General features: G+C 34.9%; 2 protein-coding genes across 2 annotated transcripts; both read left to right on the top strand.

The window, feature by feature from the left end:
• The first annotated feature begins 8,082 nt into the window (after positions 1 to 8,082).
• Positions 8,083 to 8,586, top strand: LOC145292724 (uncharacterized). Its single transcript, XM_080138760.1, has one exon. It carries the CDS (start codon positions 8,083 to 8,085, stop codon positions 8,584 to 8,586), a length of 504 nt encoding a protein of 167 aa, XP_079994886.1.
• Positions 8,587 to 12,299: 3,713 nt separating this feature from the next.
• LOC145292985 (S-adenosylmethionine synthase-like) lies at positions 12,300 to 53,742 on the top strand. The gene is made up of 8 exons (XM_080139228.1): positions 12,300 to 12,564; positions 32,927 to 33,127; positions 33,305 to 33,417; positions 35,884 to 36,027; positions 40,122 to 40,340; positions 45,035 to 45,217; positions 45,889 to 46,022; positions 52,606 to 53,742. The coding sequence occupies exons 1-8, from the start codon at positions 12,426 to 12,428 to the stop codon at positions 52,706 to 52,708; spliced, it is 1,236 nt and encodes a 411-aa protein (XP_079995354.1). The 5' UTR covers positions 12,300 to 12,425; the 3' UTR covers positions 52,709 to 53,742.
• Positions 53,743 to 54,056: the final 314 nt, after the last annotated feature.

Raw genomic sequence — 54,056 nt, 5'->3', positions numbered from 1 at the left:
AAATCTAAACCAAAAGAGACCAACATTTGGTCGCGTGTGTCAGACTCTCTTCAGCCTCTGCTTATATCTATCTCCTCAGAAAAAAATATATATATAGCTACTCTACTTTATCCGTGTGTGTGTGAGAGAGAGAAAGTGTGTAAGTGAGTTCCCTATCGACTCGAAAACGACAGCTAGGATGATTTTTATGAAATTTCAGACCTAGATACTTTATGTACCTGGCAGTGTTCTTAAATAGGTTTTGTATCGGAATGTCTTCAATAAGTATCGATAATTGAAATAATGCAATGAAAGAAGGAACAGGCGATTTTGACCAAAGTTAACACCTTATACAGCCTAACATCACAAGTGTATTTGAGAAGTTTTATTACCACACAAGCCGAAAGGCTTGACATGAACAGTAGGTTCTTTGATCTGACAGTAGCGCATTCAAAATGAATGTTGCTGTTTAAAGCACAATTGCACCATGGTATTTGACTTTTTCATTTTAAACATAAATTCAAACCATTATAACTGCACTAATAGTAAGGCCAGGCATATAAAATGAACAGTAGGCCCTTTGATATGACAGGGGCATGATTGAAATTAATGTTTCTGTTTAGAGCACAATTGAAACAGGATACTTGACTTTTGCATTTTAAACTTTAATTCAAGCCATTATATATATAAAAATAATCTTGCAAAAGCAACAGCAGGTTCTCTACAGTGCAATGTAGACTACAATGTATTGTAGACTAAGTTATTGTTGGGAGGCATGTGAAGCTTCCTCAACTAGAGGTCCCACACTAGAGCAGGGAATCAATCAATCTGATTGAAAAATGGCCAATTTTGATGACAATAAAAATATGGGAGTATGAAACATTCATTGATCATCATTCAATCCTGGGCAACGTTAAGTCTCCGGGCTAGTATATCTATCTATATCAATCTATCTATCTATATTCCTATAAATTTTTTTTTTTTTTTTTTTTGTGTATTAATATTCATATTTAAAACCTTTTTTCTATTTATTTAAAAAGAAAACACAACTTTATTATATATAGATTGTGGAATTGCATTCATCTGCAAAAGATCTAGCTAATTTGCATATTTTTTTAAACATTCACCTTAATTGATTAGTTTTTTTTCGATTTTCTTATGCGATGATCATCTTTAGTATACTATTACGTGTAATTATATTCATCCAGATATTCTAAATGATTTATACTTGCGTAATATTTACTTAAAAAAGGTTATAGTAAACACAAACCTCTTTCTATATATATTTATGTATGCATATATATATATATTTGTTTAAAAAAATTTGCCTAGCAAACTCCTCTGTCAATTTTTAGTCTACAGACATGAAACTTAATATATAGGGTATTCAAACCCATGCAAAACTTTATATTTGGGTTTTAGTCAGGGAAAATCGGTGCAAATGTGTGAAAATAAAAAAAAATGGAATTTGCTAGGTAAAGGTCGAACGACGGCATTACAAATATGCATGTATAACATAAAAGCTATTGGTTCATGTTTTAATTTTAAGCCGTGCAGTAAACATGTCTTCATAACTCAGGCATAAAAGTCAAACGAAAAAGTAAATCGTAAACTAAACATTTTGGTTTCAATTCTCGGTGGTGCCACATGAGTCATTTTTTTTTTTTTTTTCTTAAATCAATACTATCTGTTGGGTCCAATATAATATAATAATAATAAATACGAAATCTGCACAATATAATATAATAAAAAATACCAAATCTGCATTAATCAAAATATCATTACGACTGGGCAATGCTGGGCAGCCTGTGAAATAGCATATGTATGCATATATATATATATATATATGTATGTATGTATGTATATATGTATGTATATATGTATGTATATATATATGTATATATATGTATGTATGTATATGTATGTATATATATGTATGTATATATATGTATATGTATGTATATATATGTATATGTATGTATATATATGTATGTATATGTATGTATATATATGTATATATATATATATATATATGTGTGTGTATATATATATATATATATATATATATATATATATATATATATATATATATATATATATATTATTTTAAAGCAGTAAATTGTCTATGTTATCATAGTGTGATGGATTGAGACGCTGGACTGAAATACACTGAAATACATAAGGTCTGGGGTTCGAGTCCTTACAACAGTCAAGCTACGCTGATGAGAGGTAGGGCCCTGAAACATGCGTGTACGTAGATACTGTTTTTAAAAATAATAAATAAATACGTCCAAATAAAAAGAGGGCGACTTTCTAAGAAAACACCGGATCTCCAAGGTGGAGGCAGTAACATTAATATCGTTTAAAAAATCAACAACAAAACTACGTATATATTGGGGGAATTATTTATATTTTTGTTATTTAACAGTATCAGAATAGAGGAGGAAGATCAACATGTTGCCATTTTATATCTTCTTACCCAGCAATCAGCAGCAGCATTGTGTGTTCCCTTTCCGGTTTGTTAATGGGGCAACAGTTGGTCTTAACATTCGGAGAGGAAGAGAGGAAGGAAGCTAAGCCTTGATTGGCTGACTGAGATCACTCTTGCTTGACATATTTGTAGTCAATTTCAACAGTTCCAAACAAAGTCACCTTACAAAAAGATTTGTTTCGTTATTGTTATTTTGCTTTTTTTCTTCTTTTTTTTTTTTTGTCTTTTTGTTCCGCTACTTAAAAGTAAGGAATTATTTTATTAACTTTTTAGAAAATTTCAAAGAAATGTTTATAGAAAGGATTTAAAAAAAAAAAAAAAAAAAAAAGACAGAGTTATTTTTAATGCAGAGGACAAGAAAGTCCCTAGAAGAAAAAGATTTGAAAGAGGTTTTTAAACAAAAAAGAAAGAAGAAAAAAAATTAGGGTCAGAAACATACAAAAGATTTAAACCTCCCCCCCCCCTCCCCGAAAGAGATCAAAGAAAACAAAAGAATTGTCTCAGGGAGATTTTTTTTTTCGAAAAGAATTCCCCTTTTAAAGAAAGAAACAGGATAAAAAAAAAATAAGTTTTTTTTATAAACTATATGGGCAAGCTAAACCCATGAACTTTTAACCTCGAGAAGGTTTTGTTTAAAAAACAAATAGAATAAGGTCTGAAGCGACCTATGTAAAAGAAAAATATATTAGAAAAGGAGAGAAGCTGAAAAGAGAGATCTTTTGAAGAATTAGTTTTCTGAATGCTTAAAAAATGACTCCTCAGTCTATAGATGAATGGGGACATAATTGAATAGTATCATTCAATGCTGCTAAGACAAAGCTCCTTTCTTTAACAATTATAAGAAACCTTTTCAACCACCGATTGCCATGGCAAATAGCACTCTATCTAAAAGTCCAACATTCAAAATCATTCGGGTAACATGAATTGGAAAAGAAAATACACAGAAGTTACTACCAAAACTGCTGTAAAGAAAGTGGGCTCCTTTTACCATGCTAGAAAACTTGTTTGATCTGCAAGTATTCTATATCTCTATAAAACCACAGTCCACCCGTACATGGATATTGTTGTCACATCTGAGCTAGTGTACTAAACACTAGTCTCTCACTCTCTGACAGACCAAAAAAACAATCTCAAATCTAATAGGTTCCAAACTGTCCACCATGCACCAGTCCCTGTCACTATACCACAACGTTGCATCCCTGTAGCTTGTTTTACAAGCACTTCAATGGAATGTGCTCCAACGAATTTGCTGCCCTGACGCCCCTGCAATGTAAACTCATAAATCAGCTAAATTCCACCCTTTCACTGTCGAGGTCTCCAATTGCCGGAGGGCTTTCTACTCTAATAGTTTCTTTTTTTGAACTATTAGCTTTGGAATTCCCTCTCTGCTCCCTGTTTCTCTAACTGTATGGAGGCATTTAAATGTAAAGCAAACAAACATCTTGCTGCACAACTCTATGTCTCACTCACAATGTACCTTGTTTTCATTGAAGTTTAATGCATGTCTCTTTGTTCTTCCGTTTTCTTCAAGTTATTTTCTGGAATTTTTGCTGATAAAGCGAATTTACTCATCGCTTCTTATTCTCTGCTCTTCTTGGTAACGTATACAGAATAGCTATTTACCTTTTATCGCTTAAAGCAATTGTTATTTTTAAAATAATTATTTCTCACATAGAGATACGTTGCTCCAATTGATTTATTAGAGGTTTCTTTTTTTAGTCCAGAAAAAATATTTTCCATAAAATGGATGAAAAATATCAATAAATTATTTGTCATTAATAGATTTTTTGTGTTAAGAAAAAAATTATATATCGGCTATCAAATTCTTTGCAGTAGAATTATTTTGGGTCAAACTCTTCAGCGACAGATTCATTGGAAAAACACTTATAATATTAAATGCATAAAATCCAATCACACGAAAAGAAATCGATTTATCTACAAGTTTCACGGTGGATATTGTTTTTTTTTTTTCTTTTTATAACTTATTGGTGAAATACAAAATAAATGAAGATATCCGACTTTTACAAATTTTGTTCTACCACAAAAGTATATGTGAGGTGCCTTCAATAAGATTCGGAACATTTTTGTACAGGCATTTAAAATTGCTAGAAAATTCAGTATGTTATTGCTATACATCTGATGAGATAACTGACCAATTTTTATGATTTCAGGTTCAATTGAGCAGATACAGTAGAAATTGGAATACATCCTACTAAAGCCTGATTGTTACAGTTGGTAAATTTCAAAAATGCAATCTGAATGTGAGAACATTTTAAAAGAACGATATGCAATAAAATTCTGTTTTAAACTTGGAAAAAATGCCCCTGAAACATATGGAATGCTTCAGACAGCTTTTGGATTATCTTGCATTAATCAAGCATCAGTTTTCGAATAGCATAAGAGATTCAAGGAAAACAGGGAGTCTGTGAAGGATGATGAGAGGTGTAGGAGGAGTAAGGAAGTCAGAACAGCAGAGTTGACTGGCCAAATAAAGAATTTCATGGATTAGGACCGTTGTGTGTCTATAGAGACAATAAATGCACAGTTTGATGTCAGTTTGGAAACTGTACTTACAATTATTCGTGAGGAACTGAAGATGTGGAAGATTTGCCCAAATTTTGTCCCAAAGGTGTTTCATCCTTGTCATAGGCTATTTGACCAAAATAGGCATCAAGACAGTCTCTCACCCTCCCTATAGTCGACATTTTGCCCCCCTGTGACTTTTGGTTATTTCCTAAGTTCAAGGAAAAACTTAGAGGCTGCCGTTATTAGACAACTGAGAGGCTGTGACAAAATTATGGAGGTTACAGCATCAGTCTCCTCAGTCAACCAAACTGCACCCCGACTATTTCTCTCACCATACCTGAAGCCGACGAAGACATCACGGACGTCAGAGAGATGATTAAAAAGCAAACTAAGCACATACAGGAGTTAAGCAACCAGATGAGGAATCAAACCATGATGCAGCATAGGTCATACTGTCCTCAACAGGACAACTTTCGTCAACGGCGCTCTGAGAGTCGGAACAGATACCCTCGTAGACAACAACGATATATGATTATGCTATTATCATCGACATTATGGAGAAAAAGCTGTGAGATGCCAACAGCCCTGTGCATTTACACAAGCATCTAAATCATCAGGAAACGATACGGCCAAGTGGTTAATGCGACTGACACCTCTGGCTGGCATCATATGCGTCGCACTTTCTACGTCACTTACAGGAATTCAGACATACATTTCCTCATCGATACAGGAGCAGAAGTGAGTGTTATTCCAAGCAAGCTGATAAAGTAATGATGAACGTAGATACCGTTTGTTTTACAAGCCACGAACCACTCCCCCATTCCAACCTACAGTCACAAATCGATGACATTAGACGTAGGATTAAAACCCACATTTCAATGGATATTCACAGTAGCGATTCTCCCATTTCCAATACTTGAAGCAGATTTTTTATACTGTTTTGACATACTCGTCGACATAAAATGCGGGAGAATATTGGATAACAATACCGGATTATCAGTGCAAGACAGAATCAGCAAATTGGCAAAAATAAGCTGTCGTAGTAAAATACACAAAAGACATATACACATATACTTCAACAATTTGAAAACATTACGCAACCTGTCTACATGGGCAATAATATCAAATATGATGTCACGCATCATATACAGACTGAAGATCCACCCATAAGCGTGCGCCCATGCAGACTCTGTCTCAATCACTTAAAAGCAGCTAAACAAGAGTTCCAACACATGCTGGACCTGGGCATCATTCATCCGTCTCAGAGCAACTGGTCGTCACCATGCCACTTGGTCCCCCAAGATGACATCAGGTGACTAGTGCCCTTTTGGAGATTATAGGACACTTAACAGCCGAACAGTACTCAATAACTATCCGATCCCTCACTTTTATGATTTTTCCAATTCACTCAATGGAAAATCGATTTTCTCCAAAATCAACCTCATGCATGTGTACAATCAAATCCCTGTCAACCCCAAAGACATCCCCAAGACTGCCATTACTACTCCATCTGGACTTTTTGAATTCATTAGAATGCCTTTCTGAGTGAGAAACACCGCCCAGGATTTTCAATGGTTCATAGACGTAGTTACACCTGGGTTGCCTTTCGTTTACATGTACATCAACGATTTATAAGTGGCAACTTCGTCCACAGAGGAGCATATTCAACACCTCAACAAATTATTTCACAGACTATTGGAATACAGCGTGATTATCAATCCTAACAAATGTGAATTCAGTGTTTCATCATTATCTTTTCTTGGTCATATTATTGACAAGGACGCCATTCATCCCCTGGTTCAATCTATTGTTGATTATTCTGTTCCCACTTCTCTTCGTAAACTATGGGAATTTCTTGGTTTAATTAACTTTTACAGATGATTCTTACATCACTGTGCCGAATTGGCATAGCCCTTAACTGATCTTCTTCGGAATGGATAAAAAAAGAACGAAGGGATTACACTAAGCGAACACGAACTGCACTCTTTCTCAGTTTAAAAAATAAAAATTCTTTGCAAATGCTACATTGTTGACAGACACACCAATTGCGTTATTCGTGAATGATTCAGAGGAGTTTTACAACAATCCATTGATGGTTTTTGGCAACCATTATCCTTCTTTTCTAGAAAAAAAATACAGTACTTTCACTATTGTTACCGATCACAAACCACTGTAACACGCTTTATTCACTAAGCCTGGCAAACATTCGTCCAAAGAAGCTTGTCACTTGGATTACATTTCACAATTTACTTCGGGCATTAAATATGGCAAAGGCACCCAAAATACTGCTGCTGACACACTATCGTGTATGCATGCTAACACCATTCAGATTGTTCACAATATGGATCTTCATCAGATCACTAAGGATCACTAAGGAACGATGGAAAATTAAACAACTTACGATGATCTCCTCCTAGTTTCAACTTTCAACAAGTTCCCTTGCCTTTCTCAAACAAATTTTTTTTGGTGCAACACTTCAACTGGACATGAACATCCATACATACCTCTCCAACACAGACAAGCAGTTTTTTTTTTTTTTCGAAATTACACAATTTATTGCACCCAGGTGTTCAAGCAATATATAAATTGGTTATGTTGTTTCATATGGACCACTATTAACAAGGACATACACGGCTGGTCACAGAGTTATATCTCTTGCCAGAAATCCAAAGTCACTCAACATATTAGCGAAGTTCCTTGTTCTGAGGTTCGTTTTAAACATGTTCACATCGATATAGTGGGTACATTACCACCTTTGAAGAACTTTACATATCTGCTCACTTGCGTCAACAGATTCTCTAGATAGCCTGAAGCCATACCCATCACTGACATCTCTGCCAAGACTCTCACCAAAACAATCGTTTCACAGTGGATATCAAGATTTGGTGTGCCGGAAATTATTACCACCAACAGAGGTGAATAGTTCGATTCCTATCTTTTCACTGAACTTTCCCGTCTACTTGGATGCAAGCACATACAGACCACACCTTATCACCCATCCTCGAACAGCTTGGTTGAATGCCTCTATCGCCAACTGAAAGTTTTTCCTACCTCTCGTACTCCTTGGTATCAGATCTACCATTAAAATGGACATTAGACTTACAGCTGCCGAGATCATGTATGGAACACCTCTGACCTCACCAGGACAAATGATTGCACCAACCGCCATTAAATACACACTAGACCCGACTAGCTATATGCCTCACTTGAAGAAGTACATGTCGAGACATTGGCATGTCAAACCAAGGGCCCAGAAAACTATGATATTCACACATGTCTTCGTAAGAAACAGTGGAGTACCCATGCATCTGCAGCCAACCTACTCCAGTCTTTACAAGGTTTTTAAAAGATATCCGAAACATTTCATAATAGATAAGAATGGCAGACATGACTTGATCAGTGTTGATCGACCGAAGAAAGCATTTTTCGACAACACAGACTGTAGTACCACAGTGGTACAGACACAAATCTCAGGAGATTCATTAACTACAGCCATGCCTATCGATACTGTGCTACCTAGTGCTACAACTTCCACCAAATCCGGCAGACACATAAAGCATCCACTCCGTTTTGCTACCTACACCCAGTGAAATATTTGCAGCATTTGTATTCTTTCTTCTTAGATTGACTGTTCGAGGGGAGTCATGTAGCACCTGCGACATATGGCCAAAACAAATCTCCAGCAGGAACATTTTCATAGCAATCATCGTTTTCAACATATAACGTCGTGATGTGACCACCCACACACATGGAACAAAGGAACTAAGATACAGCAAACTGGCTGGAACATTCGCGAACATCGCTATATAAAAATTTGCTGTGGAAAATCAAATCAGTTTTTCTCTTGTTTTCCCAAGAACTGGATGTTTAAATTAACTCTGTCACAAGGGAGATGTTAAAATCCCCCATCTTAAATTCACGTGCCAAAACAGATGCACCTTAATTCTCATCATAGAAAGTTATCAAATCGAACGAAAATTTAATTTTCCTCTTTTAAACCATTTTATTTTAATTTTTATTTACTGTCCTTATGAGATGAACACGAACGCTGTGAGAAATTCCACATACTACCGCCATCTTCCTTTTATGCCGGCCATACAGCTATAATAGCCGGTCTGTGATTGGTTTAAATTTGAATGTGTCAGGTGATTTGACTTGCTGCCTTTTTTGTATTCATGCGTTTATTTTTCAGTCTAAGAAAGCACACGGAACAGTATAGACTCAAACCAGCAGCTCTTACTAGAGAGCCAAGACAATTCCTTTATGGACACCAAACAGTTGGTGAACGAAGGACACATCTCTACAAGCAGAAACAACTTATTTTGCTGAACCTAATCAAATCAAGGGGGACATTCTACTACTGTTCAGCATGTTATTATCCAATTATTGGATCTTTTTTATTTCTTCTTGAGTCCTTGATTATAGGAACCATCATTCCCGCCATGATCATCAGTTTAAAGGTATGGCTTTTTTTTGTGGAATCCATTTGCTTTTGCAGGGAGGAAATTGAGCGTGTGGCAAAGAAATTTCTTACAACGCACACTTTCACTCTTATGGTTCAGTAATTTCAAACCTTGTGCTACTCTCACAAAACCCGCACCGTATTAATTTTGCATTACAAACACTCCACACAAGAAAACACTTATGTTGGAACAATTTAAACTAATATTTTTGACACGTAAATAAATGTTGTTTATTTCATGCTAATACAGTGATTTCGAGTTCTTTGCCAAGTGTTCTTATTTTCCAGAGTTATTTCTATATTTTTACTCTTGTTTATGCGAGGATATGCCTTGGTGAAAACATTCTATCAGTCGGCGATCTGGTTAAATTTACCTTTAATGGTCCCACGGATACCTTCCTACTTTTGACTTCAAGAAGTTGCAGCACCTGCAACCTCGGCCCTAAAAATTGATAGATCCCAATTATGAATTGGTGGACATCGACTCGACGACTCACACCCTTACAAATTGGTGACTTCTCCTAAAGTTCTACAAAGTTAATATTTATTTTCAATTAATGACATTTAATTACACAATATCTCCTACCAAACTAATTCTGGGTACTTGATGAGGAGTGTGGACAGATGCGCAAACGTTTGCTTTCCACGATTCGCTCCCTTAGCAGACATGCGCAGAAGGTTTCAGTGGTCTATTTAGCCGTTGAATTACGTCAAGTACAAAGTAGAATCAACAGCTAACTTATATTGGACTTATATCTAAGCTATCTATTTAACTTTTTTGTGCGCTATTTTATTTCACAACTACATTTTTTTCATTTTTTTTTTTTTTTTTACTCGAACGTGTTTTCTGCTTTGACTTTTTTTTCCTTTGAGTAAATTTCATTTATACTTTTATTTTGTGCTTGTTTTGATTTTATTTGTTTATTTTAAATTTATTTTTATTTTGAAAACCTTCTGCGCATGTCTAAGGGAGCGGCTCGTGGAAAGCAAACGTTTGCGCATGGGTTCACACTCCTCATCAAGTGCCTAATTCTGTTTTGTTTTTGTTCGTTTGTTTTTCTTTTTGTCTTTTTGTTGTTGTTTTTTAGGGGGTATTAAATTATATTTTAACTCTGATTTTGAAGTTAAATTTCATCAGTACCAGTTTGTCATTTAATTATTAATTGAACGAAATTGTGATAAAACTATGTGATTCTTGCGTGCGAGTCTAGAGTTCAACGTAATAAAAAAATTAAAACAAAAATAAAGAACAATCTTTATGATGTACTTAACTACGTAATCGTAACATAACGAAAATATCATATTCCAAAAATCACGTAAATTGATTAATAATTTTTTTTAACTAAGAAAATCAAATTTTATGAGTAAAGGATAGCGTTGTGTCTTGATCCGTCATATTTAATAAATAAAAACAACTCAATTCGAACGACTGAGATCAAAATCACTCTTGTAATGGCTACGATTTACTATTAAAATCGTAAAAGAATGATTTTCAATATAAAAAAAAAACTGGTTGATCAAACACAAAAAACAAACAGGTAAGTAGAAGAATAACTTATCTTGCCTTTGGTAACATTTATTTGTTGTGTATTTACTTTTTTCGCCTTTTCTTTTTGCTTTGTTGGCTATTCTTATAAATGCTCATAAGTTGCCTCAATTTAGTCGATGTACATCCTCTACAATTCGTCCCTTTTAGTGACTTCGTTACTCTCGGGTTATGGTATGGCCTGTTCAGTCTGTTTGGATCCACCTTCCAATGTTTACCTTTTCTTTAAGAAGGTATTAGTCTATGCCCCTAACTACGGAATTGCTAAAGCATTTTTGTAAGCCAAAGTGTGTTAATCCTTATACACTCGCTTTTCAACTTAACAATTAACGTTTTGTCTAACCTCCTAAGGTAAAAAAATAAAAAATAAAGTTTACTGGTTTTATCCGGGGTAACACCAGATCTTCCTGGTAGTATTGGATAAAGTTGCCTCTTATCAAAAATAAAAAAATGTCTTCTTCTTTTTTTTTTACATAGGCATCACCACTTATCAAGGCCTTGATGCCACTCGAGGATAAGGGTTAAAGCGTGTACAATAGAAATTGGATAATTTCACTGAGAAAAGGTGATAACTGTAAATAAATGATATAGTTGATATATATTCACCCTAGATGGGCTGAACCGATTTCTTCTGAAGGAGAAAGTTTCTAGTGAATATCAAATTCACTAGCTGTCCTCAGTTGCATGTATCTTGATAAATAAAATTTAAATATTTTATTTTATTAATTATTTATTTACAATCTCTGTAAAAAAGAAAGAATGAATGAATGGGGGGGGAGAAAACTCGATTGAAAACTAACAAATAAAAAGAACTTTTAAGGTAACTTTCCTTAAACAATTACCTTCCAAATATCTTCAACTGGATCTTTAAACGGAATAAATTTATTATTAAGACATTTGTTTTGTAAATTATGCTAAACTCCGAGTAAATTAATAAAAATCTGTAACATAAGAACAAAAGTTATTATAATTATTGGGTGATAAGGGGACACCATCTGGATTGGTAATAAATAATTTTTAAAAATCGGGGTGAAAGGCTGCTTATTATTTATTTACAAATAAAAATCGCCTTGTGTTTTTGTTTTTGTTTAGATTAAAAAACGAATTTACCTTTTGAAACTATCTATGATCAATTGAGATAATATGTGATATTGCTGTTATATGAGCTGGATATTGGGCAATATTTTATTTTTATCTTATCTTACCTATGTTTTTCTCTTTTTGGAAGCTTCCATGTTAGCAAAGCGAGATCAACCAATTGCTGTTCGTTGATCGCATCACGTGATAATCGTCCGGGTATAAAATGCTTGCCCGTAAAATATTCGGCCTCTTTTCCACTAGACGGTTGGAAGAGACGAGTGTGTGTGTGTGAGAGATTTAATAATATAAAAATTAAGTTAAGTTAAATTTAAAAAAAAAAAATGGCTGGAGCAGCTATAAACGGCCAAACCAACGGCGATCACTATCAAGAACTGAACAACCATTACGCTGACGAATGCAGTCAGGATGACATCGATACGTTTCTTTTTACATCCGAATCAGTTGGAGAAGGCCATCCAGGTAGAGATGATTTCTTCTAATTTGGATTTCTTATACAAAACATGGCAAAATATCCTGAAAACGTGAATTAAATTTTTTTCATTTTGTTTGGAGTGGTTGTCTTTTTGGAGTGGGGGGGGTCTGATATTTAAAAGGTTTTATTTTTCTATTAATTTTATATATTTATTTATTTTTTTTAAATCTTATTATTCACAAAACACCGGTCATCTCTCGATTGCGTTTCTCTTCATTTATTGTGTGTTTTGTTTTTATTTAATCTAAATTTAGACTTTATTTCGGAATGCAATCGCTGTCTGTATTATAAAATATCTTAAAAGAAAATAACCAGGGTTTTTTTTTCATAAGAAAATAAAAAAAAAACACGCTTGCTCATAGAACTTTTTTTGAACTCCCTAAAAAAAAAAAAAAAAAAAAACGGATTTAAAATTTAAATATCAATCAAACTATTTTAAACACAAATTGACTTTATGTAATTAGCATTTGTTTATTTACTTTACAATTCTGAAATTTACGTTGTCCGACCTCCGAACACGTGGGTAGCAACCCGCCTTTTTACGAAAATAACGAAAATAGTTTTGGTATGTATACAAATTCTCTTTTTAAAGGCAATTTTAATTATTTTGTACAAACTGTTTATGTAAACATCTAAGATGGCGGCACAAAATCGATAACTTGGGATTTATAGGAGGTGGGGGTACTCCCATAACTTGATATATGCTTTAAATTATCTTAAACAAGTTCTAACCATTGTCCTTAACGATCAGTCAAGATCGCGTGTGTCAGTTCCTGGCCTATATGTAACTTTGATAAACTTAATTAGTTTTTTATTGCGTTTTTGTTTAATGCTAAGAATCGAATATTTATCAAAGCCAAAACGAGTGGTGTACATTGTAAGCATGACTGAATTTCTGTCGACCAGTCACCACCTAAATAGGCTTGTAAAATTACATAACTTCATTTTTATTGGGAAAGGTGTAAATCCATATATCCACCTCTCCAGCTATGGTAAACTAAGACCTGTACCTTAGTTGTGCAAGAGAGGGGGGGGGGGACCCCTCGGGTACGTGTAAGGAATGGGTGCCCAGGCGATTCTATTATGAACTAGTTTCAAACACACACATATATATATATATATATATATATATATATATATATATATATATATACATACACTAACTACATTAAGCATGTGAAGGGTACAGTTAAGGTTTTGTTGTTTGTTTTTTTGTCTCTAAGAACTCAACATAGGTAATGACTTTCAAATTGCAATCCGATTCGGGCATTTCTGAACTGATTCCAAGTACTGGAACTCCTAACAAGTACTGTCTCCGAAATAATTCTTTCTCACCTCCTGTTTCCAGTTGTCTGGACTCTAGCAATGTCTGTTAAGATGTGGGGCCCTTTGGCGATTACATAACCATTATTCTTCACGCATATATATATATATATATATATATATACACACACACACACACACAGGGCTTTCGATAAATAAAAGGTCTTTTTTCTTTAGTGCAGCATTTTTAACGATTTTTTTGACAAATGTCCATAATCGATTCCAAAAAATTTAAAGATGAAAAACCTGTTTGCATAATTTGCTTATGAACCGTGTCCTATTTCAGACGATTTTAAGGTTAAATTTAATTTTTACGGTATGTTTTTTGAATAAAAGTATAGGATAGTTAACAAATACCTCGTTCTCATGTTAAGAATGGGCCATTTGGGGTTCTAAATAATGACATTATTTCAGCACGGTCCGTAAACTGCAAAAGTACATATTTTTAATGAGCTAAAGGGGGCCATAAGATTACCGTAGGGTTGACATTTCCTAAAAGAAACAAGTTTTATTTTATTTTGATAATTAATAACTCTATAAACTCGTCTCTACGTCCCCCTGGAAAATTGAGGAATATATGATCGTTGGTGTGGTGTCTGGTGTACTGTAACTGTAGTTTTAATTTCGCTGTCAGTACTTTACTTATGTAAGTAAATTGGTCTTTATCAATATAAATAAAAATAACCATCTTTTACAGAGGTATATATATTTACTTTTTGCGTAGAAAAAAAATCTAAATTAGATTTATTTTTAAATTCTATAGTTAAAGTCAACCTTATTGTTTTTGTTGTTTTGTTTTGTTTTTTACTTATTTTCACCTTTAAAAAAAAATTTCACCTCGTGGATATTTTATGCCATGAATTGCATTTCTTTTGAATTGTACTATAGGGGAAAGGAGCGTTGGAATATTTCGCTTAGTTATTCAACCCTACGCAAATCGAATATTGACTTGAAATTTCCTTTCCTGAAACACTAATCAACTTTTGGCGGATTTGAGCGAGAACCCCCACCCCCAAGAACGGCTTTCGGAATAAACACCCACAAACTCTCCATGTTAAGAACAGCTTTCGGTTTTTTGCAAATTTGCAGTGGATTATTATTAATTGGACACTAATAGGGTTTGTATTACTGTACACATAGATTCGAAAAAGTTGTCAAAAAACAAATATATAACAAATAAATGTTATCAAAGGCAAGATAAGTTACTTTTCTGCCAAACTGGATATATTTTTTGTTTTTATTCAATGTAACATATTTATTCAGCTCGAAAAACATAGTGTTTACCGATGTATTCGAAAATTCAAGATGGCGTCTCACACCCTCTTTACCACCGTAAGTTTGGAAAAAGGTGTTATAAATAAAAAAAACTATACAAAATACTATTAAAAACCCGCCGAATATATGTCAACCTATGTCACGGTAACATATATTGAGCGAGTTTTTAACAGTATTTTATCCGGTTTTTTATTTATAACATCTTTTCCCAAACTTACCGTGTTAAAGAGAGAATCAGACGCCATCTTGAATGTTCCAACATCGGTAAACACTATGCTTTTCGAGCTGAATAAACATGTTACATTGAATAAAAACACGAAAAATATATCCAGTTTGGTAGAAAAGTAACTTATCTTGCCTTTGATAACATTTATTTGTTATATATTTGTTTTTTGACAACTTTTTCGAATCTGTTTACAGTAATACAAACCCCACTAATATATAGGGGGGGGGTCTCATTCAGGTCCGCAACTTTTTAATATAAAAATATAATTTTACTCGTAACCGTCATCGGGTTCTTCGAAGATTTATTAAATTGTGTGCTTGTGCTGTTCTGTGCACTTATTGATCAATAGGTTTTGCATTCTTTAAAGCCCTTGTTAAAATAATGTCTTTTTTATTTATTTATTTTGTAAACTATTAAAACATTGAAGTTCGATTTCTAATTTTGATGAAATATCAATGTTATGCAAGACGTGAAAGAATGTGATATTCTAACAGCCCCTATACTACAATTGATTTTATGTAATGCTTGTAAATTCTGGTTATTTGTATTGTGTCGTGGCCGTGCTGAAATAATGTTTAGAATACCATTGGCTTCGGGACAAGATTAAAGTGTAGTATCTGTTCTTCAGATGCTGCTTGCTGCACTTCAATTTCTTGTTCTGTCAGTGGAGGAGAAATCCTTCACGACTGAGACAGTTTTTATTTTTGTTCCTTTTTTTCTACATAAAAAAAAAAACGACCCTGTGGTGTCTAACTGTGCTGCGGCGCAGCACCGCACCCGCGGCATTGTAAATAGGAAATATTTTGTATTTTCACCTAACAATTAAAAAATATCAAAATTTAATTTAACTTGAAAAGTCTAGAACAATAAGTGCATAAAGCACCATTCTTACAAAAAAAGATGTGCTTTCAAGAAAGTATTGTCTTCATATTTTCAATATTTCTGGCCTTCTCGTAATCGCCCCCTCTCTTTAATGTCACATTCAAATGGTGTAACCCCAAATTGGGCGCACCCACCGCACCGCGCACCACCACTATCCCCTAATAGCTTGGTTATTTTTATCTCACCTCATTTATTTTTATTTGCTTTACTTTCGTATTTAATATACATTGGGCCTTAGTGCTACAACACACCGGAATGTTGCTGTGTACAGAACATATCGGAAATGGTTTTGTCGTTGCCAAAGAGTAAATTAGTGCAGACTGCAGACATTATAAATGAAATCATTTCATTTTTTTACCTCCTAGTTTAATGTTCGGATTAATCATCTCGTCCTCGTGTTAAGAGTGGGATTAATTTTTTTTTTTTTTTTTTTTTTCAATATTAAATGAAATTTTGGTCGATTTTAACAGAAACCAACAAAACAAAAGGTAACAAAAACATTGTATATTTGTTTTTAAAACAAATATACAATAAATTACCATAAAATTAAATATTACCAAAGGCAAGATAACTTTCTTTTCTATTTATCTGGATAAGTTTTTCTTGTGTTTGTTTTTAAACCCCTTTTGGGTTCCAAAGAAACCGCGTGTCCTCTCTGCTTAGTTATAAGGGAGAAAAATTGTTTTCAAAGGTTTGGTTCTGTTTTAAGATCTCTGCTTTCATTTTGTGTGGTTGCCTTTCGACTTGGGTTTTACAAAGTCAATATTGGCAACTAATGAGGTTAATCTGTTGAAATCAAATTCCGCGTGTCTGTTTACTTTATCAGCTGATCGTTCTGCCTCACGATGAATGCCCTGGAAGAGTCCCTTCTGATATTTACCAGTTTTAAACTAAACTAAGTTGGCTGTTTTCAGAATAATATCTTTTAACTGGTAAACATTAATCATAGGGGGCTTTTCTATGGCATTCATCGTGAAATAGGACGATCAGCTGATAAAGTAAACAAACACAAAACTTGATTCATAACTGGTTAATCTGTATGAACGCAGTTGTTTTCTTTTCAATTTAATTGAATAACTTAAAGCAAGGTAGTAGACAGGCTTGTGTTGTCGGAGTATACCTTCCGACTTTGCACCCCTGATAATAAAATGCATTGTGTAAAGCTAAACCATAACTTCATGTTGGGCACAGACTTGTTTGTTTGTTTGTTTTTTTTGGGGGGGGGTATGCAAATATTAACTCTTAAATGTTAATGATTTTTCAAAAATTGTTTGAACAGGTGTTTCCATTCGCATATATTTGCGAATGCTTTGTCAAACTTAAATTTTAAACTGAATACAAAGTTTTTTTTTTTTTTGTTGTTTGTTTGTTTTTTTTTAATTGTTTTTTGTTTTTTAGCCGATTGACCCAGCATTACCTGGAATTAAATAAACCCTATTTTTTGTGTCCATTACCTAGCGGGGAGGGGACACTTAGTATTGACTGGATTAACATTAACGGAAATAGATTTGCTTAAATTTAGTCTTTAACTCCATCGAGCACATCGGGCGTTTTTTGAAGCATCAATGCTGTGCCAAGCTTTGAACCTCTTTGACATTGATATTTCTATAAATTTCGTTAGAAAATGTTGTAGATGTCAAGCACGAACGCAACATCCCCCCCCCCCAACGATAATCATGAATGAAATGTGTATCCTGGGTAATATAATTAATCTTATAGGATTCTATAGAGGGAGGGGGTCCTTAGTTCAAAGCAAAGTGTATATTCTGAACAAAACATTGCACTTGAGTTTGTACTTAATGTTTAGGCATGGAGATTGGAACAAAGTGATTAAACGATTATACACATTGAGAGATGGAAAAACTAGAACAAACTACTTTATTACAGAAGAATAACATGGTTTTATAATCTTCAAAGTAATTGACAGGCGTTTCTTAATCTGGAAGATGATCAAAAGAATTTTTTAAAAAATGTCTTGACACTTATTTAGCATTAAATTTATTTTAAAAAAATATATAAGTAATATAGGAGGGAAATGTTGTGCATTTCTAATAATTACTTAAATAAACACAAGGCCAAACGACATTGCTATTAACAAAACAATAAAGGGTTTAAGAAAAAGGCGAGATTGTATCTCGGACTGGAGAGAAAGTGTAAATGTCTGTTTGAAGGTGTCGTCTGCCATCAGACTGCAGTCGTAGCAGTGGGAGGGGTGAGTGAGAGAGGTCTGTATAGGTCGCTTGCTGGCGTCTCTTTGGCGATCGCAGCTGAGATCCCAAAGGGCTAAAAATAGTCCTAAGGGGGACAGCTCAAATCAATGTGCCCTGCCAACCGATTGGTCAGTGTGTCCGAATCACTTTGGCGCCGGGTATTGATCCGCTTATAGTAAATAGTTTGTTAACTGCTACAGTAAATTGCAGGGAAATCTTTGATACACGATTTTAATGGGAACTTATAGCCATTTTGCATCTGGTTTTGTACCTTGATAGTTCGAATTGTCTTCCCCTTATTTATAAACATAATCAAAACATAACTCATCATTTTCTCATAAAATTGCTTTTTTAACTAAGAATTTAAAAAACACTCACTTGATCGATTTACCTAATTTTTGGAATATATCTTCGTTCTGTGACAGGTACAAAAGATTTTGTTTTGGAAGATTGGTTTAATTCTATATAAACACTAAAATCTCTGCAAGTTTTTTTAGAAAATAAATTAAATTGAGATGCCAATAAATCAAACAATTTTTACGTAACCGAAACTATTACTTTTTATTAAACAATATGAAAATTAATGTTACATCATTAGCATGAAGCGAAGCGGTGTCAACGGAAAATGTCTTCGTTAAATTTTTGTTCACCTAAAAATCTATATGCGTTTTTGTAAATTTATTTTCACATGTATAAACTGAATAAAACGTATTGAATATTTTGCGATCACAATCGTTTTACTTTCCTTAAAATAAAGACAAAAATCAAAATATATGCCTGATTATTAAATGAACATTTTGGTGTCTTCAATTTTCGTTCAATTGTAATGGCTTTTTTGAAAACTCGTGCTCTATTTGTTTTGGAGCGTTGATGGAATGTCATGCTCTATTTGTTTAGGAACATGGGTGAAATGTATCAAAAATTACGACAATTCAGAGTAGAACTATTGTTTTAGTAAAGATTTTCAATATAAGCTAAACATGTTGGCCAGTTAAATTTATTTTTTGACCGCGTTACTATAGTATCATGCTAATATATTAAAACTGTAAAATGTTTTATCTATAGGTAGTCATTATTTTTAAGACATACTAATTTTTTTTAAATCTATACCAAGAATCTAAATCTTTTGAGAAAAAAATACATTTTTGAACACTGATTCTCTCTCTCCCGATGACGTTCAAATTCAAGCGGACATATCGTCATGGTAACTACTGTCTTTACGGACATCCGTAGTTACAATAGGAAATTGCGCAAAATAACCAACCTCAATCCCGATTAAGACGAATCTATAAATATTTCCTATGAAAATGTAGGCTCAGTGCACATATCCTTTGTCATAAAATCAACTATAGATGACCTCTGACCTGTTGTTTATACGTTGATTGCACTTAACCGCTTATCGGTATATTTTTAAAAGTACGTTCATTCGCTGGGAGTTAATGGAACCTTCATTAAATATGAATAAATTTACAATTTTTTGTTTCAAATCAAGAACATGAATTCTGTCTTTTCGACTCTATCGAAATAGTTGTCAGTTTCTTCAATATGTTGTTTGTTTGACCTGGTCTTCATTGCATCACGAAAACTGGCTTCCTTGTTGGTCAACTGTTGTTCATAATTTATTACAGCCAGGTTAAAAAATACAGTAAATTTCAGGCTTTCAAAAACATCTTGTTTAAAATTCCTTTAGATAAAGATCTGTATATTAGAACTAGAATAGTCCCTCTTGGTTGTTTGTGCATTAATTTTTTTAATTTATAGGGGGGGGGGGTCATTTGGTTGGTGGGAGTAATAGCCATGTAAGAGGATGACCTCAAAGGGACGATTTTAGAATTAATATATAGAACTATGGGTTGGGAGGGGGAGTAAACAGGGGTTCTCATTGAATCTTAGTCTTCAAAAGTTTATCCCACAATTATATACAATGCATTTGATAAACGCTTAAATGTTTATGAAATTTGTATTTCTGCAGACTCCTATACAAATCCTTGCAAATATCGCTTCATAAAATGTTTGTAACATTTATTTCTATACTTTTCATAAAATTAATTTTCATATTCAACACATTGACAGCTGATGAAAATCGGTGAAATGAAATAAAATTTAAGTAACCCTATTTAAGTGTTAATTGAATTGAAATGCCATAGTAAAGTTTACGATGTCTGTAGAAATGGTGCTGTAGGTGAAATCACTCAATCCATATGTATAAATGAGGACCCATCAATCTTATTGGAAAGAAAATTCAGTAACAGTAGCATCATGTCATGGCTTTGATTCACCTGCTCAGTTTGATGTTATAAGATCAGGGATAACTACTGCATAGATAAATTATTTCTGGGGAAATGTATTATTTTAAATTAATGGAAAAATCCAATAATCATGACAGAAATAAGCTCCATTCATCTTTTTAGATGCAAGAACTATAAAAATCTCAAATTCGCATATCTGAATTGTGTAGTTAGCAATGAAAACCATTTTTCTGGTCCATTTGGTTTTACGAATTTAAATAGATCTGCATCCAGAAGCTTTTTTTTTGTCCCCCAACAAAAGGAGGGTGGACCTGTAAATTCACCTTTTGACCGTTTGTCTGTCCGTACTTTTCTCAATAACTGTGCCTTGAAATTAAAAAAAAAAAAAAAAAAAATTACAAACATTAAACATAATGCGTTAAAAAAAAAAAAAAAAAAGTAACAGAACGGATTTTCCGGGAAAATTCCGGTTGCCCACCCCCTAGAGGTGCCTTTCAGGTTAAAATGGTTAAAATTGACACTTTTGTGCCTTAAAAAAAATTGATGCCTTGGATTTTTATAAAACTTTCTGAAAAGTTGTAACTAACTGATTTCATTTTGTTTGTCTATACTTTGCAATAACTCTTGGGTGTGTCCCAGAGGCTCTTTTAGAGCTAATAAAAACACTCCATTTTTGGGACTATTTTACTATATTTGTTTAAAATTTTCTGTGTATGTCTATTTAGCAGTTTTGCCTGGTGCTGAACTCAAATTTAAATGTTACGGTCTTGGGAACTCTTGGAGCTAAATAGGGAGGGGGGGCAAATGATAAACTTGGTCTTTTTTTTTTTTTTTTTTTTTGCATGGTGCAGAACTCAAATTTACATATGTTAAGGCCTAAAACTGCACCACTTGTTCATTTTCACCAGAATTTGCCGTCCTCTGGGGACTTTTGGAGCTAAATGGTGGTGGTGGTGGGGGGTAGCAAATGCTGAGCTTAGTCATTTTTTTATGCCTGGTTCACTGTGCACTCATGGGGGGCCATGCATGCTTCACTTGTTAAGTCTTTTGACTGCTTTAAGAATTCATTAGTTGGTTGGCAACAGTAAAAAAAAAGATTGAGCCCTTTAGTAAATAGTTCTTAAGGTTCTGTGTAGTAATGTAAATATGAATGGGGACCAACCACTCGCAGTATGTAGGTGATTCATAACTTGTGTTATTGAAGGAATAAAAATTTAAAAAAAAAAACAATATTTAGAGAATGCTTTTACTGCAGAAAACTTGCTTACTATTACCAACCGAATCCGTATTGAATGGAAGTGATTAAATTTAAAATTCATTACCAAAATTAACTTTACTTTCATCACGATAGAAGGGATATTTATGCTCTATTTTGCATTTATGCATCACACAACAGCTTACCAGAGTCAAAAGTAAATACTTGATATAATAATTTTAACTTGTATTTTGGAACAATTTTATTGGTCAAATGCAGAGAACTTTAACGTAGTTTGAATACTAAACTATCGTGGCCACTTGATATTTTAATGTTTTGTTCAATTGATTAAAAATGCATGGCCATCCTCTACCTTCATTTTAAGGCTTTTGTTAACATTACAATCTTTGAAAACACTTATGTTTTCCTATTGTTTGTTGACCTTTCTCTCATTCTGATTTTGGTGGACGTTTGGAAATTTTATGACGGGTTGAACTCTATACAAGACAAGTATACAATTTTCTTAATTGTTATTCAGTTTATATTAGTGTTGGGACGATTAATCGGAAAAATCAGAATATTTAAAGGTATCGGAATCAAAATTTATACTGATTTTCTGATGCCAAAACTATTCTTTTAATTGCCTTTTTTGTTTAACGCTAAATCTTCTATTGTTGGTAAATATTGATTTTTAAATCACCAGTGAAGCTAAAATCGATAGATTGTCCCCCCACAAGCATATTTTTATGGTTAGGAAAATATTTCCACATTTAACAGGTGTTTTTATGATAATCAGAAAAAATACAACTATATAGTTCAAGATTTATAAAGAATCGGAATTAGGAATTTAGTACGGAATTGGTAATTGTATCAAAATCGGAAAATATTGAATCGTCCCATCACTAGTTTGTATGCTTCAAACATGTATTCTGAAAATGTAAACTGTACAAATCAGTTAAACATGTAATTTCTACCTTTTAACTATTGTCATGTGTATAAAATTCAGAATTATCTCCCTTTATGCTTTCAGCAACCATCTTGTAAACTTGTATGATTTGGTTGCCAGTAAGGTCTTTTGTGACTTTAAAGTTTGTAGATGGAAACTAACAAGGCAATAAAAAACAAATTTCTGACCATTTTATGGCTGGCACTGGATCACTGTTAAATTGGCCTCACTATCTCCTTATCCCTATTCCCCACTCTCTCTCTGTCCCATTGTGTCTAACAATTTATTATTTTATTATATACTTCATGATTAAGGGATCCTGTATATGTAAGAAAATTTTAATCTATTTTTCTTTGGGTGAAAAATTTATTAATGTATAAATCTAATTGAATATTTCATCACATAATTCCTAAAAAAAAAATAACTTTTTCTGGTAGTTTTAAAGAATGAATGAAACTCACTGGCTTAGCTCCTGGCAAATTTTCATTTTTATTGAACCGGTTACAAAAAAAAAAAAAGTGGAGTTAGGGGTTAAAAAGTAATTTTAATTCTATTTTGTTTGCCAGCATTGCTGGAGAACACTGATGTCTCTGCTAATTTATCTATTTCTATGTTTATATTTGGATTAATCAACATGTCTCTTTACTTCACTGAGTAAAGAGAAAGGAGATAAGACACTTGAACGGATGATATTCTAGATAAATTTCCCAGTAGTTGTTTTATTAACTCTATCTCTCATCTGTTTGGTAGCATTTTTTTTTATCAAACTATGTGAACTTGAACACCTGGTATGAGGCTCTTCATGAACCAAACAACTGTTGAAAGATAACTGATACTCTGCTCAAATATTTGTAAACTTGAAAGATGATTTCTAATCAACTATTTCCCTATTTTCTGAGGCTAATAAAATAAACTAATATTGTGGTTCACTTTTGTGCTAAATCTATGCCTCCCTTCCCTCCTTGCAATACATTCACTACACTCATCTAGCTACCACTGTTAACTAAGTCCAATATAAAAGAGTTCTTGTTGAGCCATGCTTTAAATCAAATTCTAATTTCCATCACTGCTGATTGTCTCGCTGATCTTCCGTTAACTCCCTTATGAAAAAAAATCTTGCTGAAAAATCAGTCTTACCTGTTCTGTATTTTATGATGAAATACCTGTGATGCTCTCAACGACTAATTAAAATAAACTTGTTTTCTATCTAAATGCAGAGATTTTAAGTTTATGACTATTGGAAAATTTTGTGTTTAAAATAGATCTTAACAGAATCTTAGAACTGTAATGCTGCCACTACACGTAAAAGTTTTACGTGTAGTGGCAGCATTACAGTTCTAAGATTCTGTTAAGATCTATTTTAAACACACAAAAAAAAACAGAGCATTAAAACTACTGTATTGATTTAGAATTATATTTGCTTTTACTAAAAGCAAATTTAATTCTAAATCTAAAATATAATTCTAAATCTAAACTACTATTGATTTAGAATTATATTTGCTTTTATTAAAAGCAAATATAATTCTAAATCAATACAGTAGTTTTAATGCTCTATTTTTTTTTTTTTTTTTTTCATAAACAAAAAGCAGACAACACTTTATTTTATTCAAAGTTAATTTCATTACAAAAGTTTTCAATGTCAAAAATTATTGACCAAAAGTTTGTAACAAATTGTTTTTAAATAGATTTTTTTTTTTCTTTTAAAAACCAAGATCGTAATATTTTATAGAATTATCTAACATTACAGCTGTATTAAGACTATTTGGCAGGACCTTTTTGCCTTTACTCTAATAAATACTACAGTTTCAATGTTAATTTCTACATATTCCAACATGAATTGAGATGAGGATTGATTATATGCATTTAGATTCTTCAGACAACTGTTTTCATCTCGAGTGTTTCACATTTTAGTTGGTACTTAGGTATATCTTGTCAAACTTGGGAATCTGAATGGAGCCTTTTATTCCATGGGGGTAGTATGCTCTCATTCCATCAGCCATGACTATATAGAAGTCCTAAATAATTCATAATTGTATTGAGTGTCGTCTGCGCTGAGAATTGAACCTTCAACCAAAACATTGAAAATAACACTAAAGATGAGAACAGTAGACTGAAGAATCCAAATACGGAAGTACAGTTATGTAAAACTGATGTTTTTCAATTATTTTTAATCCCTTCGCCAGTTAGTTTCACCTCTGCCAAATTCTGCAGGTTTGCTGGCACTACTTTTGTTTCCAGTATCCCAAGTGGGGTGTAATGCTGGATCATCCCCGTTAACAAAGTTGCAACTAAAGAGTTTATTCACAAAGCAATAGGCCTAGAACTATTTAAAAATTTGGCTAAGACTTTCGAGACCAGCTGAAGATGTTATACATAATCGGTCAACATCTAACCTAGTTCCAGCCCACAAGTCCATCTTTGTCAGTATGGCATTAGATTACAGCCTTCTAGCAGAGAGTAAAAGCCACTGTTGGTTGTGGGTGGTGACCCATGATACTTAGACAGAATCCTAGTGGTTGATTTACTTAGAGGTCGACGTTAAGCACCACTTCTCAACACCACTTTGGCTCTACCCGAACCTTGGATTAACCACTAAGGAGGCTGTCTTATCAGCAGGTGCAAAGTACTGGGGTGCTGTATTGCCATTTGGTGAATGATTCTGGGCCATGCAGTAGCTTCTGGTGGGGCCTCTACATGCCATATTAGTGGGTAATTGTTACGGTTTTACCTTATGTTCTACAAAAAAAATTCTTCGTTTCTTTTTCTCTCTTAGTTTCCCCTCTCTGTCCTGCTCCCTGCTCTAAGCAAATCTGACGACCTAGTCCACAAATTCCAAAATTCCATCATGACAAGTTTCAAGAAAAAATACACGATTAAACCCGGTTCTCCAACTTCCAACGTAGACCCCTACTATCATGTCTCCTTCTCCAACATCAGGGGTCTCCGTTCTAACCTTCCAGAGGTTGAAACCCAATTACAGGAGACTAAACCAGACCTTTTATTTTTAAGCGAAACTGGCATTGGACAGGCTATTTCTCTAGAAGAGTTTGCAATTAAAGGATACTCTAACTTAACTTCTAAATCTGACCCCCAAGATTGGCATGGAATATGTGCCTATATTAAAGATGGCTTTCCATGTGGTAGGGACATCTCCAGAGAAGATCCTAATTTACCCTTTTTTTTTTTTTTTTTTTTTTTTTTTAATTACATTTTTCACCCCAAACAAGGCAAATTGCCACTTTGGTATAGGGGGCTACTATCCGGGGCAACAACTACTGGGGTACTATGTAGGGATTTGGGCAGCAAGATGTCGGTTCACGTTACACTTGAACTTCTGCACGTCAGTACTGTTGGGGAAGCAGGGACCTGGAATGGAATTCCAGAGTCTAGCGGTTCTGGGGAAGAAACTATTGGAGTAAAAAGATCTTTTACATCTAGGGATCTCTACAGCCTGTCGGGTTTGTCGAGGGTGCTCATGTAGTGGGGGCACAAGTGATTGCAGTTCGTCAGAGCATTCACCACTAAAATACTTGTAGAAAAGGCAGAGGGATGCAACATTTCGTCGATGGGACAGAGGCTGAAGCTTAGATGCCAGTTCAGGGCCTATCAGGTTTGCGACTCTCTTTTGAACCTTGTCAAGGAGCGAGAGACTAGTAGCAGATGCACCAGCCCAGATGTGGCAGCAATACTCCATACATGGGCGAATGGTGGCCTTATAGAGGTACAGGATACTTTCTAAAGTAGTAGTTTTCTAGCACGGTAGAGAGAGCCCACCTTTCTTGCAGCGGCCCTGGCAATGCCTTCAATGTAATTGTTCCAACTCATGTTTCCTGTGAATGTTAGGCCAAGGAGTTTGAAAGATGGACTCTCAGATAAAGAGTCGTTGGCCATTGCTATGGGTGGTAGAGAGGGTTTCTTGTAATTATTGAATGAAACTAGTTTAGTCTTGGCAGCATTGAACGCGACAAACCACTTTTGTCCCTATTCCACTACAGATTGGAGGTCTTCCTCTAGTGTTTCTGCCATTTCTTTAGAAATGTGTTCATTCGTCTTCCTGTCGTGCCTGCCATAGAGTGTAGTGTCATCAGCATATATACCCATCTCAGAGGCAATTTTGTCGGGGAGGTCATTTATGAATATCAGGAACAATAGAGGTCCAAGGATAGAACCTTGGGGCACCCCCGCATTTATATCATATTGTTTAGATGTACGACCGTCGAGGACAACCTGGATTTTTCTCTTGTCCAAGAAGGATTTAATTATGTTAAGTATTCTACCAGTGATACCGTATGATCTGATTTTCCTGAGGAGACCCTCATGCCATACCCTGTCAAAAGCCTTAGATATATCTTGAGCTACCGCTCTGCCCTCCCCCGCTTTGTCCAGTGAATGGTATATACGTTCAGAGATCACAGTTAGGATGTCTGCTGTGGAACGGGCTTGTCTAAATCCATATTGTTTGTCGGTCAGTAGTTTAGCATCTGTAAGATGATGGACTAGAGCATGGTTAATTATGGTCTCAAATATTTTGGCAAAAAGTGGGAGGAGGCTAATGGGGCGATAATTTGATGGGTCTGTCCTTTCGCCAGAATTCTTGAATACTGGTACAACAGAAGCAGTTTTCCAACAGCCCGGAAAGCAAGCTTCATTAAGACATTTGTTGTAGAGTTTGGAGAGAACTGGAGCTACTTCGGCTGAGCACTTTTTTAATAGCACAGCCGGGATAAGATCGGGTCCACATGCTTTTGAAGTGTCAAGGTTTTTTATGATAGCATGCACCTGAGCAGGGGTGGTTTTCAGATCGTCTAGCGTGGCGTCTGTCCGCATAGGAAAGTCAGGTAGTGGGTGGTTGGAAGGGTCCAGTGTGGAGTTTGAGGCAAACCGACTGGCAAGCATGTTAGTCTTGTCGGTTGCTGAAGAGACAACTCCGTGATTGTTGGTTAGTGGGGGAATTGTGGATTGTCCATTATTTACTACACTGCTGTAGATTTTCCAGAAGTCTCGAGTTCCTAGTTTTTGTGCTTCGATGCGCTTTTTAGTTGTTTCCGTAAATTCTCTCTTAGCTGTCGCTATTTCTTTCTTAACGTTATTTCTAGCTTCTATATACTTCCTCTAATTAGTTCCCTGATGGCTTCCCAGTCAGCCTTTTTATAATATCTCGTTGTTTTGAGCACTGGCTCTTCAGTTTTGGCTCTAGAGTTAAGGGCGATTTCAACTATTATCACTGCATGATCAGCGTTCCCGAGTGGGCTGTGGGCCTTCGTTATGCAATCATCGGGAACTGTGGTCAAAAACAGATCTAGAAGTGATGCGTGTTGTTCTTCCTGGTCAGGGAAACGGGTTGGAAACGTAACAATTTGTGATAGGAAATGAGATATAGTGAAGCTATGAGTTGTGCTGCCCGCTGCATCTGTGTAAGTAGAGAATCCGAGCCAGTTTTTGTGGTGGACATTAAAGTCACCAAACACATGTATTTGTGCACTAGTGTCGAGGGACAGTGCCGTGTCTATGCTGTCAGATACTTTGTTTATTATGGCGCAGTCCTGAGTCGAGGAAGAGCGGTAGAGAAAATAAGAGTATATATGTGCTTCCGGGTTGCATTAGCTCACACTACTATTTACTCTCTATCGCCCCCCACAACAGCGGAGTTACTATCTTTAAAAGCATATCTGAGAAAATTAACCAAGTCCTATCTGCTTATCCTTCAGCTAACATTCACGTATGTGGAGACTTCAATGTTCACAATGTGGAATGGTTGACCCACTCAAACAAGACCGATGATGAGGGGAGATTCTGTCATGATTTCTCCATTGCTTATGAACTCACTCAGATTGTTCACGGACTCACCCGTATGCCCGACAATGACGGCCAGTGTGCGAGTCTACTAGACCTTTTTCTCACAACTTGCCCATAACTATGTTCAGTTTCTGTTCTGTCTCCTCTTGGATCTTCCAACCACTCTGTTGTATCAATTAAGATAAAAATGAAATGTAATAAGTCCCCAGATGTACCTCTTCATCGTACAGTATATTGATACACTAAGGCTAACTGGGATAGCTTCCGTACATTTATATTGGATCTACCTCTGCGTTCCATGTTTAAAGAGGATATGTAGTATCAGACCTGACGGAATGGTTAATTGTAGGTATAGACCGTTTCATACCCTCGAAAGTTCCAGCAAAAACCTAACAGCCAGCCATGGTTCTCTCCAGAATGCGCTGCTGCCATTGCGCACAGAAATCACTTTTTCCACTGCTTCCAACATAATAGATGTATGGAAACTAAAGCTGCTTTCAGGACTGCCAGCAACCATTATAAGAAAGTAATAAAGAACGCAAGAGAGTTGTATGCTCAGTCCGTCAAGTCCAAAGTAGCTGAGCAGCGGCTTGGTTCCCACCAGTTTTGGCAAATAGCAAACAGAATCCTGAACAGAAGCGTGTGCTCTATCCCAACTATCATCAATGCACCTGACAAAGCCAAACTCTTTGCCAAGAACTTTGCAGCTAATTCTACCCTTTGCGACCAAGGCCGCCAACCCCCAATATTTCCTCCTGCATCAGAAAACACGCTATGTGATATACATATATCTGTACATGATGTTGCCAAGCTAATCAAAAACCTTGATTCCAGTAAAGCAACAGGCCCTGATGGTATTCCAATTATAGTACTCAAAAAAACTTCAACCAGAACTAGCGCCCATACTTACAAAACTGTTTGAATGTTGTCTTAAGGAGAATAGCTTCCCATCACCCTGGAAAATCTCATGAGTATGCCCTGTATTTAAGAATTCAGGTGATCGCTCATCCTCCTCTCAGTACAGGCCAATAAGTCTGTGCGTCATGAGTAAGTTGCTGGAATCTGTTAAATACAGAAGTAATCAACTATCTCAACAAAAATAACCTTAGTGACACTCAATATGGTTTCCGTTCTGCTAGATCTACAGCAGATGTGCTTACAGTTATTTATTTCATAGGATTAGCAAATCTCTCGATGGAGGCAACCTTTCTAGGGCAATTGCTCTTGAGATATCTAAGGCCTTTGATAAAGGTTTATTTCACAAGATCTCTAGCTATGGTATAGCTGGAAATGTCTTAATTATTAAATCATTTTCTGATAGGTTCATAAGAGTAGTAGTTGAGGGGCAAAAATCAGAAGCTCACAGTATTAATGCTGGAGTCCCTCAGGGGTCCATCTTGGGCCTAACTCTTTTCCTGATCTACATTAATGATCTTCCAAATCACATCCTTACATCATTTGTAGACATTTCTGCTTATGACACTACCATTTATGGTAGCACATCTAAGACAGTAAATGACCAAGTTCTCTCTGATTCTCTCTCCTCTGATCTTGAGCACGTGGTACAATGGGGAAAGGAGTGGCTGGTTACTTTTAATGCCTCTAAAACCAAGCTTCTCTCTTTACATCAACATTCTGATCCACATCTGGCATCAATTGAAATGGATGGCTCTCATCTTCAGGAGGTCTTAAGTTTTGACAAGCTTCTGGGCTTGACCATTACTCCTGATCTTAAATAGAACACGTACATCAAATCTGTTGCCAAGGCCGCTGGAAAAATGGGATCTTTCTATCGATCCAGTAGATATCTCACTGCTGATGCAATTCTCTATCTATATAAGAGCCAGGTACGTCCAAGGATGGAATACTGTTGCCACATCTGGGCAGGAGCTTCTAGAAAGGACTTGTCCTGCCTTGATAGTTCAAAATAGACTTCGTAGCCTTGTAGGAGATGTCCTTTTCTCTTCCCTGCAACCTCTCTCACGGAAGAGATGTTGCGAGTTTGTCTCTGATGTATCGTTATATTCATGGAAAGTGTTTGACTGAGCTTCAATCTATGGTTCCCCCTCGCCAAACTTTCACAAGAAACACTTGTCTAGCTGAAAACACTATCCATAATTCCAAAGAAGCCCAATGCGATCAATCTGTTTGTCAGGTTAAAAACCAAAAATAAAACGAATTGAAAAATGCTGAACAGTAATTCTCCTTCAAAATATAATGCAGGGAAGTTACATAACACTTTGTAAGGCGATAAGATGATAGAAGGCGCTGGCTAAGAATCAATCAAATGAAAAACACAAATGCAGACACGGCCGCGAACCTATTTTTTCACTTGAGAATTGGGTAGTGAATGAATTTGATAAATGCTCAGGATCTCACACTTGATTGAGGCTATTCTGGATAGCTCTGACCCTATCAAAGCAACTAGATTTTCCCCTTGAACAACTCTCAATACCAACCTCTGATGAGGTGGACGGGGAGCACAAGTAGTTAAAAACAACAAATCTCATGTCAAATCAGAACAAAACATGCTCTATCTAACTCTGAAAGTGAAAAAAGCATGCGCAATAGAATCACTAAAATTCCTATGACAAGATGATCTTCCTTTATCGAAACTAGTAAACTATCAAAATTGAAAGAAGGAAAATTACCAATGGAAAAAAATACTGTCCAAATTTACTAATGGAAAAAATACTGTCCAAATAAATGAAAATTTGCCATAACTTAAATATCAGAACTACACTCATAACAAAATAAATTGAAGGAGTCCTGAGAAGCAGAATTAACACTTGCGACCTGAAGAAATTCAGAACAAACTAAACAATCAAAAAGTTATCAACCATGAAGAAATGTTAAGGAAACATAATGAAGATACTCACAAGAATGCTCACATTCAATATGCCCCAAATCCCACAAAAATTAAAATTGGAGAACATGTAGAAATATTACATCCCAGATTTCTAGATGTTTCAAATGTCAAAAATTTGGACATCTGCAGAGGTCACTCCACATGCGTCCAAAATGTGGCTTAAAAAAGAAAGCCTCAATAAACAATGAGATCAAATGGATCGCTCTACTTATGCCAAAATATGTGAATGCTGGGAAAAAAAAATCTTAGGAATAAAATACAAAAGAAAAGAGACCAAAAATGGAAGGATAGATGAAAAATAAAACCTATGCATCCCTCACCATGAACTTATAGAAAAATTTATACACCTAAGACGAATGGCAAAATTTCCATTAAAACTATTTTGTAATACACCTCCAAAAATTAGAAAACATCAGAAACAAAAAGATGTTAAACTATCAACCTCCTCTCCCCACTCCCTCTGCAAAAACGAACTTAAAGATCAAATCTTACCAAAAACAAACAACAAATTAGCAAAATACTAGAAACTTTCTCAAAAATAAAAAGCAGTCTACTAAATGAAAATGGGGAGGGGGCACTAAAAATCAATTTGAACTAGCCAGTGAAATGGTAACAAGATCCAAATAAAAAAAAAACCCGGATACCTCAAAATGATAAAACGCCCATCAATCATTGTCAACCATCAAAACAAAACCATAAATTCCTTGTGCGTCTAGAACCAAACAATTACTGATTCAAGATAAATAAAATAAAAAAAAAATGAAGCAATCCTCACAATAAGAGCCAAAACCCTCAACACATCATGAACTGAAACTAAAATAAAAAAAATAGATTCTGAATCCATGGATGTTAAGTCTTAAACCAAGGAAATATAAACCATGACAAACAATACTACAATGGAAAAAGGCACAAAAAAATACAATTAATATAAAACATTCATCATACAACTGCATAAACAAAATCAAATCTGGCCATTCGTGGATCATTACTCATCACTAGAACTTGAAGCATGAAAACTTTTCCAAAATTACTGGATTTCGCATGAAGTAACCCCAAAAAAGGTTAATATGCTATAAAACAACCCAAGTGGTCCACAGGTTTATATTGTTTGTTGCTAGTCCCGGGACTGGTTGCTGCGGATTGTGCATGGTCTACACTCATTCCGGGGTGCTATGTCCTATGGGAGAAACAGGCTCCACCCACTCTGGGTTAATGTCACCTCAAGTTAGCTAGTTTCATGATGTTTTAACCATTTTTAAAAAAAGATTGCTGGGAAGAAAGTCATCATAGAATTTCCACCAGCCCTTTCCCATTTAATTAATAAAAAATAGCATCTATATGTAAGAAGCTAAATGTTTGATTTTCTTTATTTTAACAGACAAAATCTGTGACCAGATTAGTGATGCCGTCCTTGATGCCCACTTGGAACAAGATCCGAATGCCAAAGTGGCATGTGAAACTGTTGCTAAGACTGGAATGATCCTTGTCTGCGGAGAAATCACATCCAATGCTAAAGTTGATTACCAGAAAGTTGTGAGAGACACCATTAAACGTATTGGTTATGATGATTCTGCCAAAGGTAATTTAGGTTTCTCAATCCCAAATTCATTGATGTTTGCTTTCGATTTTCATTAAACTAAGATTTTACGCATTTTTTATTTTATTTATTTTTATTTATTTATTTTTTTTTTCAAAGTTGTAAAATGAAATTGATCCTGCTTAAAATAAAATTCTTAATTTTCTATTTTAACTTCAGGATTTGATTACAAAACCTGTAATGTTTTACTGGCTGTTGAGGCTCAAAGTCCTGAAATTGCCCAAGGTGTTCACATTAACAGAAGTGATGAGGACATTGGTGCTGGAGATCAGGTAAAAGCAGATCAATTTTTAAAAACAATTCTATTAAATCATTTCATGATAATGTAGGACAATGTTAATAAAACAATTTTCATTTTATGCATTCTGACATTAATAGGCCATCAATTCTGTCTTGTTTTAATTCTCGGAAAATTAATAGCAAAAGGAGACATCTTTAAAAGAACTATGTATGATTTGCTGTATCTACCAGTATTACCATAGAGATGAGTGTTTATATTTTTTTTTTTTCATGCGGTTTAGTTCTATGAAACTGGTATTTAGAACAAGTAAAACCATCTTTAGTCAAAGATGACTGGTCCTCTGACAAAAAGAGGGTGTACCTGTAAAACGCTGAACAGTCATTTTTTTATGCCTCTTTAACTATGCACTCACGGGAGACCATGCATGCTTCATTTGTTGACTGCATGTTTTTAGTTACCTTATTTGGGGTCTTGTAGACCATAACCATAGCCATCAAAATTCAAAGAATTTAGTTAATGTTTGTTTTGAGGTTTTTAAATTTTGTCAGATGTGATGTAAAATATGTATCCTGGATATAAAAAAGATTCTGTTTAATTATGAGTTTACTAATTCAAGAAGAAAAATTGTAGAAGCAGTTTGTATTCATGAATGATTGAAGATTTAAAATGAATTTGAGTCAAGCTTGTTTAAAGTTAAAAATGATCGTGTGCTTTTAGGAAATTTATCTTTTCTCTTCACCAAGCCTTTTAGATCTCATTGAGTTTCACAAATGCTTGGCCAATAATTATTGCATGGAACAGTATAAATACTTGCATTATCTCCCCTCTCCCACCTCATCCCCGGAAAAAAAGAAGTTTTAGTTTGTGATGGTTGTATTGTTGGAATTTCTAATTCAGTGTTGTAAATTATTGTATAGGCATGAGTAGGTAAAAACTTCTCTTTATAAGAGACTAGCAGGGGTACTCGGCATTGCTCGGGTGTTTGTATGTGTGTGTGGTGTTAAATAAAAAAGAAACAGGGGGGGGGGTCGAACCGGAAGCCCTGAGGCGAAGTTTGAAAATAAAATCGGCCAGCCAGAATGAGTTAGTGAAAGATGTTTGAAAGTCGTCGAGCGTGATGACGACTACGATGTAAGCATTGTTATAAGCGAAGTAAGAAAAGAAAACGTTTTAATTAAGCTGGGGGGGGGGGTAATCAAAACATTTTAAAAAAACAAAAAAAATCTAACGTAAAGCAAACGAACACGTGAAAAATGGCTTAAATAAGCCTGTTTCGATATTAAAATTTAAAAAATCGGTGGATACCCGGGTGTCGCTAAGAATAAGCAAAGTAAAAAAAAAAAAAACAGGAAAACGAACGTTACGGGAAAAATGGCTTAAATAAATATTTAAATTTAAAAAATCGAGAGAAAAAATTAAAAAAACATCTCACACCACGATTCGAACCGAAAACGTTTAGATAATGAACAAACAGGCTAATTAACTGCGCTAAAGCGACATAGATGAAATGTGTTCTGTTTTTCAACTATTTAAAGTAAATCAGGTCATGACGTCATCTGACGCATGCGTAGAATCGGTCATCGTTACAAGAAACCCGTTTTTGTTGACCCCCCCCCCTGTGGAAAATTGTCGATTTCGGGGTGAAAAAGTTAACGTTTTTTGGCCAATTTTTCGATATTATTCAAGCGATGGATGGGGCTTCGATATGATACCGAGTTTGTGAATTTTCGTCGCGTCTGTCGAAAGTTTTTAGCAGACACACAAACATACACACAAACAAACAAACATACATACATTTTCGCTTTTATATATATAGATAGAAGTATCCCGGGGGGGGGGGATATTGCAATATTTTCATTGAATTTCATGTACCTGAATTTGTCTAGATATTGCAGACTGCAAAGTCCGAGTGCACATAAGAAACCGATTACTATACCTATTTAACTATATGGTGTGAGCAAAAATGTAGGAAACTAGGAATTCCAACAATGCAAGCTACATCATCCCCTCTATTTTTAAAATCCATTTCAACCTCTTTAAATAATTTAAGATTTTATCTATATCTAAAAAAGTGAGAATGTGTGTATAAAAACTCCTTTGTATCTATATACTCAACAAATTTTGTTATCTAAAAACTTGAAATTTAATATATAGGATATTCAGACCTGTGGAAAACTAATCAGGTTTTCATCCATAAAAAGACTAAGGGATCAAAATTAAAAATTTAGTATGTGGGGAGGGGTGGTCATCAGATCTTTATCTGTTTGTCAACTGCTTCATGACTGCATGTGGTGTCATGAAACATGACAGCTTCCTTATGTTAAGAATAAGTAGGTTTGAAAACGCTTTTTAAACACTTTAAGCTGATCTAATTATCATAATTTAAATATAATGCCATGCAGGGCAGCCTGCTATTAACCTAACATTTTTAAATATGAATGTGATACAAAGATACTTATGTATTTATAAAGAACTTTTGCTCATTATTTCCCTGCAGGGTTTGATGTTTGGATATGCGACAAATGAAACTGAAGAATGTATGCCGTTGACAGTAGTTCTGGCTCATCAGCTTAACGCTAAAGTTGCCCAATTGCGCAGAACAGGTGATTTGTGGTGGGCAAGACCTGACACCAAGTCACAGGTAAGACAGTAAATTTCTTTGTCTTTCTACCTGTCTGCCGAGGTTGGTATGTTTCGGCATGGCTGATTCAGCATCAAATTAGTGTTTTTTCATAGTAAGTTTTATTATATTAAAATTAAAAGAAAAAAATTTAATTTGATTCAAAAAAAGAACTTAAAAATAAGTGTTTATTTAAAACACCACTCTGTCATCGAGATTATATTTTCATATTGTTTTTAATTTAAGTTTTTAATCCTTAAAAAATTTATAAAATTAACCAAAAAGAGTTTTGCCAAAAACTTTTTTTTTTAAGTTTGTGATATAAACATTAAAAACTTTGAACTGTTTTATTTAAAGCAGACAACACCCGGTCATCAACAAATGAGATTATATTTTCACTAGCGGGACCTGTGGAAATTCCACTGCAGCATTTTTCATATGCAATATATTGTTGCTAGGCATGCTGTGAGCGTTCTGTTCAGCATGAATGAAGGCACAATCATATTATTCTAGTTTTTTATTAAATCTGTACTGCCCCATTATTAAAATAACCTTTGATATATTTCCTGGGCTGATTATTTCATTACAAACACACCGGTCAATTAATTCACATTTTATAATTTTTCATAATTATTGAATATGTTACTATGTTCGACAATAATTTTTCATAATTTCAACCCACATTATCGCCCCTCTCTTTACTAAAATATTAAATTTTATATATTGTATCGGCTGATTATTTTATAAAAAAAAACACAACTATCAATTAACTCACATTTCATCATTTTTAATAATTCTTGGATATGGTACTAATCTTGAAAATTTTTCATTTAAACTCACCATATCGCACACCTTACTAAAATAATAACTTTGATACATTGTCTAGGCTGATTATTTCATTACCAACCCACACATCAATCAACTCACATTTCATCATTTTTCGTAATTCTTGGACATGTTACTAATTTCAACAATATTTTTTTATAGTTTAAACCAACGTTGTCGCCCAACCTTACTAAAATAATAACTTTGATACATTTGCTGGGCTGATCATTTCATTACAAACACACTAATCAATTAACCTCCATTTCATCATTTTTCACAATTCTTGGGTATGTTACTAATTTCGACAATCATTTTTCATAATTTATACCCACATTATCCCCCCCCCCCCTTAATAAAATAATAACTTTGAAATATTGTCTGGGCTTATTATTTAATTACAAACACACTAATGCATAAAATCACATTTAATCATTTTTCATAATTCTTGGATATGTTACTTATTTCGACAATCATTTTTCATAATTTTAACCCACATTTTCGCCTTCCTCCTTTACTAAATAATAACTTTGATATATTTTACTGGGCTGGTTATTTCCTTACAAACACACCAATCTATTAACTAATATTTCATCAATTTTTCGAAATTCTTGGATATGTTACTAATTTCGACAATAATTTTTTTATAATTTAAGCCCTCCTTATCTCCTTCCCCTTTACTTATATAATAACTTTGATATATTGTCTAGGCTGATTATTTTATTATAAACAAATCAATCAATAAAATCACATTTCGTCATTTTTCGTAATTCTTGTCTGTTACTAATTTCGACAATTTTTTATAATTTAAACTATCCTCGTCGCCCTCTCTTATACTGAAAAATTACTTTGATATATTGTCTGGGCTGATTATTTCATAAAAATCACAACTATCAATTAACTCACATTTCATCATTTTCAATAATTCTTGGATATTTTACTCATTTCGACAATTATTTTTAATATTTTTAACCCACATTATCAAATCCCCACTACTAAAATAATAACTTTGATATATCATCTGGGATTATTTCATTTCAGACACACAAATCAATTAACTCACATTTCGTCCTTTTTCATAATTCTTGGATATGGTACTAATGTCAATCATTTTTCATAATTTTAACCCATATTATCGCCCCACTTACTAAAATAATTACTTTGATATATTGCCTGGTCTGATTATTTCATTGCAAACACTAATGCATTAAATAACATATCATTTTTCATAATTCTTGGATATGTTACTAATTTCGACAATTATTTTTCATAATTTAAACCATCCTTATCGCCCTCTCTTACTAACATAATTACTTTGATATATTTCCTGGGCTGATTATTTTATTATAAACACAAACGATTAACTCACATTTAATCTTTGTTCATAATCCTGGATATGTTACTAATTTCGATAATTTTTATAATATAATTCTTGGATATGTTACTAATTTCGACAATAATTTTCATAACTTTAATCCACTGTAGCTCCCCCTTACTTAAACTTTGATTGTCTGGGCTGATTATTTCATTACAAACAAATCAATCAATTCTGGGTATTGTCATAGTATATATGTTTCACCTATCTTATCTAAATCCGGGTGACGCTGCATATTCTGCTAATATATATCGTTCACCTATCTCATTCGATCCTTTCTGACGCTTTCTGATAGTATATATTTGCATATCTCATTCAATCCCGAGACTGACTTCATGTCCGCCACCCCACTGTTGAAAATATACATTAAATAAAGTAATGTTTGAATCGTAAACTGTTTCAGCCATTTCAGGGACTGACTTTATATCCCCAACCGACTGCTAAAATATACATGAAATAATGTAATGCCTAAATAGTAAACTGTTTCAGCCATTTCTGGAACTGACTTATAATCCCACCCCACTGTTAAAAATATACATAAAATAATGTATAAATCGTAAACTTTTTCAGCCATTTCCGGGACCGACTCCTTATCTCCCATCCTACTGTTAAAAATATACATTAAATAAAGTAATGTCCAAAGCGTAAATGGTTGCAGCCATTTCTGGAACCGACTTTATATTTCCCACCACAATGTTAAAAATATACATTAAATAAAGTAATGTGTAATGCATAAACGGTTTCCTCCATTTTCGGGACTGATTTAATATCCCACACCCCACTGTTAAAAATATACATGAAATAAAGTAATGTTTAAATCGTAAACGGTTTGAGTAATTTCCGAGACTGACTTCATATCCCGTAACCCACTGCTTAAAATATACTTGAAATAAAGTAATGTTTGAATCATAAACTGTTTCAGCAGCTTTTCGAAAGTAATACATAAAAACACGGTTAGTGATTAGGCAACCGTTGCTTCAAAATGAAGCAATGAGTGTAGTATCAGTTTCAGCATTCCGGTGACTTAAATCCTCCCTTTTTTGGTCTTGGTTAATGGAGGAGAAATCCTTCATTACTGATACAATTTTTATTTTTGTTATTGATCAGTACCCCTTTTGGGGAGCTGGTTTCCCCCTAAATTTTTAACCGACCACATGTCCAATTCCGCCCTTGTGGGGAGGCAAGTAAACAAAAAAAAATAATCAGAAGTGACATTTTCCAGGGCATTTTGTAATTAAATCAGAAATATCTTTTTCCAGTTACTTTTTTTAATAAAACTTAGTTACATTAAACATAGTACCCATTCACAATGCCTCCCCACGGGACAGATTTAGACACCAGGGTCGTTTTTTAACGTGGAGAAAAAATTGTCTTAGTCGTAAAGGATTTCTCTTCCCCTGAGAGAGAAGAAATTGAAAGTAGCACCTGAAGAACAGATACTACACTTTGAAAGGCAAATCATTTTTATTAGCTTTGCCTTAACAGCGACACCAATTTTTTCACCAATTTCTTTTTCAAGGGTGACAAGGTTTATTTGGAATATTCCACTTTCCTTTTTTAGGGATGCACAGCATGATAACGGACGGAGCGATAAGCGTAATAATATAATGATAGTTAAATTAAAAAAAGATTTAAAATATTAAGTTTTTAATTCTTAAAAAATAGAAAATAATTAACCGAAAGAGTTTTGCAAAAACATAATTTTTTCTTAAAAACAAAGTGATATATTTTCATATTTTAATTTTTTAAGTTATAAGATCTTTAAGTGTGACTGGCATGGTAACACCGAATTATCTCTATGCCTGATCAGCCAAGCCGAAATGTTCCATTCCCTCATCTGTTCTTCTGTCTGTATGTCTCTAAATTAACTTATAAAATTTGAAGTTTCTTTTATCTATTTTTGTTTTTGTAATTTCAGGTTACCATTGAATATAAATTTGACAGAGGTATGTCGGTACCTTTACGCATACATAGCATTGTAATGTCTGTCCAACATGACCAGAATGTATCTCTTGAGCAACTTCGTCGTGAATTGAAAGAAAAAGTTGTCACTGCTGTCGTACCCAGTAAATACATTGATGAACAAACTGTCATCCATCTTAACCCAGCTGGTAACTTTGTTATGGGTGGACCTATTGTAAGTTGACTATTCATCCCATTTTTTTTTTTTCTCCACCTTTTTTTGAAAGTTTTATAAACAACATAAAAAAACAAAAATTGAGTTTCCATGTGTTGATCATGACTATCCGAATGCTAAAGAAAAATTGTCTCTCACCAATAAGAACGCATTTTTATAGTTTGTGAAAGAAATTTGCATAGCTTTCATGTCATCAGCCTCGATCTGATAGTGATGCATGGTTACAATTAATGAGATGAAATGATTGTCAATTGAAAGATAAAGGATAAGAAGCATTGAAAATGATTAATGGTATAAACAAAATTTGATGTTGGATTTGGAAACTTATCTGTGGGGAAAACCTTGATAAGAAACTCTGTTCATGGAAATTCCGCTTGAGACTAGGTGCATCGGAAGGGGGATCTTGGACTTGATCAGATTAACGTTACCGTGTCTTTACACACTACCACAAACTCACATAACCTTTGCTCTTTTACATTCTTGCAGCACCAGGGATCTGTGGACAAATTTATCTTTAGTCGACCTATGACAACTAAATATTTTCGTTTACTAGCCAAACCAACATGATTTTTGGAATATGAAATCTATGTTCGGTGATGGTTATGTACATAGTTTCTTTTCTGGATTTTTTTTCATTTCTATAACTAGCAGTGTTGTCTATTGTTACCGGAACAAAAGTAACATTTCTATTAAAACTTTCTTGTTTTTGGGGTTTTTTTTCCCCCTCTCCCTCCTGCTTCTATCTGGACATATATGCACATCGAATTAGTTTTTATAGATTCCTGACAGCATAAGGGAATTAAGTCTTTGATTCTTAATAAAAAGTTATTTCCCTTTAGTTACTACATAATCTGGCTGCAAAACAGACCCCTCTAAATCCACCAGTTTAGGGTCAAAAATAAATTTTTTTCTGAATTTTAGTCATCTGGAGCAATGTTGATAAGAAAAAATAGTAATTTTGTAGGTATCAGTTCTTTTATTTTTATGTCAAAAATATAGGGTAGAACGATAAAATTGTTGCCCTAGAAAAGACAACAGTTGCATTTCCATTTGATAAAACATTTTTTTTTTTTTTTTTTTTTTTTTTTTTTGCAGACCATCTACTAGTTAGTTAGTTGTGTATAAATCCCAACCGCAATAGGAACCTTCTATCATGTCTGAAAGTGACACAAGCAATATCAGATGCACCATTGTACAATTCAAACTCTCTACCTATCCAAGTCATGACAATAGCATTCTCAAGATGCATCCTTGGATTGGCACGAATAAAGCGACGTGCCTCTGGTTATGAAAACGGTTTCCGGCCACAGTTATGGTCTTTGGTGTGGTTTCAAGTGAGGGCCACATCATACCACTTCACATCTTTAAGTTGGCTTGAAAGTCAACACCAAAGTGTACCTGAATATGCTCAAATGTGGTGGTCTGGTGCAATCAGGTGGCAGCAGGACTCTGCGCCGACCCACAAGTCCAAAGAGACCTCAGCTTGACTTCAGAAAGAGTACTACGGTATTGATCCTCACTATCCTCCTCCCTGACGTGAACCCCCCTGGATTACTTTGTTTGGTTATACGTCGAGAATATCACTAACATGACCTCCTACAACACTAAAGTCAACCTGATCGCCACCATCAGCTGAGTTCCCGCCGGCACTTGTGGAAAAGGTTTGCTCTCAGTTTCAGATCCATATCAAGGCGGTGATTGAGACTGAAGACAACTGCATTGAATAGATGTCAGTTCTACTACATAAGTTAACTGAATTGATTTCTTTCAATAGTTTTAAAATAAAGCTGTAATGTTTTCTATAAGGCGACATTTTTATCATTCCACGTGTGTGTGTGTGTGTGTGTGTGTGTGTGATTATATTTGACAAGGCCACAGGGGAGACAACCAAGCAAAAACACCCTAACCAAAATTCATCTCAAAGCAGCAAAACTGAAGTTGGCCTGCCAGGAAATTATATATACAAATGTAGGCAAATTTGGGCATATTTTATTGGTTTGAATATATAGGTTCTTACCAATTGTCATAAAATTTTAACCATAGAATAGTATTATAATCTCCAAAAAGCCTGCAAATTTTTGTGTAGTTTCATCCCATAGAACCAAATATATAAGCATTTCAATATTCAATTTGGCTACCAGTGTGTATGTGTATATATATATATATATATATATATATATATATATATATATATATAGTCATCCACATACAGTACTGTTTCGCTGTTTCACAGCTCATCAGTGCGGCTAGACAGGCAACTACCTCAAGCCAGGATTGAAACCCGACCGTTTATACGGCAGTCAAGGCTTCTAACCATTACGCTATTGGCGGCTGCTTGAACGAGTAGTGAATTTAACGATAGTAATTTATAAAATATATATGGCGATTAAGCTACACTGAATATTCTGCGTTTCATCCACTATAGGATTCGTCAGGCTTATGCGCGAATTCTGTGGTTGCTTCTTGTTTTTATATATGTTGAAAATTTCTAGTTAGCCAATCAGCTTTCTAGTATCCACCGCGCCCCTTCCTATCAGCCAATGGGCATGCATTTTATCGAACAAAGGATCTGTTTTAGAACTAGGTTAGTGGTTTAAGGTAGACGTTTTCCTTTTTTATATATATATATATATATATATATATATATATATACACATATATGTGTGATCATTTATGTATATTCATGTTTATTTAATTTATTTATTTGTTTGTTTTCTATTGTTATTGTTAGTTTTAAAGCTATTTTGTATCGCTATCCTAGAGTAAGTTTTATTTTGTGAACACAGTTGTTTGCTATTTCTCGTCTACAGTTTAATAGATTTTGAGGTTCTTTAAAGTACAGGATAGCAAATTTTTCATGGAGGCATAATTTACATGGGTCGTCTAAATGTCTGCACGTGGTAGCTTGTCTAATTATTTTCCATTCGACTACCGGTAGTCGAATGGAAAATAATTAGACAAGCTACCACGTGCAGACATTTAGACGACCCATGTAAATTATGCCTCCATGAAAAATTTGCTATCCTGTACTTTAAAGAACCTCAAAATCTATTAAACTGTAGACGAGAAATAGCAAACAACTGTGTTCACAAAATAAAACTTACTCTAGGATAGCGATACAAAATAGCTTTAAAACTAACAATAACAATAGAAAACAAACAAATAAATAAATTAAATAAACATGAATATACATAAATGATCACACATATATGTGTATATATATATATATATATATATATATATATATATATAAAAGGAAAACGTCTACCTTAAACCACTAACCTAGTTCTAAAACAGATCCTTTGTTCGATAAAATGCATGCCCATTGGCTGATAGGAAGGGGCGCGGTGGATACTAGAAAGCTGATTGGCTAACTAGAAATCCTCAACATATATAAAAACAAGAAGCAACCACAGAATTCGCGCATAAGCCTGACGAATCCTATAGTGGATGAAACGCAGAATATTCAGTGTAGCTTAATCGCCATATATATTTTATAAATTACTAACTAGCTCTACCTACGTATTGAGCACTTTTGAAGTAAATACTTAAATTGTACGCATAAATCTATACTTTCGTATATTATGTTTATGTGAGTAAATGAAGTAGTTATATATATACACTTCATTTAACCACATAAATTAATATACGAAAGTATAGATTTGTGTAAACTTGAAGTATTTACTTCAACAGTGCTCAATACATGGGTAGAGCTAGGTAGTAAGTTATAAAATATATATGGCGATTAAGCTACGCGGAATATTCTGTGTAGCTTAATCGCCATAGTTATTTTATAACTTACTATTGTGTGTGTAAGCGGACAATTTTTTTACCTTTGACCTCTATTATGACCCCTTAACATTTATTGTTTTGGGCTCAAATCCAGTTAAGTTAGATCCATGTGCAAGGAACCTATATGTAAAATTTCAATTGTTTAGACCTAAAATTGTCGGAGGTGTTTGATAGTTCTCAAAGTCAAATCGTTGGTCTTTGACCCCTTAACAGCCAAATTTCTGGTCGAAAACCGATCAGAAAGATTTTCCCGAATCTCGGTACCCTGTATATCAAATTTCAAGTCTGTACACTAAAAATTGAGTCATTGTGTATGATAATGTACATCACGCGTTCACTTTTAAAGATATATATATCTTAGAACTTAACAAATGAAGGTTTGTTGGAAAGGTAATGGGTGAATTGTGTAGTGGGCTATGTGACATTTTCCATCAATTGGATCAACCAACAAATGTTTGTCATTTGTTTTCCTAGTTTTGCATATGAATTACAAAATATCTGATATTTTCCCAAAATCTCTTGCCTTGATGGTGGGGAGACTAAAACTTTCTATGGTTTCAGATGATCTAAAATAACAGCAAGGGGGGATTTGATTCCAAATATTTCTCATATTATCTCCCCTGTTTGGTTTTTATACATAAAGTAAATTTCAGCATATAAGGATTATTTGATACTAGAGATATTCATAATCATACTCTATTTCCCAAAAGAGGGGCGATATAACATGAGAAATATTGTAAATCCAGTTTAGCCTTGCTGCTATTTCAGATCATTTGAAACCATAATAGTCTCTCCATCAAGGCTAGTGGCTTCTTTGTTTTGCTTTTTCTATATATAGACAACTTTCCTTTGTTGTAGATGACTTTCTCGAAAAGTAAAATTTTATTGAATTTGACTTTAAGGGTGATGCTGGCCTGACAGGGCGCAAGATTATTGTGGATACCTATGGAGGCTGGGGAGCCCATGGAGGTGGTGCTTTCTCTGGTAAAGACTTTTCAAAGGTTGATCGTTCGGCTGCTTACGCTGCTCGCTGGGTAGCAAAGTCTCTGATCAAGGCGGATCTTTGCAAGAGAGTGCTTGTCCAGGTAATTTTTAATTCTAATTTTTTGCTTTCTTAATCCACTTTATGGCAGGTTTACATCAATTAGGAAAGACACATTTAAATAATTGACAACAGAGGATAATTCTAGAAAACTAAATCATTAACTTGATAGCATTAAAAGATAGCAAATTTTAATAAACTTGTAAACTTGAAAATGATACTAATATACCTACTGAAGAAAGTGAAAGAGATGCACAAAACTGCACTTAAAGATTGTTAGAATCTTAACTATCTCTTGGTTAGAGTGTATGAGATAGCCAGTGAATTTCTGGCATCCGGTAGAATGCCTCACCCCTAAATAAAATGATTTTTTGCAACATGGATAAGGTGTAACACAAAGGGGTTAAAAAAAGAGTAAACAAATTTTTTAATTAATCTTTCAACTTGCTTTAAAGATATTTAAGAAAGTCAACATGAAGAGGCAACAAGAATTGAAATTCAAAAAAGCAAGTGTAAGAACTGATTTTCCTTATCACTACTTCTGGTAGCAGCCACACTGGAAGTTAGAAAGTATGTTAGCTGACTATAACCAATAGTGCACATACCTTGTCAATTATGAGCCATTTGGGTTTTAGTTGCATACTTTCTTCCATCCCTTTACTGCGTATTTTTGAGATTGCAAAATCTTCATTTGTATGTTTTCTTTTCCTGCAGATTTCTTATGCCATTGGAATTGCTAAGCCTTTGTCCATCACGGTTTTTAGCTATGGAACTTCCAAGAAATCTGAAAAAGAATTGCTGGATATAATTAATAACAACTTTGATCTAAGACCAGGCATGATTGTCAAGTGAGTTTTCTACTTTTTTTTTTTTTTTTTTTTTTTTTTTTTTTTTATCGTAACGGATGTGAATCTGAGTAAATTTATTTCAGCCTGTTTGTGCTATTGTATTTTTTCTCTTAACATCCTTGAAAAAAAATGGAAGAATTAATGGTGGTGGGGGGTAGTCCAGTGAGTGTAGATCCTATTTAGGGTGACACTTAACTTTTCAAAGTGTGTCCTTGCATACTATTGAATGATAAAGCAAAAACGACTGAAGTTTATTTGTATGACTTCATGCACTACCCTGCTTAACAGCCTGCTGACCCCAAATGCTGTGCCATGGCTTTGTTCTCCATCTTGTCTTATAGCCATACCATCATAGTCTCTCAGACGACTGTCGAGGAGAGCGAACAGGTTCATAGCTATAAAAATAAAATAAACATGGAGAAACAAGGAAAACACCGACTCCGACATACATTTCGGTTAGACTCTCTGTATGTTGGTGTCCACATCTATGTCCTGTCGAGGGTGGGTTCATCTGTTGCCGTCAGTTCATTTTCTCATCTCCCAAAGCTAACTGATCAAGCATCACCTACTGAACAGTTAACTGTACTGTCATTAAGTCCAATTTTGTTAATCGTTTCTATTGCCACTGACTCATAGCCACTCTCCAATTATCATAAAAACTAATATCTATTGTTCGGTTTGTTACTTTGTTACACCCTAACCGACAATCTCATGTACACTTTCTTGTCTGTCTTCCTACATATTGTCTCCTTGGAGGCCTGTTGTGGACCAGGATAATAATCCTAACTCGCTACAAAAGAAAATAATGAAATGAATGAATGGAAGGAAGGAAAAAAAAAAACTCAATTACTGAATAAAATAAACATGTCTGTTGAAAATAAATGGTTCAGATGGAACATGTGTTCAGATCAGTCGTTGATGAACACGCACGTGGCAAAAGAGGAATAAAGTAAGGGAAAGAGAAATGGCAGTCCAGCATGTAGAAAAAGAAAAGAGGGAGGGAGAGGGCTGACTTCAGTAAAGCCATGCATGCATGGTAGCAGTCGGCAACGTGGAAGTGTCTTCAGGCCACAAGCTGTGGACGCGAACTTGTCTGGTGTACGAACCAAGGCAAAAGGGAAGAAAGGAAGTTGAACGTTGTTGTTGACTTTTATACCGGGGTCAGTGTTCTGACTGCGCATGTCTGGACTTCACTTAAGAGGAAGTGATGTCACCAATGTATGTATGTTTGCGAACGTGTGTACATACATGTGGGTGGGTGTATGTGAGGAAAAACATGTTCAAACAAGACTCACCTTTCTGAGGAAAAATATATATATATATACAAGAGAAACATATTTCTTTTTGTTTTTTTTTGTTTTGTTTTTATAAGTTATGTATTGTTTGAAATGTTTTGGCCAATGAACTTTTCGTCCTGTTTTTGTTTGTGGTGCGTTGTTTTTTGTAATTTCTTTGTCAGTTTGTGAGTGTGTATGTTCTTGTATTGGACTAGGAGAAATGTGTAATTGTTCATCTATGAATGCAGGTTTAAGTCTGTCTATTGAAATAGTGTCTTTTTTATCTCTTTTTAATATGATAAAATACTTCTCACTTCTGTCGAACTAGATAAGGTCCGGAATAATTTGGACAGTGGTTTTTTGACTGCATCGTTCCTGATAAAAGCGTATTTACAGGTGTGAATATCACTTGGAACGAAAATGTTTGTGTCTGGCTTTTTGGTTGGGGTGAATTTTAATTGTGACATTTGTTTTGTTGTTTTCGCAAAATTGTCCCGGTAAAATCAGTGCTGAACAGAAAACTAATTCTGCAGGTGTGCTCTGCAAATCTTCCTTCAGTGTTGCGAATTGCTAGGAGAATGAGTGGCAAATTGTCTGACCAGTTTTCGTTCATAGCCAAAGATGCTTTTAATTGTCTATGAAACCGTTCCACCATACCATTTGCACAAGGGTGGTAGGCAGTAGTTTTAATGTGCTTTGTTCCCAAGAAATGGGTGAATTTAGCAAAAAGAGCTGATTGTGAGCCCCTGTCTGTTGTGATTACGGAGGGCACTCCGAAAATCGCTATCCAATCTTGTAAAATCGCTATCCAATCTTGTAAAATCGCTCTGGTTATTGTTGCGGCTGATGTCTTTCACTGGTATTGCTGTCGGCCATCTGCTGAATCTATCAACTATAGTAAGGATGTGGGTATGTCCTTTATAATTGGGCAAGGGTCCAACCAAATCGATATGAACATGAGTAAACCTAGCATCTGGTACACTGAAAGTTCTTGAAGTACAAGGTGATTTTGTGTGCGTGCGAACTTTTTTTTTTTTTTTTTTTTTTTTTTTTTTTTTTTTTTTTTTTTTTTTTTTTTTTTTTTTTTTGTAAGGAATGCTAGTCCAACTACGAATGTCCGTATTCATATTTGGCCAAACAAAACGTTCCCCTATTAATTTCACAGTGGCGCGTTTTCCTGGTGGGACAAATTGTGGAAGTGCTGAAAAACTTATCGTTGAGGCTGGGTGAAATATAAGAGCGAGGGTGTTTTTGTGAAACATCGCAATAGAAATTTGTTCCGAACGGTATCGGCATTTCTTTCAGTGAAGTCTTTTCCATTATAGCTGGGAGCGTGGTATCAACTAATTGCTCTTATGCTATTAATTCCATACTTAGCGGAGTGGAATTTAAAGAAGCAATTGTTGCGCGAGATAAAGCGTCAGCTACATTTTCTTGTCCTTTTACGTACCGTATATCAGTAGAATATTGAGCTATATAATCCAGATGTCAAATTTCTCGTTGACCGTATTTGTCGACATGTGTGTAGAGCAAATGTTAAGGGTTTATGATCCGTATAAATGGGAAATTTTCTGCCTTCGAGGAGATGTTTAAAGTGCTTAATTGCAAGGTAAATTACAAGTAACTCTCTCGAGAAAGTGCTATATTTATTCTACACTTTGTTTGACTTGGCAGAGAAGAATGAAATAGGGTCATTTTGTTGTCAGAAATTTGGTGAATGGCAGCTCCTACCGTTATTTCCAATACATCCGTCATAAGTGTAAGTTCCGTTGTATCGCTATCTTGGATATATGTAAGTTTGAAGTTTGCCAAAGCAGTTTTCGCTTATTCAAAGGCCTGTAGTGCAGGTCCTTCCAAAATTAACTGTTGGTTTTTGGTTTGTTTTTTTAACAAGTCCGTTAAAGGTGCGAGTAACGCGGAACACTTAGGCAAAAAGCGTCGGTAATAGTTAATTATGCCTAAAAAACGGTGTACTTGTCTGACAGATATTGGTAGAGGGAAATTTAAAATGACACTTTCTTTTTCAGGCAAAGGGGAGATTCCATCCTTGTCGATTAAATGTCTGAGAAATCGAACTTCCTAGGGGCCAAAAACACATTTATCAGGGTTTAGTTTCAGACTGAAATGTGACTTTCTTTCGAAAGTTTGTTCCAGGTGTAGCCAGTGTTCTTCGAGGTTTCTGCTGGCGATTAAACGTCGTCCACATATGCGAATATGAACGGCAGACCTCTGAAAACTTTGTCAATCAAACGTTGGAAAGTTTGACAGGCGTTTCTCAGCCCAAAAGGCATCCTTAGGAACTTGTAAAGGCCAAATGGTGTGGTCAGTGCAGTTTTATGAATGTCTTCTTCTGCGACTGGAATTTGAAAATATGCCTTTACAAGGTCCAGCTTGGAGAAAATTGTGGCGCCTTGGAGTTCATTGGCGAAGTCATGGATATGGAGGATCCGGAACTGTTTTCGCATTTAAGTGTCTAAAATCTCCGCAAGGGCACCATATGGTGTTGTCAGCTTTCTGCACCATGTGGAGTGGTGATGACCAAGCACTTTTCGAGGGCCGTATTATCCCCGTGTGGTGTAGGTTTTGAAACTCTGATTTTGCCAATTTGTATTTATCCGGTTTCAAGCGTCTGTGGGTTGAATAGACGGGCGGTCCTGTGGTCTTAATATAGTGCTTAGCGCTATGCTTGATGGGGTCTGTGTTTTTAAACGGCTGGGAAAGTTGAGGAAATTTTTGGAGTAACCAGCGGATATGTAAATCTTCGGGTAGAACAGTGCTGATTCCGGTGGTTAAAAATTTCAAGGTAGTTCCTCTCACGGAAATCTTTGTTTCATTGTCTGTCAATGTGTTATGAGTCATGTCGACAGACAGGTTGAAATGGGCTAAAAAGTCTACCCCCAAAATTGAAGTGGTCACGCTGGCTATGGTGAAATTCCAAAAAAAATTCCTTCGCATTCCAGGTTTAAGTTTGAAGTTTTCTCGCCAAAAGTGGGTATTTTTGTACCGTTGTAGGCTGAAAAATTGGGTTCCTGTTGGGTGGCCATGCGGTGTCGGTATGACGCTGATTTCCGCGCCGGTGTCTATTAAAGTTATATCCATGGATTTTGTCACGGATATAAAACAGACAACCTTTTTTCTGTGCTCCAGCTACAGTCGTAGTCGTTACTGGCTGGAAGGTTCATTTCCCTGCGCTGGTTTTTTGAACGCGCAGAGTCTAGTGCATTGTCTCGCATTAACGCCGAATCTCCTGTGGTAGAAGCAAACATCTTGTCTTTCTCGTGACGTTGACCGGTTCCTGCTTAAACTTCACCTGTAACTTTGTCGTAGTTTCTGGAATAATGTTGACGCGTTTGAAGTACGTCAGCTAGCTGCTTTGAAAGCTTTTTAACTGTAGACTTTAATTCGGCTAATTCATTGTCTGTTTTGGTCAGGTTGCCGTTGGTGGACATATACTTGTCGGCTCCGGGAACTTTCATGAATTTTGTTGGCTATGTCGGCGAGCTTTTCTGTTGCCGTCTCCTCCGATGATGCTGTCCGACATTTTGTCTCCCAGCAAGGCTTTCATATGGCGAAGTAGTTGAGAAGGCGTACGGTCTCCTAATTCAACTTGTGTGAATAAGTTATGAAGCATGGCTTCGTTGGAAACACCGGTTCGTTGAAGGATTGCTTGCTTCAGCGTGTCATACGGTCTTTCCTCAGGTACATTTTCGAGAAAATCTGTGATTTCTTCTACCACCTGCAACGGCGGTTTTTCCACTCTGCAACAATAACGCGCTTGTGACGTTACCCGTTTAGCGTCAAATATGGCCTGTAATTGGACGAACCATACTTTTGTATTTATCGGGTTGAAGGGTGGAATATTTAATGCCATGGTTTCGTTGTAGGAGTCCGTCTGTTGAAGTTCCATTTTGTTTTTGTTTTTTTTTTAGAGAAAAATTATTTTTCGTGCGTGTCGTTGATTTGTGTGGAAGAGTTTAGTTTACACCGTGTGTTTCGTTCAAACACCTCATTTCATTTTAAATTAAGGGGTCACCATCGTTTGTTGCGGACAAGGATATAATAATCCTAACTCGCTACAAAAATAAATAATGAAATGAATGGAAGGAAGGAAAAAACTCAATTGTTGAATAAAATAAATATATCATTTATTTTCTGTTGTAAATAAATGGTTTAGGTGGAACACGTGTTCAGTTCAGTCGTTGACGACTACGTGCATGGAAAAAAGGAATAAAGTAGGGGAAAGAGAAATGGCAGTCCAGCATGTAAAAAAAAGAGAGGGTTGACCTCAGTAAAGCCGTGCGTACATGGTGGTAGTCGGCCAGGTGGAAATCTCTTCAGGCCACAAGCTGTGGACGCGAACTGGTTGACAAACCAAGGCAAAAGGGAAGAAAGAGGAAGTTGTTGATTTTTATACCAGGGTCAGTGTTCTGACTGCGCATGTCTGGATTTCACTTAAAAGAAAGTGACATCACCAATGTGTGTACGTTGATGTGTATATGTGTGTGCATATGTGGGTGTGTGTATGTGAGGAAAAACGTGTTCGAACAGGCCCTATTCTTTTGTTACCTTTATTTTATTTTATTTTTTTCTTGCATATTTCCTAGCACTTGATGAGAGGGGGGGGGTCAATTATAATCTCCCGTTCATAAAAGGATTATGCATGTTAATTCCATGGCGATGTGATTGATCCTATATATTTGCTGTGAGACGATGTTATGGTGTACTTGGGATTACCTGATCTTGAATCTCGAAGTTGCTTAATGAATGTTGATTTGTTCTAGTGTTTTGTATGTTGATCTATTCTGACAGTCTGAGTGGGACTGAATATAAGGATAATATATATAACAAGATCACTTACAAAAAATTTGCATAGAAAAGAATCAATTTTTTCTTTCCTTTAATAACAGACTTCAAAGTAAGTAGCAATGCTTTTGATACGTCTATACATTTCATTGATTCCAACCACATAAACTTGGAATTAAGAAAAAATTGATTGCTTGGTCCCAATTATCAGTTACACTATCATTACCTTAAGGTTTAATGCTTTTCTTATTGTATAACTCTGCTTTTCAGTACATGTTGTGTCAGTATATTGCCTCGTCATTGCAAGCTTTTTTAAGAGATTCTGTTTGAGCTCAATTCCTGAAGAAGGAATGGGAGAATAAAATTACCTGATATGGTGAAAAGATGATAGTGCAAAGAAAAAGTAATTTCATATGAAATCAAGTTTGTCTGCAAATGATTTCTTTAAACCATTTGTCTGTCTTCCTAAAATTCCTAACTTTCTCTTTTCTTTTCTTTTCCAGAGAATTAGACTTGCGTCGTCCAATATACCAGAAGACTGCTTGCTACGGCCATTTTGGGAGGCCAGAGTTTTCATGGGAAATTCCCAAAAAGCTCATAGTTTAGCTTTGGAAAGACAGTTGCTTGAGATTTTTTTTTTTTCTTTTTTTCTTTTTCTTTGCTTTTTCTTTCTCTCTGTCGCCTCTCATAACTTCAGTATTTCATTTAAAGTTGTTTTGTTTTTGTAATTCTGCGATACTGACATTCGTAATCCACAGTGAATAGAAAGGCTGACCGACACATGAACGGAGCATAAAATAGGATCATGGTAAATAACCTTAAAAGATATAGCTAAAATCCAAGTCTCACAAGTTTTGAATGTCTTATCTTTGATAAAGATAAGTGAAGGGGGTTTATACAGGATAAATGTGTACTCATGAAGGGCTACATTAACCACAAGCTCTTTCTGCTTCCTGCTTTTTGTAGCCTTTTAATGCGACACTTTTATGACTGCTTAAGATGGAATGAAACTTTGGATTTTTCATTTTATTGAGGAAAAAATATTTTTTAATGAAATCGGTTAATTCCAGAGAAATTCTTTAAATGGTTAAAATTAGGAAACGGTAAATTTATAAGCTTTTAGTCTAACTAACTGATGACACTTTACACTTTTCCTCCTTCTCCTCCTCTTTCTTCCGGATAAAGTTGTGGGTTTGATCAGTTAGACTCGTGCCTGTTTGGTCTCTGTCTGTTCCTTTTTATCAGCTGCAAATGTGTCATTAACTTTGGCTTCTTACATGCACATTTGTCTTGTGTTTATGAAGATTCATTGGAAAAGAGCACTAGTTATAAACACTCGGGATCACATAAATACTATCAGTCAGCACTGGTGTCAATGACTATGACTTTTTTTTTCTTTTTTTTTTTTTTACAGTGCTTTCTGCTGGGGCCGTCAGTATCACAGATTTTTCTATCTATCTCTATCTCTCGACTTTTGTGTGTGCGTGTGTATGTCATTCAATGGGTATTTTTCTCTAACTCTTCCGTAAAGTAACAAATAACTCCTTTGGTGGGGATAAAGATGTGGGGATTTTTGGTGTGCCCCATTATTATTATTTTTTTTTTTTTTTTTTTTTTTTTTTTTTTTTTTTTTTTTTTTTCCTAGTAAGAGGTTTAAAAAGAAAATAAAGCATTTTTGCTCCAATGGCTGGTGCACTTGAACATAAAACCATTTTTATTTTTGATTTACTAACGTAATCATTCCTGGCTGACTGTGCTGCCTTCCCCCCCTCTACCCCCCCCCCTTTTTTTTATCATTTCTTACAAGGAATAATGAAAACTTGAGTAATCTAGAATCTGTCTTTTTGTTTTTTCTTTTTCTCCCAATAATAAAAAAATTGGAAAAGAGGAACGTTTTAAAACAAATAAGATTTTGATTACGATACACTTTTTCTTTTGTACATTTCATCTCATT

Source organism: Euprymna scolopes, chromosome 14, assembly GCF_053919585.1.
Source record: "Euprymna scolopes isolate OS-2025 chromosome 14, ASM5391958v1, whole genome shotgun sequence".
Taxonomy (NCBI): domain Eukaryota; kingdom Metazoa; phylum Mollusca; class Cephalopoda; order Sepiida; family Sepiolidae; genus Euprymna; species Euprymna scolopes.
This window is presented reverse-complemented; position numbering and strand designations above follow the sequence as displayed.

Bases quoted from the DNA above. Each gene is read 5' to 3' on its own strand.
- LOC145292724 (XM_080138760.1), top strand. From the start codon at position 8,083: ATGGACATTAGACTTACAGCTGCCGAGATCATGTATGGAACACCTCTG.
- LOC145292985 (XM_080139228.1), top strand. From the start codon at position 12,426: ATGGCTGGAGCAGCTATAAACGGCCAAACCAACGGCGATCACTATCAA. The intron at 36,028-40,121 runs GTAAGACAGTAA...TTGTAATTTCAG, and splicing joins GACCTGACACCAAGTCACAG to GTTACCATTGAATATAAATT. The intron at 45,218-45,888 runs GTAATTTTTAAT...CTTTTCCTGCAG, and splicing joins GCAAGAGAGTGCTTGTCCAG to ATTTCTTATGCCATTGGAAT.